General features: G+C 38.2%; 1 protein-coding gene across 1 annotated transcript; it reads right to left on the reverse strand.

Annotated features, from left to right (window-relative positions):
* Positions 1-420: 420 nt before the first annotated feature.
* Positions 421-43292, reverse strand: LOC149081123 (uncharacterized). The gene is made up of 3 exons (XM_089237312.1): positions 42348-43292; positions 9743-9977; positions 421-3033 (listed from the first exon to the last, which is right to left on the reverse strand). The coding sequence occupies exons 1-3, from the start codon at positions 42832-42834 to the stop codon at positions 2859-2861; spliced, it is 897 nt and encodes a 298-aa protein (XP_089093438.1). The 5' UTR covers positions 42835-43292; the 3' UTR covers positions 421-2858.
* Positions 43293-72089: the final 28797 nt, after the last annotated feature.

Raw genomic sequence — 72089 nt, forward strand, 5'->3', positions numbered from 1 at the left:
GAGCACAGTTTGGGAACCACTGGTCTAGATTTTTGGAATCGGCATCGAAAGGCGATTCTTGGTCTAATTAGAACTCGTGGATGCAGACAGGGGTGGTTCTAGGGCTGTGTGACCCTCGCGGCCGCGCTAAAGGAGGGACGCTAAATCGGGGGTAAGGAAAAAATAATTGCAGAAATATTTCGAAAAATATGTTGTCTGCATAATTAAGATCATGAATGTATTGGACCGATGGAGTAATTTGCAAAGAAAACTAAGTTTTGGTGCATACGCTTGGTGCCCAGATAAATTTCTGGGTTAGTCGATCGGTGCTGCCGAAAAGATGTGTCTAGTAATAATTTTTTGTAGGAAAGGACGACCAGGTCTTCCATGACGCAATATTTCGTATTCACGTGTTGTTTTCAATCAATGAAACACGTTGAGGCAACATCAACAATATACATTTTATTTTACTTTTTTACATATTTTTGTTCTTAAACTAAACACATATCCGGACAATTGATATGGCACAGTTTCAAAAGACGCATAAAGTCTTTTTTTTTTAATACTGTGATTCTGCATTTTGTTTCACGTTGTGTCTCATTTCATCATCTTTTTTTTCACATAAATAATTTCTGCGAACACCGGAACACTAAATCTGGCTCATTAACGTCCAGGTCCGACACAACATGCAATGTTCTCAAATATACAGACGGAGTCATTCTTCGCTTTCTGGAATTTCTCTTAGCATTTTCTTTTTAATATAAGGTAATGTTGCCATATGATTTTGATTTTATGTGTGCATTTTTTTAGTAACACTGTACGTGCTGATGCCACGTTTATGATGCTGAGTATTCTGCAATTGGTTGATTGAATTTTGACGACTAGTAGGGGAGATTGAAAGTGGTCTGCTAGTGACACATTTAACATGCTTAATGGCTGGTTTACACGCGTCAAGTAATTTAGTAATCATTTACTAAATTACTAAATCCATCTACTAAATGCGTTCTAATGCAAGTAATCGAATAGTGAATGTTCATTGGGTAATACGATTCCACGCCCACTGGCGCATGCGCATAGGCCATACTTAACCAAAAAAATTAACCGATTCTATCCCGCTTGTCTACTTGACAACTAAATCACTGGACAGCTTAGCAACTGAACCCGTGAATGCGACTCTTAACGTCTGCATACGTTTTGAAGTACTTGACGACTTTAAATTTAGTTAACTACTGTGCTGCTAAACCACTCATGCAGCTGGTCCATATTCCTCTGCGGAACTTCTCGCGAATTGGTACATGTTGGAATGTGCGTGAACGTGTTCTGAACCTACCATGAATCTTCTTAATTATGAGTGAAGTGTAATGATTGAATAATTGTATCTTTGTAGGCCTGTTGCTATCTAGGTTTATAATTTAGTTAACTACTAAATTACATGTCGCGTGTAAACGGAACTTAAGTCTATTGTTTCATCACATTGGTGCCCCTACTGAAATGCCAGTTCTCCCCCTAAGAAATAAATTTCTGGCTACGACTCTGGGAATAGCGGTGTTACCAGGACAAACAGTCATTACTTTTATGTGTGTATTGATCGACATTAAACCATTCGTGAGATATCCGATGGTCTGTTAGAAATCTCTATCCCCTTCGCTATAGTACGTCATTTTTAATAGTTTCAAATGGCTTTTAATGAGTCTTTTTTCAGTTAAGACCTGAAGTACACATGCGTACTTAAAAATGGCCCTGGTATCCGCCCAAATTAACTAATTAAAAGAAAATAAAATTTTTAAAGGTCATTTTGACGTAAAATAAATACAAATCAATCAAAAAAAAAAAAGAAATAAAAAATTAATAGTCAGTTTTGGCTCAGGTGTGAAGAGGGTATCTCTGGTCTATTTTTATTTTGTTTCTAAAAGTATCTACATTGACAGAAAACGGCATTCGTTGGGAAAACGCGTCGGTCCATGCGCATAAGAGGAGCAGGGCCGCAACTAGATATTTTGTCACCCGGGGCAAGCCGGCATTTGGCCGCTCCTTGTAATGTAGAAGAAGCAGTTAAAGGGTGAAGTCGGCTCCCCCTTCTGGTTCAGCACCCGGAGCATCAGACCCGCCTGATCCTCCCCCCCCCCCCCAGTTGCGGCCCGGAAGAGGAGATCACGATAAAGCAGTGCTTTTTACCCCGGGATAAGCTGGGAGATTTCGGGCGTCCGTGAGCTTTGATGAGAAACTAATTTTTTTTTGTGAAGGTTCATCTTATTCGCAGAAATAATCCCTGGCCTTCGCCTTGTTTTCACAAAGGGTCGGTGGAACAGACCCTTTCTGTTGATGTGATTTCTAAAAACCAAAAACAAAATTATGCATATAATAAGTTGCATAATGGAAAGAGTAGTGAGTAAAAAAAGATTGGTCTGTTCATATGTTTGCGTATCTGTTAATGCAGAAACGATTAAAACTTTCTAAACTTACTTATTACCTGCAGAACCTAATTACTCATGGCATTGCGTGGAAAATCAAATGGCAATCATTGAATCCGATTATCTTTTGAATGTTCCAGCATTATATCGGTGTAATATTTTATACATCACTTCGACTCACTACGATCAATCCGAACATCTCTCTGCCCGAAGGGGTTTGTATTTACTGTATGTACACACTCGATACGGTAGCCCACGTCTGAAACAACCGTTATTCGTTCTATGAGGTTATATAGCTCTGTGGTGACGAGCTCGGAACGGTGATGCGTCACAAATATATTCTCAGAATCGGCAAGAGAGCGAGAGAGAGAGAGAGAGAGACAAAGAGAGTGAATGGATCAAGAGAGTTCGAGTGAAAATCGTGATGACAGTTTAAGGTCAGTTTTATAATGTCCCGAGTGGTGCCGATTAGAAGCGCGATGCGGCAGCAAGCATCGACGAAGATGCGCTAGAGTTCGCGCTCAGCAAAGCCGACGTGCTTCCGGGCTTGTAATAGCAAGTTCCACAGAAAGACGGACAAACTGCTGCACTGGACACCGGAGGTGCGTAAAGTGAGCCCAACGAATTCGCCAACGCCATACACCTGTAAAAAGAAAAACAAAATCGGAAAATTAAAGAAAATCGAGGTGCAAATTCGATGCATGAATCAGCAACATGATTACAATTAAATTGACACCACACATCGCTAAAGCGGGAAGTCCCTTTCCGAGGGACTAACGATGTTTCCCTTCTTCACCAACCCTTTCGGTGATATGTATGGAAAAGAAATATGTTAATGTCGAACGCTGCTGTTCGGATTTGGCAATAAATTGTTTAGGTTCACAGGTCTCGTGCAGAAAATCTCCTTGGTTCCACAAAAATGATCAGATGATCATTATAATAATACTCGACCAACTACTGAAATCATTTCACTTGGTCTTCCTATCGAGAAGGTTCAAGGCTCAGATTTCGAATTGATTTACAGAAAATTCACCGACAATTCAGCTCCACGCAATTCACCGAAAGGAAAATCGGTGAAAAGCTTAGCGAATTTTCACATTGCTGTGAAAATTCACTGGCAAACAGTTCAGCGAGAGCTCCAATGCTCACTCACTAAGACACAAACTGTTGTCGGTGAATTTTTCTGTCAGCGAATCTTTCGTCGAGTTGTTTTTGCCGGCAAATTTTCCGATCAAAGAATTTTCCTTTCGGTGAATTTTAAATTCGATACATTTTTTGGTAAATTGTTGTCGGTGAATTTTACGTTCGACGAATTTTCCTTCAAATTATTTGCCGGTGAATTTTCCTTTCGGTGCATTGTTGGTGGTGGGTTTTCGGGACACGCTTCGACACGAGTTGGACCCATGGCAAAGTGGATCAGGACCCACCGGCGACTATGGTCAAAGACGTTGGGTTAATTAAAGTATATGTTCTTTAAATTTTGGGACTGGAAAAAAATTTTAAAACTGGGAAATGCCACACTTCTCCAATCGGGAATCGGGACCTCACTAGGTATCACCGTCTTGGAAGTTTTAGACTTTTCGATTCCTTTCAGAGATATCACTTTTCGACGTTGAAATTTTGACCCTGGTACACGCACGGATGCTTTCCGTGGCACAACATTCTTCGTTGAGTATAGGGCAAAACTCCTCCTCGGTCGAGGTTTTCAGACTTATTTGATTTCTCGGACAAAAGAGCTCAATAACAAGGTTCACACATTATTGAAAGCACTGGAATATTGTTACAGCGAGCTTCTCTCTCACCTGCTCAATATTCTTCTTCTTACACAACTTTGTGAAGCAGTAGCGGGTGGTGGCAGATTCTCTCTCTCTCTTTCTTTTGTCACTTTTCTGGCAGGTGTTGTATTTTATTTATCGAAATATATATATTTCCAGGTCATTTATATCTTCATTTCCTTTGTGAATGACACCGTGGTTGAAAATTTAATAAATTAATAATATATTTCATTTTCGTATTAGCTTCAATTGCGACTTGAACAACGCAAGCTCTCTGCTGGCAGATGTTATTCGTAGGGTAAAAAGGAAAAAAAACTCCTCGAAATATAGTATATAGAGATGTGGAATTGGACGGGGGGGGGGGTCTTTCACAGACGGGGGACACCTTTCGAGAAATAGACAGTGAGTGGGGAGGGGTCTTAACGAGTAGGCCAAGGGTGTCTTCAACGGTGGACCGCGAAACACATGTGGCCCGCAGATCATTTTCAGAAAATGATTAATAGCAGTGAAAAATTATTAATTCTATAAAAAATGAAAGAAATAATTCTAGAATTGTTGAAATAATTATCAGAGAGAAATTATTTCACAATCTGATCATTATTCACAAAAGAACAATTGCGTAAATATTGAAAAAGAAATGATCTCAAGATATGCTGAGAAGGAAAATAATTTCAGAATTACAGAAAAAAATAATTAAGGACTCATTTAAAGTGATTTCAGATTAAAATTAATATCAGAATTAATTAATATAATCATTAATAAATCAAAAACCTTTTCAGAATTAGTGAAAAAATTTATTTAAGAACTAATCAAAATTAATAATTCTCGATATGGTGCTCAACCTGGGAATTACCCCTCAATCTCTCAAAAACTGTTTTTATGAAAGTTACCCGTAAAAGAATCCCCCCACGAATTCCCCTATTCTTTAAACGACTCTTTGATCTCCGAGGTTTCCCATTATAAATACCTGGGCATTATATTCTCTTCCGATCTCCGCTGGAACCTTCACGTTGATTATATCTTTTATAAATGTCTCCAAAAACTCTTTTTCCTTCGCCGTAACCTAAAATATTCCACCCGTCACGTTCGTCACTTGGCGGATGAGCCATCTTGGCGTTTCCGAGAGCTCTACATACTGTACACACTAAAATCGCACACAGGTCTGTGCTTTATATTAGTGTTTCACAAAGTGGGCAATATCGTCCCCGGGGGTGATGGAAAGGTCCGGGGGGCGGTAGAAGCTACGGGTGTAACATAGGATCCTATGGGTTCACTTGAGTTGGGGGTGATGTGAAACATTTTTCTGCAGAAGGAGGCGATGGAACAAAAACTTTGGGAACCTATGCTCTGTATCATTTCGGATGGAGAGAAGTGGCGCAACATTTTGCAGTTAAGTCATTCATGAAATGATGGTAAATGAAAAAAAAAATCTCGCGAACCCCCTTTACAAAGTAGTACTCATGGACTCCTATGGGTCCGGGGGCCAGAGGTTGAAAAACATTGTTATCCATGATTTACGGAAAATTCGCCGACAATAATTAACTGCCACGCAATTCACCGACGGAAAAATCACCACTGGGAAAATTCACCGAAAACAGTAGTCGTTATTGATTGCCACAGAATAGCATGGTGTGCACAGTGCACCACTGTACTTTCACAGTTGGCTTTTAGGGCATCAGACACACGTCATAAAACAACTTTCATAAATAGCATCATCTCCAAACCGTGTGAGGATTCTCGTTTCTAGTCCGATCTAGAGGAAACGTGCATGGAATACTCACCCATGTTTTCGCGTATGGAATCCGCGTCCGTGTTTAGGACAATAGCGTGTCAAAACCAGGAGAATGATGGTTTTCCTGAATTCAATAACGTAGCCATACACTGAATAAATGCGAGTAATATTGAATTCGCACGGACTTTCTCATCAGCATTAAAACATGATGTTCAGGAATATGTATATTTCAAGTAATTGTGTGCTGGGAAGTTGCGAGTGAACGGCGATCAACTTCGTGCACGAGCTGCTGATCCGATGGGCGAAAGATATTGTGTGTACATACGAAGGTTGCTGTTGATCCCTGAGACTTGACAGATGATCTGGTGTCATTCGACCTAATGGCCGAGATTGCTATTATTTGCAATGTAATGATGTAAATTGACGTGTTCGTGTGTTCGAAAGCGGTCGTTGGAAGTTCACTTATAAATAAACATGATTTCTTGTGCCTTTCTCTATAGCGGTCGGTCAATAGCGATGAATCTTGCACGATACAGTTTAATTATGAAGCAATCCGATACCGACCGAGCTCGAACACGTGTGCGATACTTGAGCGAGAGAGCGCCAAACCAACGCCCATTTACCGCTGCTGCCAGCCACCTGCCACCGCCTCGGCTAATAGACGCGGCTTAATCGGCCGGGCCATCAACATTAATATTCATCGGCCTATAAATCGGAAACTGCCTTCGGGGGAGAAAAGTGGGCAAGGTGTGAGAAATGGATCGCGTTTCCAACATCGTCACCCGTTCAACACCCCTTCCCCCACCATCGACGCATGGTACGGATGCTTTTTCTCTCACTTATAATCACATTTAGTACATAATCCTATCATTGAATGGAGAGCCTACTTACGGCTCTGCGACTTCTGGTTGTAATTTGAATTTCGTGGATGTGATGGATCGAAATACGCAAATTTTTTGTTTTAACATGAACGGTAATCCGACATTCAATTGCTTGCATAAAAACATGTATGGTATTAGACGAGTGAAATCGGTTCGATGTCTCACAATCGGGCATCTCGTCAATATGTTTGTAAGAAAATACGCTCCTATTTACGGTCAAACTCGGTTATAACGACATCTCGACTATAGTCAGGTCATGGTCCGAGCCGATTCGCGTAGAAAATGGTGTTAATGAACCTTGCTTATGGGCGCGGTAGCTCAGGTCGATAAGATAGTCGCTTAAAGTACCAAAGGATGTTTAGAGGTGTCGCGAGTTCGATACCCGGTTCGTCCTTGTCAGAAAACTTTCCTGACACAGGGATACAACAAAAACGGCGACATGACAGCAGAAAAAATTGCTACCGCAGGGAGTTCCCCCATCTAGGGGTTAGCGCACCAACCTCTCGATGAGTATAAAAAAACGAACCTGCCGTTCGGAATCGGCAATAAATTGTAGGTCCCGGTCTAATTAGCCCTCGCGTGCAGAAAATGACCGTGGTGCGACAAAAAGGATCGAACCTTGCTTATAACGTCAATGGAAACGCAACGACCTCTCTCAGCGAGAGGTTGGTGCGCTCGGTGTGGGACACCCTCCGGTAGCAATATTTTTCTGTGATCATGTTTTGTCGCCGTTTCTGTTGTACCTCCGCGTCAGGAAAGTTTCTCACAATGATGAATCGGGTATCAAACTCGCTCGCGACCTTCCTTCGGTACTAAAGGTGCGTATCTTATTGACCTGAGATACCACGATTTTATACAAGATAATTACTTAATTTCCTTTTGCCGCATTTTGCTGGCGAATCGTAGATCCTAGAGGCGTACTTCCAATTAGGAAAAGTATCCAAATAACGTGTATTACTCAGATATATCATTTATGTTACAAGGGGGTGTATAGTTATTGAAATAAAAAAAATCACCTTTTTATACGGACACCCTGTTCTCAAAAACCCAATTAGAAATTTGTTGCTCTGTTTTTACTGGGGCCTACAAAAAAAAATTCCACGTTTTCAAGTGCAATATTCGCAGAGATATTTTTGAATTCAATAAATACTGGGAAATAACAGCATAAATCAGGGAAAGAAGCGTTGTGTGTCCCTTGGTTTTTGCTGTTCTTTTTCCAATTTCCCTCCGATTTTTAAAATTCAAATGTTTCAACGAATATTGCATTTAGAAAAATACACAAATGCTGGGAATTTACTTTGTTGGCCTCGGAAGAAGAAGCAGGGCAACAACTTTCTAATTGGGTTTTTAAGCACAGGGTGTCCGTATAAAAAGTTGTATTTTTTTATTTTAATAACTATATACAACCCCTTGCAACATGAATGACGTATTTGAAGTCCACACGTTATTTGGATACTTTTTGCAATTGGAAGTATGTGTCTGGGATCAACGGTTCGCAGGTAAAATATGGCAAAAAGAATCAAGTAATCACCCTGTATATGGGAGTGGGGAGGGCTAAAGTCAGAGTGAGTCGATTAATTCTCATTTTGAGGAAAAAGAAGGTTTGACAAGAGAATTGTTTTTTCATAGGTTCCCCAGTTAAAAATTTCACAATCTAGAGGGGAACACTATTGAAGCTGAGAATTAATTCATTTTTTCTTTCAATAGTTTAGCACTTCTAGATTGCATTTCTGCACTTTTTTGGTGCTTTAAATCCCTGCTGATTTGCTTTAGCACTGTTTTTTTCATTCACATTTCTCGCCAAGACTTATTTATGCCCAATAATAGGCGATTTCACCAACGATTGGCAACATTTTTCCTGAGAATAGACGATGTCCCGCATTTTTCGGAATCAAATATGGCCACTTCTGATTATCATGAAATAAGAACTTCATGGACACGGTATTCGATTGCATCTGATAAGATTTAAAAAAAATTATACAACCCAGATTGTGGCGTTTTTGACTCTTCGGTTATGACGGCATAATTTCGTGGAATATTCGATGTCGTTATGGTCGAGTTCGACTGAATGTGTGAGTTGTGACTGGAAATCTCGTCAACCGAACTCGTTGCAACCGAGTGTAACTACTATTAAACCACATATTCCCCCTAGTCCATATTCCTCCGCGGAACTTCTAACAAATTGGTGCGTGTTGGAATATGCGTGTACGTGTTGTGAACCTAACGGAAAGTTTGTTTCTGTGTAATGCTTGTTATGTGCAGTACTGCCATCTATTTTTGGAACTATGAATGAAGTTAATGATTTATTAATTGACCGAGTGTGACTGCAGTTTTTTAAACAGCGATCAAATTAGTGACCTTTCCCCACGATGGAAATTCAAGAATTCACATGTGTTCTAAACATTGGAGGCCATTCAAGTATTACGTAAGCAGTCCCGCCCCCCCCCCCCTGTCATCAAAAGTCAGCAAAACACAGACCCCCCCCCCTCCCTTTCAGCAAAAGTTCGTCAGCAGAATATTTCATATCTTCAAAAAGGGGTGGTTGATGACGTAAGAAACCTTCAAACCCCCCCCCCCCCGTCGATACTGACGTAATAGGTATAGCGAAAGACTTTCTTCCCACTTGTCAATACAACGTATACAGGAAGAAGCTGGTTAGTTATAATTGGGCGATCATGATTTTTGGGAACAAAAATTCCCATTTTGTCTCTATTGGGATTCGAACCAATAGCCCTCTTGCAATCTTCGTGGATCCATAGGATTCGTACTTCCATAGCGTAGTGGTTACGCACTCTCTCGGACTGTGGTTTGAGTCCCAGAAGAGGCAAAATGTGAATTTTTTCTTTCGAAAAATCATCATACCAGTTTCCTACATACCTTGTCATGTAGGTGCCCTGCGTCTGATGTTGGGTTTAGCGAGTGCTCGCGACTCAATGAAGGTCGAATTCAAGCAAATGTTTGTACCTGAACTGCTGATCCATCTGTGCCTTCTCGATGCGTTTGTCTTTAGCTCTCCTGTTTTGGAACCATATCTTGATCTGGGTCTCGGTCAGATCCAGCGATTCGGCCAATTCGAATCTCCTCGGCCTGCTTATGTACTCGTTTCTGTGATACTCCATCTCTAGTCTCAGCGTCTGTTCACTGGTGAATGTCGTCCTCTGCCGCCGCTGACGGCCGTCTTTACGCCTGCGACGGTGAACTGAACAAATAATAAATACACTAATGCTACATAACATGAATTGGAAATCATACTGTTACACGTGCGCATTTTTTTTAACAATGTTCGATCAATATTTCATTTGGTCAACAAATAATTTTGTCGAAAAGATAACAAAAAACCATTCTCGGACATTGAAACTAATGGGAAAAGATAAATTTTTCTGCTTGTAAAATGTTTCCAAATTGTGATCGTATACGGCAGTTAGTTTCCAGAATATCAGAAGAAGGGTTTGTAAATTACATTTCTGGAAATAAAATTCCAGCCTGTTGGATTTCATCAGGAGCGGATCTATCCCCCACCCCCAAGCGAAATGCAATTTTCGCAATTTCTATATGAGAATATTGCATTCAATCCATCTGTTGAAAATTACCTGTATCAACGTTTTTGATTAAATAAATTCAAGAAAACTTCAACTGATAAACGGGAAAAACCGGGACATTTTTTTCAAAAAAGTCGGGGTGGAGAAAAGAAAAGAATAACCGGGACTGTTCTAGAAAATACGGGACAAAATGTGGAACTTATGGTTAACAGCGAGGTCTAGATCCTCTCATGGATTTCATACTACTACTACTTAAACGTACATATGCACTTCGTATACATTCCTATAATATAAAGGAAGTTCCATCGTTTCAGGTGTTAGAGAAGATTATTTATGCTATACGTATGTGTGTGAAAGGGCACCGCGAGAGATTACTTTTGCATCTTTTGTTGAAGGTCCCGCGTTTGGTAAGGGTGGCCCTAGTTGAAATGCCGAGTTACTGAACTGTGTAAGCATACACCATATTCGCTCTATACACCAGGTGTCTTCAGTCTGAAACACAGCGCTAGCCACATTTCACTTTTTAATGAAGTCCGCTGGCCAATATGCTCGGGGGCATTTCGAAAATGTTTCAGACCTGTGTGTGTGGGGGTGCTCGTCTTTAGTTTTATATAAGAACTTTCGATTCTGAAACAATTCTGGGGTGCCGCATATCACCGTGGGTGCTCGACAGCGCCCTCGGCTCCGAAGTCACTGACTGAGTTATACTCAACATGTAATCAAAGAGCTGTGGAGCCACGCGTTGGAGATCCCTGCCGTACACTATCAAAAGGAAGAAAAAAGTATGTACAGTATTTTTTTATCTTTCAAGAGAGAATCCCACTCCGTTAAACCATCATTGCAGCTGTTCCGACCGCGCAACAAGCTTCTGTTTTTCAAAAGCTGTCTTGTATTCTAGTAAACGACTCGGAAGGTAAAATACAGCAGTTTTATTTCCCGTGATTATTGTTTTGTGTTTCCTCGGCCCTCCCTCAACAGGAAGGCGGGATGTTGGCCCTCTTCGGGCTTTCTTTTCTAACGTCGGGGTAAAATAATGGAGGAGAGACTGCCATAACACTAAGTATTCTACCGTGTGCTGGCGGTGAACCGAGTTGGTTGCTGTCTCGGCACATCCCTTTGCAATACACGGCAGGCATGCACGCAACAGCGTGTATTATTACTTGATGACCCCGAAACGTCAACGCGGCCGTGACTCGTGATCGGAGACGCTTTGTCAGCCCAGCCCGTTCGTTATCGGTGGAATTTCTCCTGGCAGGAAAGTGACGCGAAAACATCTTTTTTTCAATGTTATTAAGTTGTTGGAATTTTAATGTTAATTCAAATCAATATGTGTATGCTAATGAGTTCGCTGTCAGTTTGACGGCATTCGGTGAAGATAACCTTCCATCAGAAGAGCTCTTTAATTTTAATGAACTAATTTCGAAGCGACTTTTTTATGTGCATCTCATCATCAAATGTTTTTCGAAGAAGGCGAAATTTTCTAGATATAACAAAAAGCAAAACGGATACACATTATGATGATATTTTACTTCTGTGTCGGTGCAAGGGAACAGGAAGAGGGGGGGGGGAAGACGTATAAGTGAAAATAAAGAATAATGCACACTAAATTGAAAATATCTATGACATCAAAATTGATAGGCGCAAGTGCATTAATGCATTAAATTTTAATATAGATACTGGTTTCATTCTCACAGAACATCTACACAGTATATATACAATGACATATGTCCTGACTGACTGATTCATCATCGCCGAGCCGAAACCACTGGAGTTATGAATATGAAATTCGGTCAGTAGTTTTATTTTATGACGTAAAGACTCACTAAGAAGGGGTTTTTCAAAATTCGACCCCTAAAGGGATCGAAATGCTCTGTAGAGAAAACATGTCGAGTAAAAATCGCTGAAACTATAAATTTGAAATTTGGTCAGCATCTTTATTTTATGATGCGAAGATTCGCTGAGAAGGGATCTCTCAAAATTCACTACCTAAAGGGGGGTCTCAAGGAAGAATTTTCGGATTAGCAAATTCACGCGAGAAAAGCTGCGGATAACAGCTAGTAAGATATACTATTTCTTCATCCAAACCATATAAAGCAATTTAAAATCAAACACGGGTTTGTTGAGGCTCTCCTGGAAAGCCATCTTTTCGATTTGCACGACTGGAAGTTAGTTGTAAAAATTACGAAGAGTTTTCTCTAGCCTCTTTAAAACATTTGCATTTTTCCCTGGATTATATTTTTTAAATTTTCCTCCGCATCGATCTCTTTATCGTTGTCATACGTATTTTAGAAGCAATGTTTTGTAGTTCTCCTAACTCAGTGATCATCTAAATTCCATTCGTTCATTTTGAATGGAATCAATAACTGCTTTCCTTTACCCATTTTAGATATGGGAAATGTAGCAAAGCTAATACAGACTGGAATGAATAGTCAAACATAAAATGTGTGCATCTCTTGCCAGAGAAAAAATGTGTAATTTTTCTAATACACTTGCTATTGGTTGCAAGTTCTTAACCTTTTGTGGTCTCCTATGTCGAGTCCACCTCGACAATCGACCTGGACCCTAATACTGGGGGTCCTCTTTAGTGAGATTACAACATTCGCACGAATGTTACCAAGAAGTCTTATTGGTTGCATATGCTCGAAAGTGCTATGCTTTCGTGCTACTCACAAGGAAGGGGGACCAAGGCGACGTCTTCAAAAAGCTTTGAAAAAATTTCCACTACCGATAAATGATTCTACTCATTTAAATATGCACAGAAATATAAGAATATCGAGCGGAATTATTTTATGGGGGTCACTCAAAAAAAATTCAAATATTAATATTTTGAGTGCCAATAGAGGCCAAGAATGAAATAAAAAATCCCGCAACCCTAAAGTCTTAGAGCGACGTCATTCTAACACCACTAGATTTGATACACAGACAGAGGGAAAAAGAGAAAAAAACAATTTCTGAAGAAAAAAAGCTGGGGAAAAGAAGTATTTTATAGATATCACCAAGAGAAGCGCGAGAGATGATGAGCAGCCAACTGCTGCCATTTTTAGTAATTTTTTGTAGTTTTAATAATTACATTCAGCCGCTAATTTTTTGTTTTTGTTGTGTTTCTGGGTTAGATGAATATACTTGAATTTTTTGAAAATGACACCCTTGGACCCTTTCCTTGTCAGTAGCACGTTCATCACGAGCACAACAGAAAACGGTAGTTTTTTCCTCTTCCTCTTCTTTTATTATTATTATTTTCTTTTTCGGGGGGAGCATTTATCATTTGCCGAGATCGGAAAAAATATTTTTCTTGAAAGTAGGTGGCAATTTCTAGAATGTTTAGTGATTTACAGCCCCTGTGGTGGTCATAGTGACGGACTCGCATCGCGAGGAACCGGGTTTGAACCCCACCGGTACAACAGTGATGGTCGGCTGAAGTTGGCTTTCTGTAGTTCCTAACTTCGAGACGTGAATGCGAGGCGATCTCCCCGTCAAAAAAAAAAGTCTCACCACAGAGAGGAACAGGCCTACAAACGGTATAAATGATAATCAGTCGTTACACTTCACTTCTGAAATATAGATGATAGCACTGAGAAAAATCAGACACAAAACTAGATACGCACTCGGGACTGTTAGGTACACACACACTTACACTTCCGGCACAACTCACTAGATAGGTCTATCGCCACAGGCAATAAATATACTGAGTTTTGCTCGGTTTGAAAGAAATGAAGCGATATCTATACTGCGGCAGTTATGATGCGGATCAGGGAAATTTTAAAAACCACTTAAGGGGTTAAAACACTGATAAAAATGGTCGACATTTACGTGCTTGGAAGAAAGAATCGGGAAAATTCAGCAAAAAAATATAACATTTGAAAAAGAAGTGGCATCGATGCTTTGAAAAGTTTGGCGCAATTCAATAAGACCCTGGTTGATCGAAACCATCGAAATAAAAATCTCGTAAAACGAAGGATTTGTTCTTTTTAAAGATCTTTATACATTTATTGCAGGCCTTCACACGCGAGTCGGGGGTCACCTGACGTAACGAAACGGTCGTCTATATTATAAGTACCAAATATGCGTTGCCTTTAATACTCATTATTCTTTTGGACGCGAGGTGCCGTTGTCATGACTGCTCGTATCATTTCACTTTTTTGAAACAAATCGACAAACTCGTGATTCAATCGCCGGCGCTTTTTTTTCACTCGCGCACTAATAATAATGACAACAACGTAATGAAATATTACGCACACACACTTCTCGTGGTGATTTAATTCGTAACGTGTCGTTTCTTAAAGCTCGAGCATTATTATTTAATAACAGGCTTCGTAATATGGTTGTTTCATTGATCAAATACCGAGATCAATTTTAATGCCTTCCGCTGCACAAAACGAAGTCACGTTAACTCTTTTTTTCCAGGGCAGCACTTCCCTTGTTTTTTTGTATTTGGGGATATGTAGTATTAGACAATCAATTGGGGGAAGGGGAGGCCAGAAAAAGTTTAATTTCCGACTTCTCGTCGCAGGTGTTTTACTTGAAAAACACACACAAATGCTTTATATTTTATGCTCCTCCCTCCGAAGAGAAAGTCAATAATATGCTCGTGTGTAATTTCCTTATTGCCATCACGTGTATCAAATAATAGTAATTTCTCGATGGCTTTTACAACCGCGGCCATCTTTTGAGGAACGTTTTTTCTGATAAAGGAAAAAAGTACAGCATGTATACCAGTCTCTTCTATATAAACTGATTTGTCTCTTCTCAGAAAATTTTCTTTCCCATCGGCCTCCTCTCTTAACCGTCCCCTAGTGCATTATTCTATTGCCTTCCCACAAAGGATGATGTTGCCCACTTTTGAAAAAATTACCACTGCTTCGAGGGTCGTTTGATAAGTTAGGTAAAAAACTGTGTTTAACTTGTTTAGTGGGGGTAAATTGTATTTTATTTTTCAACATGCTAACCGGTTATTATGCACAATCGAAGAGTATTTCTGTAAGCTTCATAAATTAATCACTTTTACCGCCGATTATGCATAATACCCAAACGTCGTTGGTAAATTTAACAAGTACTAAAAAATTATCATTTATACCGGAGATTTACGCATAATACCCAAGCGTCGTCGGGTGGTTGGCAAACATGATAAATCTTACTATAATGACGTACTATAACTACAGCAGAACCAAGAACTTTAAAAATCTAGTTGATACATCATTATTAAATGGATATTTTTACGAGTTAAAATATTCTATTGTAAGCCAAATTTATAAAACAGCAAATATTAATGATTTAGTAAACTATAGATCAATATTAATTCTTCCAGTTTTTCGAAAATAATAGAGAAATGTATTAATTATTTAAGAAGCTGATTAGTTTTTTTTTGCATCTATCCAATATGGCTTTCAAAACAACAAAAACACTGAAATGGCTATTTCTAAATCAAGTAATCATTTAAACAATGGATTTAATAACGATAAATTCGGTAAAACGATACCATTACAGTTTTGTTAGATTTAAAACACCATTCAATTATGTTGATTTGGATATTTTAACAAAAAAAAACCAAAAAATCTATTTTCAGCGGGCATAAGATTAAATGTACAAAACTGGTTTAAAACATACTATTATAATAGGCAACAAGCTGTTATAGTAAATGGTGAAATCAGCACATTAGAAAAGGTAACGAAAGGAATCCCGCAAGGATCAGTCCTAGAGCCATCATTATTTCTCGTTTATATCAATGATTTATGTAAAATGAGTTTAAATGAACAATTAACTTCATTCGCTGATGACACTATCTTTTACGTTGAAGATTCAGAAATGATATATCTTTAAAAAAAAGTTGAAGAAGACCTATTTGAGATAAATACATGGCTAAAAAGTAACAAATTAAAACTAAATACTCGAAAAATATAAATACAAGGCCACAACAGGCAAAATGCTCAACGAGGTGGCTGAGAAAAAGATGCCCGTAACAAATATGGATGTCATATATTTCAAAAAAATACAGCTACCCAATTAAAAACACAAAAATCACAAAAATGATAAAAAAAAAAAAAAAAATACATTTGCTCCAAAACTAAAACTATCAACCATGAAACTGATATGTACATAAAAATACATAGTCACTGCTTGTACCAATCGAGCTTACAATGTCAAGAAATTGAAAGATTTTACGACTATAACTATTCAGGAATTATAATACAGGATGATCTTAAATGGAATCTGCAGCGTGAAAAAAAATAGTTTAAAAAATTATAATCGCCAATCCTATACAAACTCAAATACACGATTGATAAATCTCTCTAAAGGACATCTTTTATGCGCACGGATTTATTCAATAATAACATACGGAATTTATGCCTGGGGTGGGGGCATTTGATACAACCATAAAATCACTTGTAATAAAATAAGAACATTAATAACAAGTACTAACGCCAAAAAACAATAAAACAGAATGTCACACACGGAATGTATATAGAATTATGTATATATGAACTACGTATATAGAATTATAAAATTTGTAACAGTAAATAAAACAGGGCTAACTTTGAAACGGAATAGAAAATCTGCTCGATATAGGAATATTAAGTGCCAAGAGTCAATAAAACATTAGTTACAAAGAGTTTCTGTTACGAACGTGGGGGGGAGGGGGGGGGGAAGAGTTCTAAAATAGTAAATCTTTTTCATACATGAACATCGTGCAAATAGTGATATGAGCTCAAATTTTTACATTTACTCATTTGCAAAAGATATGAACTATGAAGAAATCATGTAATTAATACAGATGATTGATAACAGTAACAAAAGATGATGTAATGTTTTTTTCACAGTATTGTTGAATTTTGATTAAGGGCCGTTCACAAGTATTACGTCAGCAAATTTTTAGTCATTTTTAATCTCTCCTCTTAGCAGCAAAAGTCAGCAAAACTCTGACTCCCCCCCCCCCACCGTCAGCAAAATTTCGTCATCTCTGCCCCCCACCTCCTAAAACATATTGATGGGATCAGAGACGTACGCGTGGAGGGGGGCATGAAGGGCTCGTGCCCCCCAGACGATCAACAATTTATTTTTTAATGCAAAAAATATTTAAAAACGATGAAACTTTCGGAAGAAAATACCTTTATAGGTTATTATAATCAATTTCTGTTAATTTCAATGCTATTTGAAGGCTAAGAACTCAAAATTCCTTAAGAAATTCATTGCGCACCTACTAAGCCATATAGTAAACCCTTAACCCCGGGATCACATTTAGGTCATCTGATGGCCTGCCCCTCTCAAACCTAATTTTGTAAAAATGAAGCGGCACATTCACAGATCGCTTAGATAACCCATGGCACAATTCCAGAGCATTTAACCGGCCCGTGTAACATTTTCAGATCACTCAAGTAAGAACATGGCACATTCACAGATCACTTAAGTGACCCGCGACATAGTTCAAGAACACTTAAGTGATCCGTGGCACATTTATAGATCCCTTGAGTGACACGTGGTACAGTTTTAGAGCACTTAAGCACCCCCTCCCACCCCAGTGCGGATCTACGTCGCTCAAGTTACCCGCGGCACATTTTCAGATTACTCAAGTGATCCGCGGCATAATTATGGATCACTTGAATGATGCGTGGCGCAGTTCCAGAGCACTTAAGCGGCCCGCGACACATTTCCTGATCACTTGGATTCGCGAAACATTGAGATCACTGAATTCGATCTGTAGGGGACTTATCAATAGGGAGAATGTTAGTTCGGGTGTCCACAAAAAAAAACAAAAAGGTTTTTCTCGTTTTTGGCGCACCGAGTAAGATGCCCGATTAAGAATATTTCATATTTTTATAAAGGGTGGTTGATGGCGTAAGCATCATCCAAACCCCCTCTCCCCGTTGTCATCAAAAGGCAGTAAATCAGAACCCCCCCCCCCGCCCCATAGATGCTGACGTAATACTTGAATGACCCCTTATTCCCCAATTTTTTTTTTTCTTTTTTTTTGTTCTTTCTAAATATTATTGATCTTATTTGTTATTGTGTATATTGCAAGGAATTGACTTTTTGGAGTTTGATCACACATTTTGCACATACTAATAAGATAGAATGTAAATGTAAAAAATAAAAAATGATAAAAATAAAAAAAGATGAACGATTATATTTCATTAAGAATGTAAATTAAAAAAAATCCTTGAAGAAATGAATGACGGTTGCCAACATGCAATAGATTATTTTTTGCCGACTTACTGGAAGGACACCCCTTAGGGTCACGGAGTGAATGTTCCTAATGTTATGCATTTATATGTGTTTTTTGTTTATTGTACCAGTTTGTACTTGTGTTTTTGTCAAAAAAGGAAAGGCTAAGAAAGTCCATTACGAACATCTTATGCTGAGAGCTGCTGGTTGCAAATCATCTGTTTGTCAAATAAGTGAGAGTCTAAGATATGGGAGATTTTCCGAAGCCGAGGAAATTTTCTTCCAATTTTTTAACTAACGGCGTGTTCCAAAGGACGCTACTAAATTTTACTAAATTTGTTCTACTAAATTTTATTTATTAGTTTTAGGTGATGTGAAATGCGATTTAATTTTTTTCCCATCAAATATGATTGAAATGATTTTTTTTAATCACATAATTAGAGACTAAACACATTGAATTTTATCATATTTTGTATATGTGTGGGAGAGGGGGGAAAAAAGGAGTAATTTTTTTATAAAAAGTCTCAGTTATTCGACTTACACATTTATACGATGTTTTGACTCGGCCTCTTCTCTTGGAGGTCGTATAAACGAGGTTTCACTGTATACATGATAATTCGCACATATATTGTATACATTATATCGGGGTAGGATCGTAAAACTTTTTATCATTATATCGCGTTCTGACTATATTCATCACACATATTAGACTCATTTGGAATTTTTTTCATATTTATCAAATTCACCAATTCACTAGGGCAGCGGTACTCAAATTTTTGTCACCCGCGGCTCCCCTGCCCAATTCACGATTCATCAGTGAGTACCCAGAATAGTTTTGCAGATATTTTCCCGTATAAAAGAACCACTTATATAAAAGCACTAACAGACATACAAATTACTATCTCCAGCTCGCCGTGACGCCTCTGACATACGTTGGCGATGCTCCTAGGAGACGCGACTCACACTTTGAGAAACACTGTACAAGGGTATTACACATAATCTCCGTAAAACTGACAAGTTTTTTAGTATTTATTAAATTTATTAACGATGGTTGGGGTATTATGCATGTTCGGTGGTAAAAGTGATAAATTTATTAAACTTACCAGTCCCGTGAGGCTTTCCTTCCGTTTTTGAATTCCGATTTCTGCGAATATTGCTCTTAAAAACGTGAAATTTTTTTTTGGCCTCGGGAGAGACAGGGCAACTTTGTAATTGGGTTCGTGGCAGGGTGTTAACATTTTTATTTCAATAACTATATATCCCCTTCCAACACGAAAAACTTGTCTGAATACTACACGTTATTTGGTTACTTTTCTAAATTTAAGTAGGCCTCCAGGATCAACGGTTCGCCAGTAAAATGCCCCACGCCCTGTTACCAATGCACCTTGTACCGTATATATTCCTTCAAGCTCTACACACTCTTTTCAGTGAGGCTCAAATTTCTTTATCCAGTTAGAAAATTCCAATTTTCTCTTCAAAAAAGTCATTTGCAGCTGCAATTCCCCTCTTCATTTGATGAATAATTTTTTCCATCAAGCTGAACTTTCAATATTAGGAACAGGAAAAATCCCGTGAGGTGTTTTCAAATCAACGAGGAGGCTCGCACTCTACTAAAGGTGCAATACCGTTGGTCCGTAGACATTCGCGTGCTTTTATCTGTCTGAGTATGGACATTTTGTCTGGGTGATGGAACTGTCGGATGTCGAAAAAATGTATCGTCCTATGACGGCACGATGGTCGATCAATGAAATATATAATTGCCGTTCATAATAATCACAGCTCGAAACTCTACAGTGTTTGAAAGCGATGCAGAATCGAAGGAGGTTGTTGTTGTTTCCTATTCCGTGAAGAGATCTTCCCGCAACACGGAATTTACCTTTCATCCATTCATTGTAAAAACAGTATTAACATCTGAAATTCTAATTCGCGGAGTTAAAATTGCAAGAGAAGCAGTAAAAAAACGATGAGAAAAAAAAAGTCTTCTATTTTTCCAACGTGCGGTGGAGGAAGAGGAGAAATTTTCATTTTTTCCTCTCATATAAGAGAAAGATTAATGTTAGAATCGCTCGTTCAATTTTGGGGCGGGTGAGAGGGAGGGAAGGGCTCCTCCAATATCCTCGGCGATCAGGCATTTTAATTTCAATGCTAACATTTGTAATTTAAATGCTAAAAGACATTAAATTGCGTTACTTTACCTATACAACTTATACTCTTTTTGGCATAACATTACCGGCGAAAACGATTACCCTCTAGAAATTGCATGAATAAATGTGACTTAAAAATTGAGTGTATTTTTTTCATCCCGTTTCCTCCTACCCACTCCCTGGGGCGTAGGCACACTACCCAGGGTGCGCTTAATTTATTCATAAGCTCCGTCAAAAGTATAAATTTCGAGGAAACAGCGAAGCGTTTAATATCTTATTTATTCGAGAAGAGCCGCTCTATTTAACTTTAATGGTGCATTTGAGGAGAATGAATCGATGAAATCAACTAAAACATTTCGTTTATCAGCATATTCAAATTTATTCCATTACAATAGAAGCACTTAGGGTAATCAGATCGCGAATTTCTCTCTCTCTTCTCGGAGTAATTCCCGAACCATCTTTTTATATCTATAAATATGCGGATAATATATTCGATGTCCGTCCTCCTACCTCTCGCAGTCTCTCGTTTTCCTTCGAAGTAATCAAAAGACATTTTGATGGGTGGGGGGGGGGGGGAATGGATATAAAAATTGCGGCCCACTTTTAAAAACCTTCCTCCTCTTGTATCGTTTCTTTTCTGATGATCTTGTTTTTATCTCAAAGAGATCGATGGAGGAGGAGACGGTTGTGACAAAATAACTTCGATTCTTTCAATTCCGGATGAAATGAACCCAGGATTAAACATGGAATTCTCCCGACTTTGAAATCTTCATAGTCTGATGAAAGACCAAAGACGTCCTGAAGAATTCGCCGGCCACAAGTGTTTCTTCAGTTACGGGATACTGAATTTCAGAGTAGTTTGATTCGATTTCGAGAAATATTCATACGTTAAATATCTTAAATTGATATCCAGAGACACCGTAAGCACATAAATCGGTTAGAAATACACTATGGAACGCGATAAAATAACTGATTTTGATACACTGGCTTCCAAGCACTCGACGGATATGATAACACCACTTTAATCTTATCCCTCTGGATAAGACGGCCAGTGGAACACAAACACGTGGTCTTCGGGAGGACAGCCTCTTCACGGGGAGTCTCGGTGCAGTCAACCAAGTACTGTGCGCCGAAGGCTCCACGTGAAGGGACTGCGCGCCCACGGATGTAACAGTTGTGGAGGTCGCTCGTCGATTCCACTCGGCTACTATAGCAATATACCGAGAATCAGAAGGGGGTGGTAATCCTTAGTTGACTGGGCCACAGGTCAATAGGCAACTGTTTGACTTGCTTGAAATTGTTCCAATAATCGGAATATTGGTATAGTAGCAGGGGCGTTGAAGTGTTTTAGAGGTGTAGCTGCTCTCAACTCGAGTTTTATGTAGGAAATTTTCATTTCTGAACTGATTCTGTTAACGTTATGACGCATGATACAAAGTACCGGCTCCGATGCCACTGTATAAGCGGAATCGAAGAGCGACAGCCACAACTGTTACATCGACGGTTGCATCACTTGGTAAGAAAATATTCTGCCAGTACTGTGGTTCCACGTGAAGGGACTGTATGCCCGAGTACCACGTGTTTGTGTGTTGCATTAACTGTCCAGTCCAGAGAAAAACGATATAAAGTGATGTAGTTGTTAAAAAGCCGCCGCGGGCTTAACTTATGGAAGTCGGTGCAGAATTGGACAGCGTTTCCCAAGCTATGGCAGGCAGACTTGATGATTTTTATTCCAACCGAATGAAAAATTATTCGATTACTGTAATGGATATTAGTAATATTCTGCGGGGTTCGAATGCAAATTAGACTATACTTTGGGTAACCGTATCTCGTGAAGGAAAATGCGGTGTGCCTACGATGATTAAACATGGAGCTAATTATAGCTAAAAAAAGCAATGTAGTATAAAATTTGCTAATTATTGCTAAAAAACTGCTTTTATTTATACTTACTGCGTCAACCTTTTCTGGTCTTCATTATTCTTGAAAGAAATGATTTCGAGAATTAATGGAAGTTTTATGTAATTCAAATTGCCATAAACACTGTTTGTATTACATTTTATGTGTTATGTCGAGTTTTTCATTTTGCAGCTCCACCTGTGAGTGAAATCGAATTTTTTTTTTAATTTATCAAAGAAAAAAATTCTGGTACATGATAAGCATTTTAGTGCAAACCGATTGGTTGATTTCTTATTGAACTTTAAGAAGTGTCCAGGACTTCTCTCTCGTCTCCACCCTGTATTACCATATAAAGCCTTCGGGCAAAAATGGTCACACACAATGTCACTTTTTCAATCTTCAGTGGAGACACAATGAAACTGAAGGCCTGTTTACTCGCGTTAAGGGATTCAGTAGTTAAATAAATTTGAAGTTGTCAAGTACTTTAAAATGTATGCAGACGCTAAGCGCCGTTTACACGCCGTTAAGTTGTCAAGTGATTCAGTTGGAAAGTAAATAAACCGGATTATATTTTTCCGGCAGTTAAGTAGACATGCGCATGTGCGTCAGTTTGCCTCGTGTAAAAATTATTCGATGAGCAGTTATACTGAATTCATTTAACGCGTGAACAACTTTTTTTGAAAAACTTGTGAACGCGCCTTTAACGCTGAAAAAGATTTTTCTTCTCCTGAAAGTAACATAGACCGTTATTCCGTCTGGGAAGGTTACTGAGACGCAATGGCAACATAAACCATTGTTTTAATTACAGAGCTCATGATTACTCTGTTTTAAAAGGGCATAGCAACGATATACAGTAGCGGTTCTCGACCGGTGCTCCGTGTGCTCTTCCCACGGACTGCAAGGTTGAGAACGGCTGATATACAAACAGCATGTGGGTTTCTACTACTACTAAACCACTCATGCACCTCGTCCACATTCCTCTGCGGAACTTGTTGGTACACGTGGGAATGTACGTGTTGTAAACTTAACGTGAAGTTTGTTTCTATGTAATGCTTGTTATGTGTAATCTTATATCAGATTTTCTAACTATAAGGGGAGTGTATTTGTAGGCCTGTTGCTATCTGTGGCGAGACTTTTGAACGGGGAGATGGGTTCGCATTTGCGTACGTGGGGTTCTGCAAGAACTAAATTGAACCGATATGGAACGTTATTCAGTCAAAAAACCGATTTCTCGCAAAAAATGTAACGTAGACCGTTATTTTGCCGAACGCTTCAAGAGTACAGTGGATAACACTTGTGCAACGTGTTTCAAATAAACCGCCATGAAAAATCGTTGTAAGCGGGAAACGCTTTAAACGGGAAATTTTAATGATATGTAGTTAGAGTTGCGACCACACGAAAACAAATCGTACTAAGCGGGAAAATCGTTATAACCGGGATAGGCTGCATATGCTGACGTTAATAGACACATATTATTCGATTATTCACTTTATGCGGCTCGTTTGTCATTATCTTTCCTATAGACACGAGAAAAATTTTCAACACATTTCGATAGCTTATAATAATAACTATTATTATTTCTTCATCATTATTTATTTATATTATTATAAATTATTTATATTTAATAAATATCATTATATATAATTATTTATTTTCATTTATATATTTTTATTATTTTCGAAGCCAGTGATTGGATTAATAGACGCGTTAGAAACTCATGAACGTAATTAAAGCGTTACAGCTCATCAGACTTGAATAAACGAACCAAACCGACCTCTCGGATGCATCCGAATACAGCCAAATGGTGATTTTCAGATAAATAAAAAAACAGCAACAACGCTATGGCATTGCTTTCGTGCCTCGTCGGAGAAGATTTCTGTAGTTAAGTTTTAAATGAAAAGAAGAGCTTGGGGGGGGGGGTGGAATACTTCAGTATGTGAAAGGGTAAAAGCTCCTCACGCGTGATTAGCGTATCTTGAATAACACCTCCTTAGAATTTTGGAGGAAAACCCAACTTTTAGGTTCCTACCAAACCTTCCTCGTTCGCCGGTAATTAGTATACGGTGTTCATGCCTTAATTACTATTAAAATATGATAATCAAGGTAATTGCTTTAATTGGCAAACAAGCGAACGGTTAATAATTTCCGTTGAACGTAAGCCGAGAAAAACCTTCGAAGAGAGAGAGAGAGAGAGAGGGATGCACTCTCAACTAACGCCAGACGTTCAGATTTCCGAGCTACTCTCACATGCTAACAAGCAATTTATGCTGTTATTATTATTATAATTGCTGTTATTCGCTTGAAACATCCTTTTTTTCTCTCTCTCTCTCTTTAAGTTTCAAGACACATCCGGGAACCTTTTTTGAATAAAGCGTATTTCTACAACCGAGTTCGTTTATGGTGCTACGCAAAATCGCAAAAAATAATGATAATCTTATGTTTTTGCGTAAAATCGAAAAAGCGGAGTGTTTTAGCTTTTTTTACACCAAAATGAAGTGCGGTAATTACAGTTTAATATTTTAATGGTTTTTTCCCCCCATCTTTCAGAATTTCGCTCGTTTTTGAAAGGAAGCAAGTATTTGGCTATCCGCTGTGTGGCGGTCGAGTGGTCATGGTGACGGACTCTCGTCCCGGGTTCAAACCCCACTGACGCCACAGTGCTGATAGGCTGAAGTTCGTTTTCTGTGGTTCTCAACTTCGAGGTGTGAATGCGAGCTGATGGCTGCGTTGAAAAATCGCGCTACAGAGAGCGAGAGGCGTAAAAACGGTACAAATATTCAATCATTACACTTCACTTCGGCAGCACTGAAAAATCAGACACAACGCTAGATACGCACTCAGGTACTTACACTTTTGGCACAACTCACTAGGTAGTAAATTGCCCGTCGTGAGATAAACCTGAGTTGTGCTCTGTTTAAAAGAAAGAAAGTATTTGGCTAAAAATTAAGTGCGTAAAATTGGATTGGCGTCAAGTTTCTAAAAGACTTTCTTGCTCCTCTTATTTCTTGCAACTGAAGAAATTCCCGCTCTACAAAATGAGACTCGAGAAAGAAAGACTCGCCGGTCCTTTCACATTCTTGAGCATATTTGCTTTATACCGAGGAAATTAAGTCAGATTGTGCGATACCATATCGTTTAAGTTTCAATTTTTCTCGTATTATTTCTGGCAATGACATCAGAGCATAACTGCATCTACAAAATGTAGCCAAATGTCTGTGTCCACATTTTCTAGAAAATTTCTAGAAAAATACTGAATGAATCACTCTGAAATTTGTCACATTTTAAATTTCTATACTGTATGGCGTCATATGTATACGCTATACATGTATAGCGTCACTTTTTCTGTAAATTTCGTAAAAATTGGTTGAAAACTCCGCATATTGTAAGCAAAAAACACGCGATGAAAATTGGAACTTTTATAGGAAACATTTATATTTTCGTAAATATACGTTTTATTCCCCCGAAAATGCACAGAAGTATGAACAAAATTACCGACTTAACCATGTCATTCCATAAAAATCAGCCATTTTCTTGACCAGAACCCTTAGTCTCCCCTCTCGCTGCGGGCTTGGTGGGTAGTGTAATTCGCCACGGTTTACCCTTCAAAAAAGTCGAATTTCAAGAAGGGATTAAATTGCCCAACAGCGATAGTACCTACGCAGTGTTCGGTTCAGAAAAGGAAAGTGACATCAGAATAATAGGCTAAGGCAGCGGTTCTCAAACTGTGCGTGGCGGTGCCATGGTGCGCCCCTCCAATCTTATAATATATTCTTTAATATAACATCCCCGGGGAGGCGGCGGATCTCGCGGATTCGCATTGAATAGAGGGGAAAGGGGGCGCCGCGGGTGGAAAAGTTTAAGAACCTCTGGGGTAGGATATTTCTATATTTTCTCGTGACACTTCTGCGTGGTCATAGATTTTGAAGGTTGTACTGAAATATCTCATCAGATAACAAATAAATGGGGGGGGGGGGAGTAGGAGAGATTTTTCTATCTCGAACCATCATTTCTAACTTTGGAAAACAAGTTTGGGTCATCAACACGATCGTTAAGGAAGGACGTCAACTCGTTACCATAGGCGAATACGGGGGGGGGGGGGGAAAACATTCAGTGAAAAAATTTTATTATTGGCATAGGTGGGAAGGGCACATTCGGTGCGGAGGTGGTCATTTATCCCCCCCCCCCTATCGCTAGTTCACTATGCATATTTTCAGTGATTCGCCCTTCCCCGTTCGGGGGAGGGGGTTTAGGGGGTATTGGTATCCGGTTTTGTTCGTTACGGTCAGCCTGGCACTCAAACTTGAAGATGTACATACAGTATTTACATCCCTCTACGGAATATACCGCTAATTTATATCTGCACCATTTTGATATTTTAATTACGGTACAGGATGGATGAGATATCCACTCATCCCACCAAAGCAGTGGTTCACAATCTTTTCACCCGCCGCTGTGGTGGTCGAGTGGTCATAATGACGGACTCGCATCGCGGGGACCCGAAACCGACCATGGCCCCCGCTCTGTCCCCATAGGGGATATAAGCTGGTCACCCAGAGGGTTTGGGCCATGGTGGAAGAGCGATGCAATATCCGGAGCACTAAGCACCCAAAGACCACCAGCGGATAAGAAGACAAAAAGTTGAGGTTACATGGGCAGGTGCATACGCACGTCACCAGCAGGCCACGAAGGGGGCCCACAAATAACTATAGACACACATATATAAGATACATAAACATATATATACAAGCATATAAACACTCATATATATATAATATATACAAGACAGGCGACATTGTCCATTGACAGCAACGGGAATCAAGGAACTCATCGCGGGGACCCGGGTTCGAGTCCCACCGTCACCACAGTGGTGGTCGGCTGAAGTTGGTTTTCTGTGGTTCCCAACTTCAAGGCGCAAATGCGAGCCGATCTCCCCGTTAAAAAAGTCTCGCCACAGAGAGCAACAGTCCTACAAACAGTACAAATATTCAGTCACTACACATCACTCACTTCACTTCTGAGATATAGATGGCAGCACTGAAAAATCATACACAACACTAGATACGCACTCAGACTGTTAGGTACACGCACTTACACTTCCGGCACAACTCACTAGGTAGTAAATTGCCTATGGCAATAGTTGTGCTCGGTTAAAAAAAAAAAAATCCTTTCACCCGCGACTTCCTTGCCCAAGTCATCGTTTATCTGCGGCTTCCTAAAAAGTTTATTAAGTGTTGTCCATTCTTTAAAGAACCACTTCAAGACACTAAAATCAATGTCCTCAGTTAATCGCGATGCCCCTGACAAAGTTTGGCGACGTCCCTAGCAGCGGTAACTCACACTTTGGGAAACACTGCACTAAGGAAAACTTATTCACGTAAATAGGATGTTCTTTCATCAAGGACTAATACTGAGCTCGCGACCACTCCAAACATCCTCTGGTACAATAAGTGAGATCTCATCAACCTCCTAGTACTAAACCGCGCATATTTCTCGTAAATATTCCTCTGAGGAACTTCTAACGAATTTGTGCTTGTCAAAATGCGCCGTGCCGTGTGTGTGTGTGTTCTGTATTCAACGTGAAGTTTGTATCGGAAGAATGCTTGTCATGTATTCGGGAAGTGCTGCCATCTGCGTCCGAATCCGAAACAAATAACTCGTCAGGTAATTTTTCACGTCGTCCATGTTACGTGCTGTAGGTATCCGCGTGACCAACTTTTAACTCTCGCTGTATAATTTTGAGAGATCCAAGTATGGCCGGTTTTCAAGATGGTAGAGTACAGTCAATCTGGTATTCTAACTTGAACAGTAATTCGTGGTAATGGCGTTCTAGTTGGATTTGCCTTAACAAGTCTTATCCATAGGCAGCAACACAGGAATTCTTATCTGTACTTTAGATATATAGTATGTATATACAGTGCTGTCAATTTTAGAGGCGTGACATTGCCAGGCACCCGATTTTAATGACATTATGTCAAAAAATAGCGGAAGCTAGGGCTCCTTGAAACCCTAGGCTGACTCATCTATAGAGATACATAAATTTTGTAACAAATAGAGAAAAAATTTCGAAATCCAAAATTCGCATTTATTTGCATAAAAAACTTCCAATAAAAAAAAATTTGAATTTTTTCGCTAAAACGACAATTCCCCCCCCCCCCCCCAAGTACAATTACGGCGGTTTTTGAAATAAGGCATTTTTTTTTTTTAAATTCAAATTTCCCTCGAAAAGTTCCAAAGAGTACCAACACTTTATATTTGAAGTGTAATACTACTACCTAACCGTACATGCGACTCGTAAACATTCCTTTGTTGAATTTATAACGAATTGGTACATCTTCTGAGAGCCCTGAATAATTTTAATTGCAATCGGTATATGCAGGAAAATGGTGGGCGCGGTAGTCCAGGTCGATAAGATACTCGCCTTAAGTGCCAAAGGATGTTTAGAGGTGTCTCGAGTTCGATACCCTATTCATCCTTGTCAGAAACTTTCCTGATACAGGAATACAACAGATACGGCGACAAGACCGCAGAAAAAATAGCTACCGCAGGGAGTCTCCCATCGAGGGGTTAGCGCACCAACCTTTCGATGAATATAAAAAAACAAGCCTGCCGTTCAGAATCGGCAATAAATTGTAGGTCCCGGTCTAATTAGCCCTCGTGTGCAGAAAATCACTATGGTGCGACAAAAATGATCAAATGAACGAATGATCAAAAAAATGGTGTGTGGCCTTAACATATTTATGTCGCTGAAGTTATGTTGCATGTTTTGGGTTATACTGGTGACATTTGAAGCCGGCATAGCGCAACCAAAAGTCTATTGGTTTACTACTAGAAGTAGCTGTCTGTTAACATGACCGTTTTCCTCTTCCCGTGTCATGTCTTTTGAAAAAAATATTTTTAGGAAGAAGGCTTTTTTTTCTAGTTATAAAATCTGTGTTCAAAGATGATGTAGATGTTGTTGCGGCTTCGGATGGTTAAAAAAGCTGTGTGCTAGAACATTCGTTGCGTTGGATGCCACGTGTACAGTCAAAATTTATTTGAATAATTATCTTTAGCATAATATTGCGTGCAACTCACCAATCTCATTTGACAAAATATTTGTCTTTTTTTCAAAAAAAGTCTTTACTTTGGCGTTCAAATAACTCCGATACTATATTTACTTACTCCACTAAACTTGTACGAATGGATAGTTCGATCGTTCCAAATTGTCGATTAGTTCTATAACTTTCTTACAGAACTCAGAAGTGAAAGTCAACTGAACTCGCATTTTATTACTTCATTTTAATGACTGAAAGAAGATAGCCTGAACCTGGCACATATTTTTCAAAACAATCGCATGCGAAAAGACGACGAAAGAAGAGAATATTGGTTTCATAGAACATGATAGGGTGCAAGGCGCAAATACTGAGCAAAACTGTGACCAAATTTTGCTTTGAAAATTGCTAATTATCGATGTAAGTATCGCGGAAAAGTAGTAAAAAAAGTCAAAATTTCGCATTTATTCGACAACATTCACAAATGTCGCATTTATTTAGTAAATACGAAATTTGCGTATCCCTCCTCATCTATCATAAGTGAACTGTGACGTCAATATTATCGCTACCTTAACTGACGTTATAGGACGACGGTGTTACAACCGAGTTTGACTATATTTACATTCTATAATTGGGTTCATCAACATTTGCGATTCGTCACCGTGCCTGTGCTCAAATAGAAGTCAATTACTTATTATCCGATTGATGTTAGAAGATACATTTGTATTTTACTGGTTGATACGGTCATACTTTTCTCATACGCCATCGAAATTGCTGATGAACATACAGGGAGTACCGACGTCCTTTTCATTCAAAACTTGAACGAATCGTGTGAATAGTGTTTCCGTAATTAAATAAGAGCATGTACATTGGAAAATAAAAATTCATCGAATGCCCGCAAGAAACGATTACTTTCCAATCTCCTTTATATTCTTATAATTCCTTCGATTTCATAGGTCTTCAGTCACATACGCGCACATACACACACGCCATAGCCATATTCGGAAACGGTCCGAGAGAGCACAACAAAGAACAAGTAAAGGATAAAAAAGGGGAAAAGAATTAAGAGAAAGCCTTCTTCTCCCACCCCCATACAGAGAATATAATAAGAATTCTCTCTCCCCTCCCACTGATGGAACTAAATTCCTATTTTAGCTTAAGAAGATGAGTTCAACTTTCCTAATGATATTGCGCTTTTAAACGGTTTGGCCGACTGCTGGATGGTACAAAGTAATGAAAAAACGTGTTTGAAACGAAAGAAGCTATTCATTCGGGCCTTTATACACTTCCATATTATACATATATACATATATATATATATATATATATTTCTTCTTTTAGAAATTTGGCTTTTTTCCCCCCTTGCTTAAACTCCCTTTTTCCGAGTGTTTCGTGGATTTTTTCTTTTTTACTCCCTTCAAATCCTCCGACTAGAGGATTTTTTCTTATTTAGCCCCTCCCTGCGCTCTTTTTTTACACGGCAGGTAAAAATTGTAAAAAAAAATTCTCAAACGAAGAACAAGAGAAATGAAGTTGAAAAAAAATGGTGCTTCTGTGGCTGTACTGCCCCTACGAGAGAGAGAGAGAGAGATGCAGTAGCTCTCTCTCTCTCTCTCTGTGTGGTGGCAGCCAGTCACGAAAATTAGATTTGAAAATTAAACGATTTGTGCGAGAGAGAGAGAGAGAGAGAGACCATTTCCAACACACACACATTGCTTCTTCCATCGTCTGACAAAAATTTAATTCAACCTCACTTGTAGGAGATGTCTTAAAAGACGTTAAATAACATAACAAATGAAAATTGCTCGCACAAAAGGATAATTAAATTTAATGGATTCTTCTCGCCGCTCTCGCATTTAATTTCCTGGCTAACCTTAAAAGACTTCTGCTGACTCTTTTCTCTCTCTCTCCCTTCTCCTATTCCGGGCGTAGAACAAAACCACAAAACACGAGAGCTAGGCAAAGTGAGATAAACTCTTTTGTCTGTCTCTTTCCTCTGAGAAAAGATCTCGTGGATGAGAGATGGAGAGAGAGAGAGAGTGAGCAACCTCCTAACTTCGAGGCTCCCGCAAAAATGCTAATGACGCACGGAAGCTCTACCACACACACATAGTGCTGCCCACTCAGAGGAAAGAGGAGGATACAAATCACTAGCTATTAGCCAACAATTAAAACGTTGTTAATTAAGAGAGCAATTAGGGCTGCTGCAGCCTTAACCTTCTTGCTTCATTTGTTAAGCTGGGAGAAAAATCAATGTTACGAAGTAACAACGTCCTTATATAGGGCTCTTCCTCCTCCTCCTCTCCCTCTCTGGCTTGGAGAGATTAGCTATTTTAATTGGATGCCTTCGTTGTGAGTGTCTTGTCTGCTTTTGCTGCCAGCGTTGGAAGAGGCAACATCTTTCACTCACAATCACTGTTACACACAGAGAGAGAGAGAGAGACAGAGAGGGAGGAGATTTTTCGCGTGTTCGGTCCATGTCTTCCTCTCTCTCTCTCTCTCTTCAACATGTGGATAAACTGTTGTTTGTCGTGTGCGAACAATGACCGAAAAAAAAAAAAAAACTAACCTAAACTTATTTTTCTTCGTGAATTTCATTCAAAAAATGTTTCTCCCTGTCCAGACTGCAGTTTGTGACTGCAAAATTTCTTTTTCGGTTTTGCACGTATGAAATTTCGCTTCGAAAACGTAAAACCCGAGACTTTTCTGCACCAAACAATAATTATCTTTTTATTTTATCCACGCTACATTTCCTCTTTAGTGCTTCATTGCCATGATTTTAATAACCTACGAGCGGAGCCTACGAACGAGTAGAGATTCAAAATAGTTTTTAGAATATAATCGCGTCTTATTATATGATATATGTCATGATGAATGAGCAGTTGTTTCCGTACACGTTCGGAAAGTCATTGCAGTATATACATCGTGATTCTATGATTCCTCTTGCCGCATTTTACTGGCGAACCGTTTATCCTAGAAGCAGCATACTTCCAGTTAGGATACGTCATCTATGTTGCAATGGGATGAAAAGATATCAAAATTAAAAAAAAAATTAACTTTTTATACGGACACCCTGTGCTCAAAAACCCAATAAGAAAATTGTTGTCCTGTCTGTTTGAGGAAAAAAACAAAGAAAATACCGCGTTTCCAAGTGAAATATTCGCTGAGTTATTTGAATTCGGAAATATGAGAAAATATTTTCTTTCTTGCCGTTCTTTGCCAACAAGCATTACACAGAAACAAACTTCACTTTAGGTACACAACTCGTACACTTACAGCTTCCAGCATGGTCCATGTGTTCCTCTACCATCTGCTAAAATCCCTTCATTGAGACAGACACAGGGAGAGACAAGACAACAATTTTGTAATTGTGTTTTTGAGGACAGGGTGTCCATATAAAAAGGTAATTTTTTTTATTTTAATAACTATTTTGCAACAAGAGTTACGTATCTGAGTTCTACACGTTATTCAGGTACTTTTCTTAATTGGGAGTATGCCTTTATTATTATTATAGTATGCCTTTAGAATCAACGGTTCGCCAGTAAAATACGGCAAAGGGAATTATGGAATCACTCTGTAGCTTACACTCAGAACACACATTCTGGCATGTATCGATTCGTTAGAAATTCCGAAGAGGAATGTGTGCGACGTGCATGTACGGTTAAGTAGTAGTAATATATGCATACCCGATTCTTTCCGCAAATGGTTCTAAATCTTGAGACGACGGCCCGATAAATTAAATTTAGTCGTTTGTAAGACAATAAATAATAATTAAAAATTTTTTTTACCAGTATTACACTTTATATGATGACTTACTGACTTATTAATAATTAAATGACTAATTAAAACGATTATTAAATAATAAATTGAATTGCGTTGAATCTCGCTTATAATTTTTTTCCTTCAAAAAACTGCCATGAACAATGTTCATGGCTTACTAAGCGGGAAAACGTTGTAAGCGAGATCGACTGTATCTTACGGACTCAATGGACTGATTTTTTATCTTTTGTCATAGAGATCAAAATATTATGAGACGACATTTCACAATAAGCATCCCCGTTAGGAAAATAAAATCGATCACGTTATTAAAAACTCTTATTTAATGTTATTACAGAATATTCTTAGAGCTTTCATAAATCTGTGATGTTTGGTCAGAACATTGATATCTCCAAAAAATGGCTTTTTGATCTGAAAGTAAGTCCCTTACCAATTATAACTAATTAGATGTGAGATAAATGCACAATTACGTGCGTACGTCTAAACAACATGCTGATGTATGATGTTTTCATTTGTATTTGCGCGTATGTTTCATTTTTAATTTTTAAATAACAATGAAAATGCTTATGTCATGTTATGTTTTATCGCAAAAATGTGATTTTGGAGTTATCATGTTCTGACCAAACACCACAGAAATAAGGAACTTTCAGTATAACACACGTATTTGCTCGCGTATAGGACAAAGCTTTTATTCAATTTTCACTACTTCCGAATCCTAGAGGCCGTCCTCCTATTTTAATATTTAAACAAAAAAATTACACTAAGAGTGGGAACAAAAATCAATGAAAAATGGGAATTAAAAAACTAAAGAAATAAAACTCCAGAACTCTAACGATAATTTTGAGTGGTTGGAAATTATCGGGATCGGGATTCAGTATCGATGAAAAAAATAGTCAGAATCGGGAAGTAAAATAATCGAAAACCATTGTGGGAAATATTTCTAGAATATTTTTTTTTTAGAACATGTGAAAGTTTTCAATGTTCTGGACTCCGTTTGATTCAGGGTCCTGGGCCAGACACAAGGATCCCGTCAGTGGCGTCAGATCCGGTGGTGCACTGAGTGCTCGACCGCCAACAGCATTTTGTAACACCGTTCTGAGCACCCCCGCCCCCCTCGAATTTATTCAGAAATCCTCCTATAGAATTCTTTACCTTGCATTTACGTCTTCGTGCCTAAAAAATCTTATGCTATTTATTATCTGTGAATAAATGAAATAAGGAGTTGAAAATCTCTAGTTTGTATGCTTTATTTTTATCTCTAATAAATTGAATTCACGTAATCATACTTCGTCTTATATATGCCGCCTGGCAGTCCAGTGGTTAGGGAGCTAGCTTCTGACTCTACAGATCTGGATTCGAATCCCGGGTCGGGCATGCATGTCTACTAACACTAACAAAGTCCCTGGACAGATCGCAATGATCTCTTGGAAATACGTGCTGATCACGTTATTTAAAAAAAAGAGAGATCGTCCTATATATATTATACGGTACGGCAAATGTGTGTGTATATATATATATATATATATATATATATGTAATGCTGGTAAATACGGTATATATATACATATATAGCAGTCACAGCGGGTGAAAAATATCAATATACGGTTTAATCGACTTAAATCGATGCAATGTATTTTTATTAGGACTGGTTTGATTAATCGGGGGTTAATCGATCAATTGTTAATTGCAGTTAAAAATTTTAGTTGAGTTAATCGACTCGATCAATTCGATCAAAATTCGATTAAAATTTTTATTGAAAGCTAAATTATAAACTTTATTTATTTTTTTTTTTTTTGACTAAACCGACCAAATGTCTTAAATTATGTTCTTATAAATGACTTTTCAGATAAGTGACCATATTGAAAAATATTTGAATCAATATTTTCATGAAAATTTTTTCGACATTCGTAGCCGATTCAACGAAAACTAGTGATGATTTCTAAAATTATCGATTAACTCCATTTTTTGAAATTAGTCCCAGACCATCACTGAGAAGACATTCATTACAAATAAAAATTCCAACTGCCAGGAACAATGCAAATTTTATAACTTCCGATGCCGAGTTGGAAGAGTATGGAACAGATTACCACCGGATCTCGTACGTTCATCTACATATCACAGATTCTGTCACTCTCTCAACGCTTCTGATCTTTCAACACTTTTAACGTGCTATGCATTTTAGTTCGTGTCGGGTTTTATTGGTGCATATATGCTTATTTTATTGCTTATTTTATTTATATAACTTTCTTTTTTCATCAGTTCTATTGATTATTTTAATTTGGAATTACATGCGATGATTTTTTTTAAATATATATATTATTTTTTTTCCGGATTTATTGAATTTTATTGTGTAAACATGTTTATTTTATTGTTGTTTTGTGTTCGGGGATTTTTTTTTGTCCATTTATTAGCGTCATCTTTTATGCATTCTTCTCTTTGCATATGTTCGTGTGTATGATTATGTTATTGCTTTTACTGATGTTCCCTGCCGTCTCTTTCCAATTTTATTGATTGTTTGAATTGTGCACCTGTGGAGTTAGAGCCTACTGGCCTTGCACAGGTTTTGTATATAATAAAATAAATAAATAAAAAAAAACATGACAAGGTCGAAGTTATTCCAAGAAATTCCATGATATCACAAGCACATTCAGCATATATATAGTCCCTTTTATACCAGAGACATAAATGTGCAAATTTTATTTTTCGGTTTATAAGCTGGAAGGATCACTTATTTTGTTAAGGATCAGTAACGCAAATGTGTATCTCCTATTGAAACACATACAAAAAAAATTTATGAGAACAACTTCCATAAAGTAACATGTAGAGTTAACATTCAAAAGTCGTTTCAAAAGTTCTAGAAATGTGTACATTACGGCAGACACAAACCCTGATCTTAGAGATATCCTGTGTCTGTGTGTGTATTCAATAATAACTCGAACTAAATACGATGGTGTATCTGTGAAGTGATTTAATTTTGAGCTAGTGCTTTGCTAAGTTGTCTTGCAGCCCGGGTTCCGAACCTGCCTTTTCAGTGGTATTCAATCCGCCATGTTTCAATCGCATTCCTCTTTGTATGTTGTGAAATAACTAACGTTTTTCGCGTTTTACAGTACTTTACTGGTTTTTCTGCTTTCACCAATTATTTTTCGCGTGCCCCTAAACCAGTGGTTCTCAAATTTTTATCATTCGCGGCTTTCTTGCCCTATTCATGGTTCCTCTGCGGCTCCTCAGAGGGGTTTAATAGATAATGTGCATTCATTAAAAAAACCATATTTATAAGCACGCACATCAATATTTCCAGCTCGTTGCGAGGCCCTCATAAAGGTTGGTGATGATCCTAGGAGCCACGACGCACACTTTGAGAAAAATTGCCCTAAACAGTCTTAGGACCAGCCTCCAGTTCGGACCATATACCACAGGTTGGAAGCCACTGCCCGGCATTATGACGTTCATGATTTTCTCCCATCTTGAAAAGCAGTAGCGCTGTATTAACGCCTAACTAAGGTGTATATATAAATGAAAAAAAGTGAAAACATCTCTCCTGTACTATCCAATTTTGGAGCTGTTAACTTTCACCTTCGGTCAATTTTTGTCTTTATAGCGCTCCTTGGTGGTTTAAAAAACGTATCTTTAAGTTTTGGGTCATATCTGAAACGAATTAAACAATTTTCCATGGATGTGTCGGAAATCATTGGAGGGGGAACAGCGATTGGCTATAGCGATAACACTGAAGTTAAGCTTTTTCCTCAAAGATGGTGGATGAATCAGCCTGGTAGTTCAATAAGCTCTAGTTATGTTGTACACTGTGGTTTATACTGCATGTAAGTTGTTAATGTGTAAGGTGAGATATTCAGAAGAGAAATACTCTAATACACGCCATTTTACCGAATTAGAACAAGGGGAGAAATGAACGAACTATTTCATTATTTCAATCGCAGTCTTCTTCTCCTCTCTTTTTGAAATAAGAATAAAGGGTAGTCACTTGACAAAAAACTTTCTGCAGCTGAAAAATGAACTACTCTCCTGTCAGGCAAGTTCAATTAAGATTTTAGGACCCCCTCCCCTTGCGCGATTTGTTAAAATCTCTAAACTCTGTATAACGATACAGTTTTCAAGCAAAGAACTGTGTGTGATTCGCTCTTTCACCAGCTCTTGATACAATACTTTCATTCTCACCATAGGCCATTTGATACACCAAATCGAGGCAAGTTAGGTTGGCTCTCAATACCAATTAAAAACGTTCGTACATCGTCGAATTTTTCCTCTATTCCACATACACACTACAATGATACTTAGTTCAAATAAAACCTTATCATTTTGTATAAAACTCTCAATACGAATGTAAATTATCATCATGACACTTGCAGCTTTGATTCGCCATTGTTTTAAGATTTCAAGATCCGTAAAAAGTAAAATGCAGTCCTCGCTTCGCGTGATATCATTATAGCGTGATTTTGAAAAAGCTTGTTTTAGAAATCAGAACCTGCGAAATTCGGCTTTGAGTTTGATTTTAATCCTCAAAATTGATGCAATGAAATCTGCTGGATATATTTGGGGATGTACAAGTTCTTTTCAAAAAATTAGAACACCCCCAGAAATTTAAGAGAGCAGATCACGGAATGCTCAAATTGGAAAGCCCAAATTAAGGATACGGTTATAATTTGCATTTTCATCTTCTGAAAGGTTCTTTTTGATCATATCGGCAGCAAAAAATTTGCATAGAGTAGATTAAATGCATCTTGAAATGCCAAATTACTTTTTCTTTTCCAAAAATTTGAAAAAATGAGAACACCTAATCCAACTCACCAGACCTCACTGATGAACATCTTTTGCTATCACATTGACAGAATCTTAATCGAAGCGAAAATTATCCTAATTAGTAGAGGCGGGAATAGATTAAAATTTTTAACTGGTTAATAAAAAGTTTTTAATCGATTAATCGAATTTTAATCGAATAGTTCTTGTGACCATATAATATTAATAGATGTTATAAAAATATATTATATTCATTTCCCTTTAGAAATTAAGACTGAATGCTTTTAGCAATTTAATATGCTGAACATAATTACCAAAACCTGTAATTTCTTCACTTGGATCTTGTCTTCTTTTTTTTTTTTTTAAATCGGTTATTTTTAGTTATTATTCACTGATTTCGAAACAACTTTCGATTATACTGTTGCTTGTTTTTCTAGAAACTTCTCTCTCGAATCTTATTATCTTATTGATTCCAGGAATATAATATTCCAATAAGCTGACGCTTCCGAGAATACAATAAAATACCGTTCATAATAAATTTTGGTCGCCTTCGTGAAAACTCCCATCAAACTCAATTTGAAACTGAAATCATCAGTTTTCGTTGAATCTAATTTGATCAAAATATTGATTCAAATATTTTTAAATATGGTCACTTATCCAAAATGTTCTGTACGGAACATGATTTATAAGACATCTTATCGGTTTTTTAAGTTAATTCACAAACTTTTAATAAAAATTTTAATCAAATTGATCACATCCATTAACTCAACTAAAGTTTTTGACAGTGATTAACAATTGGCCGATTAACCGACCTGGTTAATCATCAATTAATCGGACCAGCCCTACCAATCAGACTAGAACTGTCACATATTTATGAGAAATTTTCATTACTCTCCGTCTTGCTACCAGTGCTTGAACTGAATCATATTAAAGCCTATCATCGGTTTATGTTTTCGGGTTTATCAGAAGAATTATTTATACGTTTGAATAATTATTTTATTCTTTATTTCACTGCTTCCTCCCCCCCCCCCAGCACTTCTGAAGAAAACCCACTTATCTTATCAATGTTCAATTCGTCTCCCCTTTCTGTGATTTCGTCTTACGTTATCATTTTACAGAATAATTCATTGCGAGGCAAATTTGAATTCAACATCATGGAAACTGGGAATTCTACCCACGGAAGAGTATCGAATCGACCACAACTGAGCGGAAATACAGATATAAACCTTCTCAACATGATTAGAATTCCACTATCGTGGATAATTCCAATCCACAGTGCTTAACTGATTTTTTTTTCGCTTACGCGTTGACAGTATGGTTTGGTAACGTGTTCTGTCTTACAATGGGTTTTGTAACAGGATTACGTTTCGTAAATTATCTGTGAATATTTTCAAGAGGGAATGAAATGCTGTCTTTTCGTCAAACCTCTATTACACCGTATTTAGTAGCGTTGTATCACGAAAAATATGTCTACTAACATGATGCACATTATGGAATTACTGCCGACTCTCACTAATCCGGCACATATCAGACCAGCAGGTTAGGGAACGAACAGTGACAGCTGATTTTCGATTCTGCAAGTCGGTCCGTTGCTGATTGGTTAAAAACCTGAACTTCGCGTTTCTTTACCTATCCGTAACGGCGCCGACTCGCAGAATCGGAAACCAGCGTGCACTATGTGTTCGTTCCCTTATGAGGGATTACTTCGCATTCATTAATATGTATTTAACCTATAAATGCTTTTTTTCTCGTTTATCATATTAGTATGATATTTTCTTTATAATCGCATTTACTCTATATCAGGGATGACATGATGGTCGCGGGCCGCACCAAGAGGAGAGTATGATAGAGGGAGGGCAAGATATGGATGAACTATGACAGCGTTCCCCCACCCTTTCTGAATCCAAGGACCAATAAAATGTCTGAAACAACTCGATGAACTACTGACTTACACCATACGTTGTGTGACCACATGTCACACATTTTACGGGACATTCCTGTGTTTTCGGCCGTTCTGCTTTTTTTTCAACGAAGCGCATTTGAATTTGTAATGCCAGTTAAAAATTATGAATGAAAAAAATGTTGACCACTTATAAAATTATATTGTGATAATTATATATGACAACGAATATAAGCATTCATCTCACATATTCATCAGAGAATCAACGTTTTTTCCGTACACTCCATCTCAACTCATTGCGATTACCAGTAGCCCTTCATTCCTCATCCATTGGTAATTTTCAGCAATTTTAGCAGCAATTGGTCATTTTTCGAAATGTATGGCAACGTTTTTGGTAATAAAATTGACGATGTCTCGTATTTTGCCACATTTAAGGGGGTTGGTGCTCGATCTTGGCCACGCATGCTTCCCTGTGAGAAAACTCTGTGCTTCCTTTGAGGCACATTTAAAAATTTTCTATTCACTTTAGTTCATTTATTTCCCCTCAAATACTATAAATATTTTTACACAATTTAACGAGATAATTTAGGATTTTAATTGTTGGTTATTTTTTTTTCTCGAATTTCAACTTCAACAACATGCAGATGAAAAAATCACTGAAATTGACCCCTACTTTGTGCCATATAAAATTTCTTTAAATACTTCCAATAAGAAATCCTCTCGTTAAAGTACGTAACACCTTAGTGTTGAGACACACACAAAGTCTCAACACATTTGCACAAGTGGTGTTGGAAAAAATTTTCTTTGTGACAAAAATCTGTTTTGAGAAAAAGCACTTTAATGGCAAACGTTAGCATATACAGGGTGCAGAGGTACCAGGGCGTATGGTATTTTACTGGCGGACTGTTGATCCTAGAGGCGTACTTCCAATTAGGAAAAGTATCCAAATAACGTGTAGTACTCAGATATATTATTCATGTTCGAAGGGGTTGTATAGTTATTAAAATAAAAACGTTACTTTTTTTATGCGGAAACCTTGTTACAAGTTAAGAATCCAATTACAAAGTTGTTGCCCTGTTTCTCCTGAGGTAAAAAAATCTACGTTTCTAAGTGTAATATTCACCGAGATATTCGAATTAAAAAACGGAGGAAAGTTGAAAATTTCATAGAAAATTTAAATTTAAATTAAATTAAATTTTTTTTTTTGAAAAATGTGTTTTTTAGAAAATTTGCGTGCATGACAACCCTCTTAAGAGATCCCAGGTTTCCGTAAACGAAATATGGTCATCTAGTCTTGATGAATGTTTTTATTTACTGCAATTAGCAGGAGCCCTTCGTTTTCCCACCCTCAGCAACTTTAGCAATAATTAGAAAATTAGTCGTAAATTGCATTTTTGGCTGCAATTAGTGATATTCCGCATTTAAGACTAACATTTCTCACATTTTCCTTGATGTGATGTAGTGACCCCGAGTATGAAGGTGTAATTTTTATTTAAATCATAAGTATGTTGCTCGTGAAGTATCAATTAAAAAAGATCGAATAACTTCTCATTCAGTTAAAATTAATTATCAAGTGTGTTCGCGGCCTCCTCTTTTCCCCGAAGTCTTTTCTCAGCTGTAGACCTACTCCTAAGACTACTGTATTGCCGTTTGCAAAGTTTAATATGGCTTAATAGGCCTACTGTATCCAGGGCATGGAGGGGGAGGATTCTCTGCCAACGATCCACGATGACGATTTCCGAAATCGCTGGATTACTGGAAGACGGTTAAAAAAAAATCCATTTTAATAACGTAAACTTCTGCGTACAGTATCGTGCACGGGCACCGATTTCCGCTTGGGGAAATGAGACATTTGCCCACGGCTCCATGTTTTTAGGGCCGCCAAAATTTAAACAACATATAACCATTCACCTTAGTCACAGGGGAAGGGCCGATTTTTTTTTCTTTGCACAGCGGCCCCTCATATCAAACTCGGGTTCGTACACTGTACACGCCGTAACGTTTTTCTTTTCCGCACACACAGAAGGCTAGCCCGAAAACACCGAGATGGGCTTGACTAGCTCACGGTCGGGTTACAGAGAGTTTGCTGTAATTTTGTTTCTACATTTTTGAATTTTAACTAACATTGATGTTGTTATTTCATACACCTGTGAATTTCAGATATTATCGCTATTGAAATTGATACAAAATTATATCTTGTTTCATTAGAAATTTATCAATAATTGCTTTTTTCAATTTTTAAAATTAGTCAAATCCAATTCGGAGTTTTACTCCTCGGATATCTTCAAATGAATAATCATGAATGACCTACTCGCGAATATAGATGTATAGAGAGAGAGAGAGAAATTTTTCAAGAGTATGAGTACTTACAGAAAGCAGGGAGTCCGGTCGGGGCCAAAGGGAATTCTCCCAGTCCTCTGTACAGGAGGGTCGGATCGGCCCCCGGAAACAAGGCCCCATGTGCGAACATGGGTCTCAGCATAGGCGGGAAACCATCCGCCGGCGTTTGATCAGAGTTAGAACTTGTGGTCGGAGATCTGCCAATGATACTGGATACGTCTGCCGAGTTGGATTCCTTGGCCGCGAGGTCAGCGAACTTAGCGAACGGAAGCATTCGGGCATTGAGGTAGTCGGTCAGTCCCATCAGGGAAGGTGGCAGACCTCCACTAATTGACGGAGGTGGAGGATGAGGAGCGTGATGGCTTCCCGTCGACACCGGAGTGAACGCAGAAAGTCGCGGTTTCAAGTCTTCCGGCAGTGGCGAAACCTCGTTCGAGTCTCGATTGAGAGGACTAGGTGAATTTCGACTAGAAAATTTTAATGTCACTTCCTCATCTTTGCCCTTATCGCTGGCCATCGTTCGATAAATATAACAATCTCTACGTACTCGTCGGCTTCAACAGCGACGAAAACATTTCGGTCTCACGCGTTTTTAAATGCATCGTCGTAACTTTTCGCGGTCAAACAGTCGAAGATGATGCCATTTCTCCAAGTGGCACAAAACAAAACAATCGCGAACCAATCAACGTAATGATTTCAATAAACAGATTTGTCTCCGGAATTCCAAACGAGCCGTTTCTCTTCGACGCGTGGTCGTGCAGCATCTTTTTGACACGATTCTTCGGATGACGGAGATCTTTATCTCTAGAGAGAAATTACGAAACGATGCTCCCGAAGATGCCCGACGCACAATAGCGAGAGATAATCATTGCGATTGCTCGCTCAGGAGAGAGAGAGAGAGAGATCATAAAAGTGTGCAGGGAAGCAGCAGAGGATGGAAACTTCTCGCGAATCGCAGTTCGCCGGATGTGAGAGATGGCAGTGGGTGTTGTGTTGGCCTCTCCCACACGCACCTTCATCAAGAGAAGGCCGATCTCGCCACGTGGATTGGATGCCGCTACCGACCATTCTCCTGATGAACACGTTTCTCTCCTCCTTTTTGCCCCTCCCATTTCTCTCTTATTTATTTCGTTTTGATGAAAACGATTCCGTCGGTTTCTCTCTTCGTTCGATGGTTCCTGCTTTAACAACCTGTATTTTATTTCCGATAACACAATAATCGTATATTCGTACGGCTTATGCACATATCAATAGATTGGTGCTTAACCTTTTAGGAAGCGTATGCCACGAAATTAATTCGTTCCTGGCCACTTGAGTGATTTCGTAACAAGTCGCGGGTCGCAACGAAATGAAATCGATCGTGAACTGAAATCAACCTTTTCTTCTATTTTTGTTCTTAGGGTAATGAGATTTTATAACAAAAATTTTTCGTGGAGCAAAACAATTTTTGTGGTATGCAAAAAAAAAAAAAAAGAGAATAAAGGAATCCGAAACTTCTTCCTCAATACAAGCATTTGGTGTTCTTGAAATGATATATTTTAGGTCATAAATATGCCTTCCAGAAGATGAATTGAAATATAAATTGGTCAGGTGCAGGAAAATTGGTAATTGGTAGATAGCTTTCCTAGTAAGAATTTGTACCAAAAATTTCCGATAAACCAACCATGGATATCAAGACAACTGAAAGAGCGACAACGTATTTCTTTAATGATATACGAAGGGGGCAAAATTACAGTAAAAGCCAAGTAGTATTCAAATATAAACAAGAAGGGAATTTGAATGATGAAATAACGAAAATAGATTATAAAAAGTTTGAACAATTCGTATCAAAAATAAATTTCAATTACATACGAGAAAATGATTAGGTGCAAAATAAATACAGACATTTCTTGGACATTATAAGAACGTATACTGATCTCTGGACTAAAGTTACAAAAAAATACCGTAAAAAGTTTTTAAAAATGTGTACCTAGAAAAATACTAGATAGAACAAACTAAAAGAAAAAACTATGCTAAAAACAAAGAAATCCACACATAATCTTATACGAGAATGAGTACAAAAGTTATAATAAAAATTTGGAAATGTATGTAAAAAAGGTAAAACAAGAATATTTTCAGAGAAGCTTTAAAGCTTGTGAAAGAATAAAAAATTGCAATGTCAAATTATTAGAAAAATGTATTAAATAAAGATTTAAGAAAAAAGATTTTACGAGATTTTGAAAATCCAATAGAATTTTTCAAATAAATTTAATCATGAATTGATCTTTTGACTTATTGTGTAAATGACGATGAGGAAAATCCATATTTCTGTATTTGTATAGAACAAGAAGCCTCCCCCACCCCCCAGACACTTCAATAAGTTCCATGACCCACCTTGAAATTGAAAGTAAAGAAAATAAAGGAAGTGGTTATACAATCGAATTTACACCTAAAATGATGAAAATAATTTCCCACTACCACATTGAAGGATTTAGTGGATTCCTCAATAACAAACGGAGTATTTTATTCCGAACTACAAAATTCCCTCGTACATCCTATTTATAAAACAGGAGATTCCAATGATGCAAACTTATATATGATTCCATTATTTATCAATAATGGAATCAAATATAAGTTTGCAAAAAAAAACAAATATTCAATAATAGTATTTTTTGGACCTAAAACTAGCAGCATTTGACTATGCGGATCTAAATATCCTAACAGGAAAAACTATATTCAGCCGATATAAGAGGAAATATCTTAGAGAGTGGTTTAAATCATACTAGTATTACAACAGACGACAAGCTGTGATAATAGAGAAAGAAATTAGCGAATTTCAGGGGCCAAAATAATGGGGGGGGGGAGGGCTCTTTATTTAGCGATACTTTACACGAGGACAGTACACGTTACGTTTTTCACAACAAGTGCTCAAAGTTCTTACCATCCACAGTTATGCACAAAAAACAAAAGATTTTTTGCGGTATATTCCTATGTGACTCTGTTTTGCGTTTTTGTGTTTTCTACCTCCCCTAAAAGTTTGTACGTTGAGTTATGATGAATCACTCTGTATATGTGTAAGTGCAAATACATGAATGTTGAAATTAACTCTAAAGTTGAATACACACAGTTGTAGAATCACATCGTTTTTAATTTATTATATTCTTCATTCATGTCTAATTTCTGTGTTGATATATATCCAAGGCAGAGACGTTGAAAGTGTGAGTGCTTTGTTTTGACAATTGCTGAGGTGCTCTCAGAAACATTTTTGTATCCGGCCAGCGTCCCCTACCCCAACCTTGATGAAGAGCCCGGGCGCCGGCTTTGATTTCGGAGATCTGTATTGAATTTTAACGTTGTGGGGGCGGAAAAATAATGTTTGCCCCGGGCGGAAAAAATTCTAGTCACGGCTCTGTATACAGGGTGATAACTATCGGCCGCTCAATAATTACACACGTGATTCCTTGTGGAAACCCCAATATGGAAAAGTGTTTTCAGTTTTTTGATCTGACCCATAATTAATGAGTCATAACACAATTGATGACGTCACTTGAAAATCCTGCCAAATTCAACAAACGCATAACTTGGCGTTTTTGAAAATGCTGAAAATGTATTCACCCTCACACAGAAATCCAAAAAATGAAAGTGCTATAAAAACCAGTGTTTTTCCCTCGCACTTTTTCAGGAAAGAGAAAAACTTTTTTTACAAGTCAGTCAGAAAATATGTTTTTTTGCATCTCACAACGCCATCTTCACAGAGATAAGCGTTAGTCATTTTGTTTTATTCTCCATAAAGAGTACTGCGTCTGCATATATATATATACACAGTGTATATGTTTTGTTATAATTTCTAATTTGATGGTATTCAGCATACAAGAATATTGTGATATGTACCTCATATTAGGTGCACGTCACTCACAATTCCGGCACAACTCACTCGGTAGTAAATTGGCCATGACGACAGATCGAAGTTGTGATCCGGTTTGAAAGAAAGAAATCTCTTCCTTTTACCAAACTGCCCTTAACATTTTTTTGAGAGGGATTGTTTATTCTTCACAATTATTTTCCCTAATGATACACTGGCTCTAATAACTACCATGAAACTAAACGTTTGCGAGTAGATTAAAATTTTAGGCCAGAAGAAAGGAACAAAAATATTTTTTCATGTTTCCAAAGGAAATTTTGATGGTTTTAGGGTATATCGTGGCTGCTGATTTCAAAACCGGTGTCGGTTTTGCCGAATTGGCTCTAGTTTTTTAGATAATGCATAATATCAATATTTCAATATAGTCTGCAGCCACGAATTTTTGCGTGGAAATTTTGCTTTCAACTTTTTATGTACACACATTCCTATTTTATTCAACACATTATCACATTTATATCAATAATCAGGCATCTCAGTGATCTTTATGTATTGGCATCAAGTTTGTTAACGATTTACATTTCGCACAATTTCAATGTGATTTGTATGATGCTTATGGCATGAACGGATCTAGAGCTCGCTGTTGGGAGGGGTGATTTTACAAAAAAAAATAACGATGATAAATAAATAAAATGAGTTAGTCGCTGTCAATAGGGTGACTATACATCCTTCATTTTCTTTTGTATTTTTCGGAACAGTCCCGAATTTTTTAAAAAAATGTACTGGTTTTTCTATTTTTTTATCGAAATTTTGTTGAATGTGTTATTCAATCAAAAACGTTGATACAGGTAATTTTCAACGGATTGGTTGAAAAAAAATGCAATATTATCATATAAAAGTTCCGAAAATTCCATGAATAACAGCATTTTGATTGGAGAAAATGATCGATGTGATTATTCCCTCCATAGATCCGCGCCGGGCGTTTGGTATTACTATTTTTCACTCAATAGTTAGAAATATTGATTGTAGATGGAAGCACTACACGTAACAAGCATTACGCAGGAACAAACTTCACGTCAGGTTCACTACACACACACACATCCCAACATATACCAGTTCGTTAGAAGTTCCGCAGAGCAATATGGATGTGTGCTCTGCAAGGTGAATGTGTAGTTCAGTATGTATGTATTACTATTGAAAAATTCAACTTTTACTTCATCCCAAAAACTAGAGCCGATCTGATAAAACCAATGTCGGATTCGGAAGCAGTGCCCATGGCCCCACAAGGAATGGGCTGACAAGGCTTCAGCCGTGGGGCCCGGGACGATTTTCACAATTTTTTTGCTTTTTCACGCTATAAATTGATCATAAAGGGTCCGTGAAAGTCTGATCGGGGGACCCGTAAAAGATCTCAGCCTAGGGGCCCTGCTCCAGGATGTGGGGGCCATGGCAGTGCCTCCAAAAGCACCCTAAAGTCACTGAAATATCTTTGAGAACAAAGTCAGCGTTAAGTAGTGTAATCAATCCAAAAAAATTCCGAAACCAAAATTATTTTGAATAAGTCAATTCATAACATAATAAATTTGATTAAAAGTTTCTGATTGAATTGTTGTTATAATTTTACCGTTTTCACCAGTCTTTTACCATTTTTACATTTTTCATTGAAGCATTTTACGCGTAACCGTTTCGATGAAAGTTCAAAAATCCCCAAAAAAATATTGCTGTTTAATTTATCAACATGTAATCTGATTAAAACGACAACGTAAATTAACGATCGCGCAATAAAGACGTATATTATATTGATCACATGTAATCACAGTGCAGTAAATACGTATGTACTGTATGCACCTTCTCTCAAAAGATTTGGCTTGACAAATTGCCGCATTTTGGCAAAAAAGTGTTGATTTGGCTAAAAAAAAATTCTAAACAGATCTCATTTGGCTAACACTTTACAAATCTGATGATAAATTTGCCAACATAGGAGACGAAGCTAATACGTAAGTTCTACGTAATAAGATGTATAAGTATAATAATAGCAATAACAGTAATATATATATAGCAAGTTATACGTATAAACGTATAATATCACACATGGAGAGAAAAAACTCTAGTCATGAAAGAAGAAGGCCCAACTTGGAAATGGGATTGAATATTTCAGTTAATTTTCAGCAAGTGACAGCCCGCTAACTGGGAGAGAAATGTACTTTCTTTGGAGTTTGGCACATAACTGACGGTTAAAAAAATGACGCGTCACAAAATTTCGAAACCTTACAACTCACTTAATATTCGTTCGATCCTAAAACAGAAAACACTCTTCCATATCAATTTTCACAAGGAATCACGTGTGTAATTATTGGGCGGTCGATAGTTACTACTACACTGTATATTCACTGTATGACAAAAGCAAATACAATGTGATAACAAAAAAATTAAAGTGTTAAGCCCTTTGTACTACCGTTAGACAGTGTGGAAGAAATAGGAAAAACCAAAATCACGAAAAAAGAAAATAAATGAAATTAATAATGAAAAATAAATGCTTCAGTAGACCATTGCTGCCAACGGGGTTCCAACCTGGATCCTCATGACTGAAGTCCAGCACGATACCTACACGACCGCGCAGCGATCCCGGTGATACTGAAAATCCCGTGTACGTATCGCAAAAATGATCACCATTTTAGCTCCCACCATGATTCAAGTTTATTTTTTGGATGAGATCTATTGATCGTTGTTTGAACTATCCCGATCTATATCATCCCTGATTACTGAGACTAGAGCGCATACCCAGATCAGGTTTAATTCCGTGAGCACATGGGTTCGTGTTTACTTGCACGCGAAGAATTATCTTCATCTACGTAGTTAGCTATCTGCTCTACATAGAGACAATCTACCCCTTTCCTTTCAGATACATATTTTTTTTCCCTATCGCTTCACGTGAAATTGATTTTTCCCTCCCCATAAGAAAGTGAACTCGTGAACTAATAATCCGAGATGATTTCACTTAAAACGCATAAAGATAACGTTTAAAAAAGAAAAAGGAAAAAAAAGTGAGAAGTCACAAAAAGAGAGGGTAAAAGAAAAACAAGGAAAAAGACGTTCATTGATCCAATAATCATGGAGCGTTTTTCGTTATGGAAATGGCCGGTTAAAAATAATTGACGTAATTCGCTAAAAACTTTCACAAGATGGTAATTCTCTAAAAAAAAGTGGGAGAGAAAAGTAACGGCATCAAACACGACACGTTATTTCCAGAACAAATTAGAGGTGAAGAGGGAAAAGATGGCACGTTTCATATGAGTGTGTGTGTTTTACTTCCATCTGTTCACCCTCCGTCTCCTCTCAAGATGGCATGTTGCGAGAGTAAATGTCTTTTCATATACTCTTTTTTTTTTTTTTTGGTCTTTTATATTCTCCCTCTCTATCGAAAAGCCATCACATTGTGCATATCTGAGGGTCATAAGAAATGCTCTTCAACGCGGTAATCTTCTTGCTCTTCTACTGCGAAAACACACACACACAAAAAAGAGATTCTTGCCGAAAATTGCTGTCGTATGATGAAGAAGGGGGAGAGGACACTGCCCTGGGAGAAACCAACAAGACGAACGTTGAAGCAAGTTAAAAAAAATGGAGGGTGTAGGGAGAGAGAGAACATGAAAGTCATTACATCAGCGAACAACGCGACAAACCATTATTCAAAGTAGAATGATGACAACACGAAGAAAAAAAGAAAAATCACCCTCAAAACTGCATCTTGTGCAATAGCCCGTTGGCGGCAAAAAGATGCTTCTTCTTGTTCTTGTTCCCGCTTAAATAAATGCAAATCGTTTTGTCGCTCAGACTCCGAAGCAAAAAAAAAAATTTTGGGGAAAAAAAAAAAGAAAATGGAGGCGGGAAACGCCTCACGTGACCTCCAGGTTCAATTCCATCCCACCCCGTCTCCTTTTTTTGGCCATGAGATAAACTCAAATGACATTCTCTTCGTCCATTTAGCAAAGAGGTAGAAAGAAAATATAAATGAGATGGTGTATGTGGGGGCACCCCCCCCCCTTAAATAAATAAGTAAAGAAGGCAACCGGCGAACGACACGAAACACAAAAGAGCGTTTCCTTCGTGTGGCCCCTCATCTTGTTATTCCTGGTGAGGTGTGATAATAACTAGATTTTTAGAAGTCCTAAAATGCCAACACGCTATGCATATTACGAAGCAAGCAATATAATCTCCGCAGAACTTTAACTATTTTTCAAGAACACGGCAAGAAAGAATATCGTGAGGAGCCAAACCTCGGCCAAACATAAAGCTTAACTTTGTAGCTTCGAGTACATTATTTGTCACCAAGAAGTTGCAATTTTTTAATAATGTTTTAGAGTTTGAATAATCTTGGGAAAATCTACGTTGTGATTCGTAACTTACCAAAACAAATTCGCGAGACTCCGAAAATTCAGCCACGATGTGCCATAAAAAGGGATTAAAATCGTTGTTTCATTTTGACGTTAACTGCTTGAAAACATCTTATAAAGTTAGTTTCTCAATAGAACACCCCCCCCCCCCCACAACATTCAGTTTACACTTGCTGAGAAATCAGAAGAAAGCCTACTTCATTAGAAAAAAATATACAGCATTTTGATGGGGGTTTAGTGACACTTAAGGACTTAAGTATCGCGAATAAAAAGATTGGTTTCTTTGTTCGCATGTTGGAAATAGAAGGGGGGAAAATAGTGCAGTCGATTTCTGTTTTCCACCCTCACACACTCCTTCTCACCCTCTCCTAATACGGCTGAAAGTTGCGTTATATGTGAGGGGAGAAAAATCATTAAACAGGACTATATAGAAATAACAGCGATGGGAAAAAACAACTTCCGTTGATAAGCTAGCAACGAAGCTTCGCGATGGTGTGAAAATGAGGTAAAAAAACTAGGGAGAGCTGGAATGAATTTCTTATATTTGTGTTAGGACGAGATATCTCGTCCCTGATATTTAAGTGGTTAAAAACATATATTTACATGGGTGTGGTTTCTAGCAAAGACGTGAAGTAGCCTCCTGAATTGAATCAAAATATTCACAGAACAAGAAGTTATCTTCAGGTTTCTTCGGTAGAAGCCCGTCGTCTTCTCCTATCGTGTATGCAAAGAGCTGCAAATCCCAATACCCGGCCTCCGTATATGGAGGATTGGTTTGCTCTTTTTACTTAGTTATTCACAAGGAATTTTGATGAGAAAGAATTCATGGACATGAATTATGATACAAAACACGATTCACGTCCTAAAGGCTAGAAACCAGGGTCCGACCAGGATCGTCTCCTTCACTCAGAAATGTTCTGAAGCTCAAATAATTTTCACCCCGATTATTATATTTGAGAAGAAAACAAAGTCTGCAACGGAAAAAGCAAGCATAGGCCAAAGCTTAATAATGGAAATTTGCGCACATTTTCGAAAAATAATAAAAATGCGGAATGCACATAAAATTTTCGATAATTTTGGGATCCCGCGTCCAGGAAAGATGGAAATAAAGTGAAATCCCTTCGATCAAATGGGAGGTCGCTTTTATTCCTCTACTACCACTTTTTTAAATGTTAATGCACCCCCCCCCCTTTTCTCCCACAAAGTAAATATTTAAATACAGTACACATTATGTCCCCCCGTCAAAATATCTCTTCCTCGACAACCGTTGTTATTGTCGTGAGTGTGCAGGGGCGGGTCTGACATGTGATATCCATCAACCAATCGACATTCAGTAATGCGACCATTGGCGTCCTGTAGGACGCTTTTTAATGGGAATGAACGTATCGAATAAATGCTGTGTTTTCAACCACTTATCGAACCTATTGTACTCGTATCCTATTCGCTTTTTTTAGAAAAAAGAACCCTCCATTCAGACCTTTTTAATGTGAACAACATTCATATTATCGGGATACACTAATTTTTCTTTTAATTTTAAAATTTTGACCGCACTCGAACATAAAACAGCGAAGTTTAATCACCGGAGCTTCACAGAATCCGGGTCCCTTATCCAATGAGCCACGGTCATGGAGCTTCATCACCACAACGTTGGTCATGATTGTACAATCGAACTCTGTTATAACGACATCAAAGATTCCCAGAAATTTTGTTGTTGTAACCGAGGTTGATGTTTTCAAGACCTTTCAAGCATGAAAAATACAGGGTGGACGAGAAGTTATGGACACATTTTAAAAATTGATAAATCAACAAAAATTGATATAAAAAATAGAAATTTCACTCACAGGTGGCGCTGTAAAACGAAAAACTCGACATGACACATAAATTGCAACCCAAACAGTGTATAATTAATGTTTATGGCAATTTGCGTTACATCAAACTATCACATTTCAATACGAGCGGCGCCTTTTTTTTTAGCTCAGACTACATGTAAACAGAGGAAAGGGTGCTCATGTTGAAATGTGGTAGTTTTATGTAACGCAAAATTCATAAACATTAATTGTACACTGTTTGTGGAGAATTTATGCGTGTGTCGAGTTTTTCGTTTTACAGTGCCACCTGTAAGTGAAATTTGATTTTTTTTTAAATTTATCAAAAAAAAAAAACAACCTCGGTCATGATAAAAAGGTGCGTTTCACACTAAAATACTTATGTGAATTGGTTGATTCGTTACTGATTTTTAACATATGTCCAGAACTCCTCGTCCACCCTGTACAATCAGATACAATCAAATGCGATCTCTCTCCCTCTCTCTCTCTCCATGATCTTTTTATTTCATTATAACTAAGATAACCGTATTTGAGTGAAAAAATACGGGAAAATTGGGGTCGTAAATACGGGACTTGGTAACATTATTGGCGAGAATTGATAGACTGTCGACAAAATAGCCAATTATTGCGTATAAATAACCTTCGGTGGGAAATTAAATGGTACAGCAAGTCTGCCGTGAATTAAAATGCATTTCATAGCGGAAAAAAAATTGTGCCTGACAAAAATGTATTGCTTTAGTTCAGTGGTTCTCAACCTTTTCTGGATCGCGTAGCCCTTTCCAGTGTATAATTTCGATGGTGGAGACCTGTTTGACTCGAGGAGGTCTTTTTAGTTTTTAATTTATACGTCGGAACCCTTTAGGCCTCGTTTTTTATTTATTTATCAAATTTACTAATTTATTTTCTTTTCTTATAGGGGCTGCGGAGCCCCTGTGAAGTGCACACGGAGCACCGATTGAGAACCGCTGTTTAGTTGAAAGAACGTTTCACGTGAGGGAACCGTTTATTTAACAAAAAGTTGGTAGATGTCGCCTCCTCCGCTTATTATCCATGTTGATCAATTTCACTGAAAAGAAGTATGTATACACAGTTCACTCCGGTTAAAACAACTTCGTTAATCAATGTGGTCGACCCGATGCAAACTCGCCTTGAGGTATCGCGATGCTCCACGGCCGAATGCCAACAAGTGCAGCGAAGCCATCTGTAAGGAGGATGCCGAGTAAGAACCCATTTAAGGATCAAAATACCGTTCAGTCAGGTGTTCTTCAATCTCTAGTCCGCAAGACATTTTAACAATTCATATTAATATACTTATGAGTGTCTGTACATAATTTTGTCCTCCATTAAATATTCTACCTTCTCTACATTGGTTTTTATTTGTCTTGACCGCCAGCAGGGGGTCTTTGAATTATTCCCATTCATTTATTTTTTTCCGGTCCGCAAATTTTCTCCCATTTTTTTTTTTTTTTGCCTGTCTGCAAATCATTTCTCCTATTTACGGTATTTGTTATCAATCCGCAAATTATTTCTCCCATTTTCGCCGGTCCACAGTTGTGAAAAGGTTGAAGAATACTGGTTGTTGAAATGGTTACACCGATGATATAAAGTGATGTTATAAATGATGATAATAAGCTCTTCAACCTTTCAAACATTGCAGGTCAAATTTAAATTTCTCATGAGGACCGCCGGGACACTAAACCAAATCATACTGTGGTATTTGGAATTGTATGATGGAATCCCTTCATAAGGACGTGATGTAATGTACAGAATTTTGTTTTAACGGATTAGCCAACGCGGCCCGCGAGTGGAAACAAAAGCCTGAAATTGAAAAAAATTGAAAATTCTGAAATCAGTTTTTCCACAAATTCTGAAATTCATTTTTTATTAATTATTTTATTAATTCTGAAATTATTTCTCTTACTTATTCTGATATGCATTCTTTCACATGTCCTGAAAAATAATTTCTTTCCAAAAAAGTCTGAAACTTTTGTACTCCACTTTGTACCATCAGTCTCGAGACAGTTTTATTGTGATTTGATCTCGCGACAAGTGTCACGATTGGCTTCGGCGGTCACTTCTTGTTGGTAGCCGTCTCTCCTCAAAACATTGAGTATCTGATCTGTGAGATTTAATGCTGTTGTTCCTCAGATTATAACCAAGATTAAGACGTTTTCAAACCCCTTTTTTTATGAAGAACATAATCGCATGCAATCAAATACTGTCCGTGAAATGCGCATGTGACATTATGATTTGTGTGACCATATTTGGAAGGAAAAATACAGGAAATCGGGATCATAGAGGAGAGGCATCGCCATTTCTCCCAGAAAAACGTTCTCAGTTGTCATCGAAATTCTCAGATGTTTTTCTTATAAATAATCCTCCGCGAGAAATGCTGTGCTGCGGCAAATGTGAACTGATTCTTTTTTAGAAAATGACAAAAAAGGGAGACGGATATTTTATTTAGTCATCGATTCATAATGAAATTTATAAAATTTCGCAAATTACCTATTTTACAAATTTTGGTAAAGTATCTTAATGATTTCTCTCTAATATTTGTCTTTTGTGTACTTTATCATGTCGCTTTTTCTATTCTGTGCAAATTTTTATTTTTACTGCAAGCTGTAATTGGGTTTAAACCTGTAGCTTTGTTTTATAAATAAATAAATAAATAAGTAAGTAAATTTCTTGGATAAACGCCATAAAAACGGAAGCAATAGCGTCAAATAATGTGTCGTTATCTACGAGGTTATTATACCCAAGTTTTACTGTTTACCACTGATTGTTTTATACGCTGTAGACTTCCAGTCGTCACCCTATCCCTCTCAAAATCTGCGCTTTCTGTCTTGAGAGACATCGAGCTCAATAGGAACTGGTTGGGGTCATTCAAGTATTATGGTAGCATCGCGAGGGAGTGGGGGGATTTGCTGACTTTCGATGAGAGAGGAGGGGGTTTGAATGATGATTATGCCATCAATCATCCTTTATGAAAATATTAAATATTCTTAATGACATCTTTACTTTGTGTATTTGTTTACTTTCATCTGAAATACTTGACCACGCGTCATGTGGGGTCACCTTACACTATAGTCAACACCATACACATTCGTAATAATTCCAAAAAATCGCATCAACTGTAGGAATCTATAAGTAGGAAGGAATTTCCCCCCAAATTACTTAAATAGTTGTTTTTTAGTACTCATCTTGACATGACTGTGATTAACATCTCCGGAATTTATAGAAACTATGGTGATGAATGCTCGCACTAACTAGCAACAGCAATTCATACAACTCTATTAATTAATGCTCAAAACGTAAAACGCAAGCTAAAAACATATTGTGTTCACTGTATCATGTGAAAAATGATCCCTGTGCATATCCATAGCAAAGTTCGCTACAGAATGTCAGACAGTGGTGGTCATATTCACTATGTCAATCTCAAGCAGAGGGTTACGCAGGAGTAACCATTGGAGGGAGCGCAAAAGGCTTGGGGGCTGAGGGCACAATGATTTTCTTAAAGAGGAATTTCTTGAGTTATTCGTCTTCAAATAGCATTAAAATTAACATAAACTGAAAATAACATCTAAAAAGGTATCATTTTCTTTCGATATTTCAATTTTATGAAAAATATTTTTTTCATAGAAAATAAATTTTTGATTGTCTTGGGGAGGGGGGGGGGAGAGAAGTAAGCCTCTTATGCCCCACCTTTCGTAAGCCTCTGAACCCAATATTCGGTGTGGAACAGAGCTGAAGTTTCGCTGACGGGAAGTGGGGTTTGAAAGACCGGCTCGCATTACCTCCTCGAAGGTGGAAAACCGCAGAAAACTAACTTCAGCCGAACACCACTGTGCTGCCAACGTGGTTCGAACCTGAATTCTCACGATGAGGGTACGGGACGATGTCCACACGACAGCACAGAGGCAGGTGCCAGGTCAGTAAATGAATGAAAGAGACACCTAGAGACTATGTGAGTATTGGAGTGATTAGATTGTATGGGTGTGACACCTAGAGAGCGAAAAACCACGTCAATGAGCAACGAAAAGAGTGACCTAAAGAGTGCAAAATCATTTGAGCGACGAAAAGAGTGACCTAAAGAGTGCAAAATCATTTGAGCGACCAAAGGAATGACTTCGAGTCGGGTGGAATTTTGAGTGGAGGGGATATCTACGGGGGAAAATCTAGGTGGGCCAGAGTAGCTCGTTTGAGTGGTCAAGAAAATTGGACTAGAATGGGTAAAGGGCAGCAAAACTATAAATCAGTCTTCGTGACGTTACATCGAGATTTCACTGCACGTTCGTCATTTTTGTCAGTTGTGATGATATACGGAATAACAATCAGTCCGGAATAGTAGGGGCAAACGGAAAGACAACTCCGTTCCCCCCTTACGTTTCGATATTCGATGGCGTGATGACCATTGCCCAAAATTCGTCCCGAACGATCATAATGACGTAGAGTAGAAGGAGAGGAATGTCATTGTCACGCTCGAGCCATCTCCCGCAGATTCATTTCATCGAGTCTTTTTTGCGGACGGAGCAGCAGTGATTGAGAGGAAGGACGCAAATAGGAAAACTCCACTATCACCCTCATCACTCATCCCATCCCAATCCACCGTCAGTAATGGTGGTTGCTGCTGCTGCTGCGTATCGAGCGTCCAAGTCGTAGCAATAATGGACGAAATCAGATGATTTTTACCACATATGTTTGGATACCCACGGATTCGACGCCCTTCCGTAAAAACCCCAGCATGAGAAAGATCGACAGAGAGACGAGGGGATAGGAAATGTTCTCGGTCGGAACTCGGAAATAAAAACGGGGGCCAACATCGTGGCCGGGAGAGGGAGAAAAAAAACGAAGAGCCAAAGCAATCTGCGCTTTATTTCTTTTCTTTTGATGAGATAACGATGGCTCTTTTCTGGCCGATATGATCATCCTGCTGCTGCTGCTGTGGCCTCTCACAGCATTATTAGCCGTTCCAGCAGCGTTTACCTGTTCTCTCAATGGAAGAGGAGGATTCACCCTGAACAAAGAAAAGAGGTTGCCGTGGCTTTTTCTAAATTGCTCTATTACCAATCTTTTACTAACTTGTTCCTTCTTTCCTCTTGCGCCCCCTTCATTGTTGCTCTCTTTGCCCATTGGTGAGCCCCAAGACATTTAATAGATCGCTCTCGCGAAATAAAATAAAAACGTTTCATTCGAATCTTCTTTTTAAAACAACAAAAAAATTGGTTCTTTCAAAATAACAGCGTTGCAATTGTGTCTTGCGAAAGAATTTCCGTGGAAATTTCCGCCGTAATACGTCACAGCCAGGGCCTGTTTTTCGTAAGTCAAGGCCCTAGGTTTAAACACGATTTTTTGTGGCCCTTTATATATGTCACGGTAAAATCCGGAGACCACTAAAACCTGGTTTCACCAAGGCGAATTGGTAAAAGTCCGATAAACGCTCTTGCAAACGTTTTCATCTCTGACATTTACCAAACCAAAGCCCATTTTTAATGAATCAATTAACCATCATAATTCCTGACGCTTATTAATTAATAATTACAAATATTTATATAATACTTATAATTAATTGATAACTAACTAAGGAATTGATTGAACACCATGAACATATTATAATTATCATTAATTAATTAAATGCTGACACTTCGCCAAATTTAGGTTTACTTGCACTCAAAGCCGTTAGTGCAAGCCCTAGTCCACCCCCCTCGGACGAACCTGAATGGATGGATTATAGCGCATCGCCACCCCCGCGCAGCAGTGCGAACCCTTATGACAAAATAGAAATTCTACTTAGGGACTTATTAATTATTGATTAATTAATAAGTGTAATTCATTAGTTAATTATTATTACAAGATATACAGAAGATTGGATGTTGTGAAGATATTTATTATTTGAGATGTTGATTTTTTTTTAATTAATTATTAGTCAATTATGGTTATCGGTTGATTAATAAGCATCAGGAACGGTATATATTATATTAATTAATCAATAGACTAATTTTTAATGATAATTATTAATTACTTAATTAGCGACTGGAACTAACGAATTCATGATGGTTAATTGATTCATTAAAAACGGGCTTTGACTTGGTAGAAGTTCCAAATGAAAAAACGTTTCCAAGCGTTTTTCGGGCTTTTACCAAATCACCTTGGTAAAACCTAGGTCTTAAAGAGGTCTTACCGACTCTTCGGTCTTTTACCATGGCATATAAACAATGAAATCTCGCTACAACGGTACTGAATAAAACGATAAATCCCTCCACAACAGAGGTGTACAACCTCCGACCTGCGGGTCAAATGCGAATGCGGCCCACCAAGAGATTCCATCCGGCCCGCGAAAGGTGTTCTGGTAGAAAAGCATTAATATACATTCCAACGTATCAAGATGTCATTATGTCATGATAAATACTCTCAGGACTGACCACATTTCTTTCATACAAAATACGGGAAATCGAGATCCATTCGAGGCATCACCAATAAAAACATTATCAAAGGCGAGTAAAGTTGCAAATTATAGCTAAAAAATTGTCAAAGGCAAGTAAAAGTTGCCAATTATAGGAAAATTACGAAAGCCTGGATAACCAAGAGGACATCGAGATGCAGTTCAGAAAGAAAATTCACATTCCTCTGTGGGGGATCGAACCACCAATCTTTCACTGTCCGGGTGAGTGTTCTAACCATTGAACTACAGAGGACAGGCATTTTCATTCCTTAGAGCATATGTATGAATGTTGAACGGGAGTCCGCATGGACAGCCTCCTAGCTCAGCTAATAGCTCTTACGACGTTAGCCCCCAGATGGCGATACATAGAGAGAAACGATGTCATCGTTTATTCATCATCTGTTATCCGGGCTTTCGTAACTTCGTATGAACAGCGGAGAGTGACATCGTTTCTCTCTATATAGGCAAATTGTCCTGAAAAAAAATTAATTAAAGACTAGTAAAGTTGCCAATTATAGCCAAAAACATTGTCAAAAGCAACTTATTGCCAATTACAGCCAAAAAAAATTATCAAAAGATTGTAAAGTTGCCAACTATCACTGAATATTGCTAAAAAATAGTCAACGACGGGAAGATAGGGGCAACTGCGATAACCAGTGGATAAAAATATAATTCACCAAAAACAAAAAAAAGGTATATGTATAATTAATTAATCGTATTATAATTTATGTCATGAAAATTATTTGGCCGCTGTGGTGGTCGAGTGGTTATAGTGCCGGACTCGTGATGCGAGAATCCGGGTTCGAACCCCACAGTGGTGGTCGGCTGAAGTTGGTTTTCTGTGGTTCCCAACTTCAAGGCGCAAATGCGAGCCGATCTCCCCGTTAAAAAGTCTCGCCACAGAGAGCAACAGTCCTACAACGGTAAATCATTCAACCATAACACTTCACTCATAGTTAGTAAAACTGGGGGCAGATGACAGCACTACACATAACAAGCATTACACAGAAACAAACTTTACGTCAGGTTGCACTACACGTACACGCACATTCCCGCATGTACCGATTCGCTGGGGGGTTCCGCGGGGGGGGGGGGTGCATGTGTGGTGTAGCAGTAGTAGGTAGGGGCTCGGTGATTCGTGATGTTCTTAAGTCAGCCACCTCGTTGGGCAATTTGCCTGTTGTGGCGTTGTATTTGTATCTTTGTATCTTTGTAAAATAATCTTCATTCTTGATTTCATTAAAAATTCAAGCAAGACTCGTTGAAAATACAATGAAAAACGGCACATTTTATAAGAAAAAGTCAAAATTACGGCAATGTCCCGTAAAATACGGATCATATGATCACCTCTATGTATACACCACCACAAAACCAGAACATGACTCCCACTCTGTGCCCAAAGGGGATATGTATACCTCTATATATACGATTTCTTGCCCACGAGCGGCAGAAATACCGCGTATCTGGCCGCTGACTGCAAAAGGTTGTGCAATTCGGACCCCCGTTCTACAACGATATTCTTTCAAGTCTTGTTTGGAAATGCTTATATGTTAAACTGTTGCCTGTCGATATAACGATAATCCCTGTACAATGATATTTTTCTTGGTCCGCAGAGTATCGTGATATCGAGGTTTCACTGTAGCATTTTTTGAGGCAGAGGCGTTCGAAGGGAGGTAGAATGCTCGTGCCTCTCCCACAAAACTATCAAAAGTTAAAATTATTTTTTACTATTTTTGTAAAAAAATAAAATATATTGAAAGGTGACGATTTTTTTGGTCCATTTTGACCCCTAAAAATTTGTGGATCTTGGGCGTGTGCCCCGTTTGCCCATCCGAGAAACAGACCCTGGTCACAGATTCCATTTCCCCCCCCCATTGTTTAACACAGGGGTTCATAACCTATAGGTGGCGACCTTAACTTAGGTCGCAGGGGCTCCTGAGATGGTTCGTATGAATGCAATTACACTAGGGGGCCACACTCATGTCAAGCTTGGGTTGATCACTGAAGGTGCATTCGGAATACGACACGAAAATGCCGAATTATTATGCTAGCCTAAGCACCATCTATGAGTCAAAGTGTGCCGTAACACTGTACTGTCTTGAAGAAAAATCTTGGCAAAAAAATTCTTCTCGTTAGGTATGTGCCGTCAATATCATCGCTATAGTGAATCGTGCGTGCGTGCGCGTGTGTGTAGGGCTTTTTGAAATCTCAGGCTGACTTATCCCCCATTTTGAGCGCAAGTATGACGTCACTATAGCCAATCACTGTTCGCTATCCTGTTTTTTTTAACAATTAGATGTCATTTAGAGCGATAAAACATTTTTGTTCAAACATGGAGGATGATGAGTCAGTCCTTCTTTCTGAAGCGCAGTGCTATGATGCTCGTCCACCACCGAGGAAACTTTCCACAGGTTCGGTCCCAGCCCCCATTGGTACGGAAAGTTTTCTCTCTTATTGAACTTGGGCAACCACCGATAGATGGTGTCCACAACGTGCCACCGCAGGAAGTCTTCCTTCTACAAGAAAGTATGATCGAGCGTCTGGTCACGGGGGCGAGTATTACTTACCAGGTTAACGCATGTCACTCCATCCGGCAAAACTCATTCGGTAGTAAATTGTCCATGTCCAGATTCGAACCCCACAGGACGCACAGTGGTGGTCCGCTGCAGTTGTTTTTCCAATTTCAAGGGGTGAATGCGAGCCGATTTGAAGAAAAGTCGCTCCACAGAGATCAGGCAGACCTACAACACGGTGCTTACATAACATGAAAATTCCAGCATTTATCGTCTTTATTTCGAGATACGGAAGGCAGATGGCAGTACCAGCAAAAACACAAAACAAACACAATTCTAACAACATAAATACGTTAGGGACACATATGCATTTATGACACACTCATTCCGTCATGTACCAGCTCGTTAGAAATTCCGTAAAGAAATGTGTACGAGGTGAATGTATGGTTAAGCAGAGTAAGTAAAATGTGTGCGGGTATATGAGTGACCCTAACGTATTTTCGTTGTAAGAGTTACGCTTGTCTCGTGTTATACAGGTGCTGTTATCTGCCTTCTACATTTCGCAGTGAAAATAGCAAATGCCTGAATTTGCATGCAATGTGAGTATCGCGTTGAAGGTCTGCTTGCTATATTTTGAGAGACTTTTTCAAAAGGGGGACCGACTCGCTTGAAATTAATGAATGCGCAACTGCATATTGGTTTTTTTGGAAGAGTAAATTTTTGAAGGGAACTTGGAGGCGTGGATGAATAGACAGATCCGCACGGTGCATTTCCTTACACGGGGTTTGGGGGGCACTTGCACAAAACGTAGGCTATTCTTGCCTTTCTTTTTCTGTTTCTTTTCCTGTCGCGCCTGAAGTTAATGATGGTGGAGGGGGGGGGGAATCGTATCCGTATGAAATTGTGCCACTGAAATCGTTTTTGCATATTTGCAATTGACATTGCGGTATTTTTAATTTTTCTTTATTCCAAGAAATATGAAAGATTGAATTTGAATTTGGACACAAAAGCGAATTTTAATTTATAGAAAGAGAGAAATTCGCGGGCTTTGAATCTTTTAACAGAAATCAACATGAAACGTTATCTCCAGTTCGTTTTTTGGTCAGATCTGCAATATTTCGCTAGTACTTCTTTTTTGGATTCATTGATTTACCAATAGTTGTCGATCGGTAATGTTGGTTTCGAGAGGCATTTCCAGATAAAATATTTTATTCAAAGAATTGACGACACGATGTGCCAAGTAATCAATCGTCCATCATTTGGAAAAATATACAGTGTATCAAAAAAAAAAACCAAAAAACAACAACGGTAGAATGCGCACGCGAATGTATCAAAGCATGCGTTTCATATCCATTTATTTTAATGGGCCCTCTTCTTTTCCTCCTCTCCTCCGTAATATACACAAAAACCATTTTACCGCTAGTAATATTGACAGTATATTGCATATAAGTGTAATTTTAATATTTTGTAAAAGATCGGAAATGAATATATGAAAAAAAAAATGTTCGTCTGACGCAGTCGAATGCTCACCGGCGTGCATTTTTGTTCACTGTCGCTTGCCTCACTTAATAAATATGATGGGGTCGCCGCTATAAACGGTGCAGATCAGCTGAGCGTAACTGCCTGGTTCCAGGTGTTGTTGAATCACTCTCTCTGATAGGAAGAGGATACGCTTAATACGTTAGTACAACTTTTTTTTTTCTTGTCTTCCGAGATTTCTTTGTAAATTGTCTGGTTGAGGTTATTTTTGATTCTGGCTTGAAGCCGCGATTGGTCAATTTCGTTGATTCTGTTCGTGAAAAATAGGAGTAGCAATAATCTGATACGCATCCGCTTTCCGAAGCCATCGAATTCCATAATGATAAGAATTTGTTGTCGGTGGCCGTAACCTGGCGAGGAGGTTTGCTGGTCTAGTGCTCCCCAAATGCTAGACCAAGGGGGTGCGTGTGATTCAACCCCCCCCCCTTTTTCCTCTTTTTCAACATTACAAGGAGGCGACAAAATGCGTGTTTGCCCAGGCTGACTAAGTTGTGATCTTGTATATAGTTGCGGCCTGAAAAAAAGTGACGTATGAATGATTCTTATTTTCACTATTACATCTTAACCTTTTGAGTTGTGCCGGAATTGTAAGTGTGTGTGTACCTAACAGTCTGACTGCGTATCTAGTGTTGTCTATGATTTTTCAGTGCTGCCATCTATATCTCAGAAGTGAAGTGAGTGATGTGCAGTGACTGAATATTTGTACTGTTTGTAGGACTGTTGCTCTCTGTGGCGAGACTTTTTAACGGGGAGATCGGCTCGCATTTGCGCCTCGAAGTTGGGAACCACAGAAAACCAACTTCAGCCGACCACCACTGTGGCGACGGCCGGATACTTTTTAACCTATGGGTCGCGACCCAAACGTGAGTTGTAGCGGCTTTCTAGATGAGTCATACAAATCCGCTTATAGTCTCGTTATAAATGCACTTATTGCATCGCTGGTCTCACTAAATTCGAAAAACAAATGGCCCCGTGGGTCGTTAATCTGCTCTTGTTTTTTCGGTCGCGGCTCAAGAAGTTCGTGAATGCAACTCATAAACATTCCTTTGGGGATTTTCTAACAAATTGGTGCACGTAGAAACGTGGTGTGAATATGAGTGAAACATGAATATATATGCATGTTCCGTGTTATACTACTACTACTTTACTGCGCATCAATTCCGGTCATATCACCGTACGGAAATTTCCAATCAGGGGAATCGGGTGGGAGGTGAAGGTGACATCTATCGGAGGTTACCCCAGTCTCGGTAGGTAAAGAACTGGTTTAAGAGGTTCTTTCTGCCAATTTCTTGAATCGAAACCGACCACCTTGACGGTAGCCTTCAAGCCGGATGACAAGCATCGCACCACTGCACCAATCGGGCGTTAGTCCGTGTTATACTCTGGTGCTGCCATCTATATTCAATATTTCAAAGCGAAAATGACAAACGTCAGACCTTCCTTACTATGCAAATATCATGTTGAGGATCTGGCTTTCATTTCTTCATTCGTGTACCCAGGGCCGAGGATGCGGCACGATTACAGGGGCGGCATTTTTTGATAGATTTATTATGACAATCTCGGAAATTTTTACACATCGAAATAATTTTGAAAAGAAAGCGCGAGTGGATATCAATAAGCGCAGGTAAATATAATAATTTTCAGTGGTGAAATGCTATTCAACTCACTCCTTGCTATTCAATGTTTAATTCATCTCAACACACCTCCTTTCTTGCAGCTCCAAAAAGTGTCACAATATCTCTAGAGAAGCTGGTTTGTGAAAACAAAAACCAGGTTCTTTCTCTTTTTTTGTTAAAGATCTTTACTCTATTTATCGACATTTTTCCTAATGACTTTCCTTTCTTTAGACCAGTGGTTCTCAACCGGCCGCTCTAGGAAAAAACAATAAAATTTAAAAACATAATTATAAATATTTTTAAATGGTAAAAATAAACCAGTAACTTTAATGAATAATTAAAAATGGGCCTAAAAAGGGCTCCGCGAGTCAAAAAAAGGTTGAGACCCGCTGCTTTAGACGATTTCCCCATCACAAATTTGCCCTTTTCAGCCAACACCATAATAGAAAAATCTCTAGAGCCGTGCTGTTTGGCTCCGGAATGTTCCGACTGCAAATTTCTGTGTATCTATGTCTGTTCTCCAGGGTAATGTTTCTCGCGAAACCCTTGATGATAATGAGGCTGTTATACAGATCTCAATTTTTTTATATTTAATCCAAAAAAAGCGTGTCCCTACTGCTTCCCCAATGAAATCGTAGCCCCAGGGCAAAATGAAAGAGGGCCTAGGCAGCACCTCTTAATTTTTTTTAACTAGAACCCCCCCCCCCCTCCTTCATAAACCCCTCCTTTATAAAACTAGCCCCAAATTTATAGCCCCTTTATCAAACTGGAACCCCCTCCGCCGCTATAATCCACCCCTAAATTCGCTGGCTATAATATTTCGCTACAACGTATAAATACAAAGGTAGGAGAAACTTATTTTTATATATATGCTACGCAACCTAACAACATGTAAGCAACATAACGCGGAGAATCACGATTTTAAAAACTAAGGAATGAGGAGAGCGTTTCGTAGATTTTCAATAAATGCATTTTGTCTTTTGATTCAGAAAAAATATATTAATTTATCAATTTTCATGTTTTCTTCTAAAAATTGCGCACAGCCACATTTGTGACACTTGATTCAATAAGATTTTTCTTCGAATTCTTTTTAATAACTGCACGTAGAATTTTAATGCGTTATATGATATATATGTGCTCAACTAATCCTTTGAAGGGCAGACATTTTACAAAACCCATAGTAACATATGTAAACGAGTGCGCCCACTATGGGACCACCACCCCTCCCCCTTCAAAGAAGAATCTTTATATTGATTTGATATATTTACTCTATCAGAACGTTTTTGTTTAAGAAATTCTGTTGTGACATTAAATCATCAACGTTACACACGCCCCTTCCAAAAGGGGGTCGTGATCAACACTTTGGGAACCACTGTAGGTGAATAGAGGTGAAGAAAGAAAAATCGTTTCAGACAATCGTATCTTAAGGACGGCAAAATATTATTCGCCTTAGGCTGCAGAATTTCTAGGACCGGCCCTACGGTGCACCTCATAAATATTCCTCTGAAGAATTTGCAATTTATTGGTGTATGCTTTGTCAACGCACAACAACATCAAGGAAATAGACTTTCTGGATATTAATTCCGAGGTGAAGAAAAGTTTCCACTAGGAGAAATCGAACACCGACGTTCGCTTTTTCCTTGATTCATTGCTCGATCTCTAGTTCGTTCACCTGCGATTGTAGTTTAAACTGTACTACCATGGATGTGGCCTCAAGAAACTGTTATTTAGAACCACATGGTGATAACAATTATTAATTTACTCATCTGACTCCATGGATTTTGTCACTACTCCAGATCCTTTGATAAATCAACAATTAATTCATTAAAAACGTAACTTCAGAACTGGTTAACATGTTAAAAGATTGTATAACTTATAAAACGGATAACGGGGTATACACAATGTAAAAAGTTAAATACGGAAAAAGGGCGAAGCGCGAGTCGTCAACCGCATTTTATGCAATACTAGCGGTGACGTCACATCGGCATAACATAAGGTGCGATGACGTTATAGTAACATAAAATATTCACAGCGACACCTACAAAACTCTGTCGGTGAATACGGCCGCTATACGCAAAAAAATACGGTGTGTGTAATCTAAAATTGATATTCCTTTCGGACACTCCGTAAAACACTTTGTATGCTGCTGTATGTTGGTACCCGAGCGTATTCGCATTTTTGTAGATACTCTACTATTTCCTAATATAATCGAGATTTCGCCTTTCTTGTGCGTTTAACAGTGATCGATCACAACCACCAACCATCACCGGTCATAGATAATTTCCTAAATTCATCTTCAATACAAGCACAATATTCTTGGTGCCTATAGTCTTTCTTTCTGAGTATTTTTCTCATTTCCATGTTCAATCTCGTTCGGTGGATGCATCTTATCTCATCCTAGCGCACGGAGAAAGATGGAGCAGCAAAATATAAATCGCCGGATAGTTTCGATATACTACTATGGTATAGGCATTGCTGTTGCTCCAAAGCAAGGAATATTTATAAACACTTTGTGAAACAAAAACAAATCTATTCCCCTGCACAGGGAAGATGTTGGTTTCTGGCGATCAGTTTAGATATCATTCCATTATTCTCATGCAAAAAACAAAAACTATGACATGGATTTGAATAAAAACAAAAACCACGCTGGAAATGAAATTTTCCCAGGGAAAAGATGAGAGTGAAAAACGGGCTAAATCACGCTGTGTCGAAGGAAAACTACAGAAAACACTGTTGCTTGTGTGTGTGTTGCCGTTTTCTCTCCTTTAGCGCCATAATAAAATATTCGAAATAGACAGAGACTCGGAAAGGATTCACGGAAATTGAAAGGATTCTTCCATTTTCCTGTTACGTAGAGGGAGGGAGAGAGAGAGAGAAGCACGTACCGATATATTGTTTTTGCTTTAAATGCGTTGCTTGCTGCTCCTCAAACGAATTATATGCAGAAGAGGTGAAGAAAAAAGAAAAACAATTTTCTCATTCTTATTTCGAGAGCGATAAAAACCTTTTTCGGGTTGAGTAAAAGGGGTGCAGAACCTTCTATTTTGGAATTTCATGGTGAAAGATCTCTTCCGATCTTCACGCAATAGAGATTATTTCGAGTGCGAACACGCATTCAGGCTTTCCTGTTGAAATAACCTTTCTTTGAGTAACTAACAGTATTTTACTCATTAACCCTCCATGGTTCCCGTGTTCATGTGAATATGCATGACAAATACATGGCCAAAAAACCCATTACGCGATTTTCTTTTCTCATTTTCTTTGGAATTTTAGAAAGTACATCTTTTATTGATATTACAGCAGAGAATATTTTTTTTTACCTAGAAAGAGAGTTTTGATTCCTTGTCGGTATAATTTTTTGAGAGATGCTGAAATTTTACGTGTTCGGAGATTGATAAAATTGCACCCAAAATTGAGGAGATTGAAAATAAAATTCAAGGTGACTAGAAACTATTCAACTTTGCTAAGCAAGATTTTATCTGTTTATGGATAACATTAAAAGCGAGACAAACTGCATATTTTACCCTTAATTAGCTTCATTTATTTCTTTTGTTTCATTAGCTTTCTTAATTCTTCCTTTCCCATTAACTGTTGACAGGTATCGAGAGTGGCGTTGCACTATACTCGCGATGAAGATGGTTGAGAGTTCGAGCAAATTAGTGAAAAAATTCAGTAAAAGTTTTAATGCAGGTAAAAATTTCCGAAAATTTGGGTAAAACTCACTGACGACCGCATTCACCGACAGAGTTTAAACTACAATCGCAGGTGAAAGAATTGGAGATCGAGACGGATATTGGCTAAATTCATGATTCTAACCAATCCGTGTCGAGATCTTTTAACCTACGATTATAGTTTAAACTCTGTCTTTGAATACGGCCGTGAAAGCTGGGGTTTAAAGTTCAGTGAAACTAGGTATAAAGATATTCAAAATTATTCCCTAAGATGAATGATCTTTATTTTTATTTTACAAACAATTGATTTTAATTAACAAATTTTAAATTTCATTTTTAAATTAATTTTTTTGATTTTCAACCAATTTTTTAATACAAATTCAAATGCCACAACAGGCGAAATGTCCAACGAAGTGGCTGAAAAAAGTTGCGTATGGTCTTCAAAACCTTACTGCATACCCTAGTCCAGGACGAACTAAGTAGAAGGATCACTTTAAGAGAACGCGAAGTTCCCTTTTTAAACAAAGTATTCTATTCAAATTTTTTAGCACTGCGGAACAATGTTCAGAAAAACTAGCCGTAGGTCAATGAGAATTCCCAAATCGGTGATTATATTTGCATCCGGGATGATAACAACTCGTAAGCGAAACGTGGGTTTATCGAACCAAAATGAGCGACCATGCAATTGTCAACGCTGAAACTCCATTCATTTGCACATGCTACGATCATATTCAAGTTCGACTGGAGCAACTCCCAATCGCTTGGATTTTCAACTACCCCCATTAACTTCACGTCATCTGCGAACTTACTAACAATCCCATTGATACCCTGATCGAGTTTATCGGTAAAAAGTGAAAAAAAAGTGATGGACCCTTAGGACACACTTCTTTGATCGGCTTCACCTTTAATGGATTTTTACTAGAACTAGAAGTGAATTTTGTTGTGCAATCGATAAAATACCCCTGACTATATAATATCCTGTCAAGAACGCTCTATCTTTAAGTAAGTTTATAGAAAGAATTTTTCCCTACGTGTTTCCCCCAACTATTTTTCCTAGACAAAAGCTTGTTACACTGAGATGCTGAGTGAGAGAAGAGTGGGGGTGCGGGAACGATTCCAAGACAAATTTTGCTCAGCTTTTTTACAGCACATTTTATTTGCAAGATTCGTTTGTTGCTCCGTGCGCGCGATTTTACTTTTTTTTTTTCTCCCGTAACAGTGCGAAAAAAATAAAAACGGTAGTAGTAGTAGTATTTTGGAAGTGCCGTTGAATGTCGGTTGACGTGTTCGTGATCATTTCATCTCTTTTGAGTGAATCCGCGCGGCGCGAAAATGGCACCAACGCCACCATCTCTCGCTCATTTTTACTTCGGAATTCACTTTGTTTGATGCGAGAAACGAAAATAGGAAAATGCCCCCCCCCCTCTCTCTCTTTTTTTATTTCTCCCACATTTTCCCAAGGGAAATTGATTACACACAAATCAAATCTCACTTCTTTTTTTTTCTCCTATACATTTTTCTCATCTTCGAGCGTAACATTTTCACTTTTCGTACGAAAAGCGCCCGTTTCCAATGATCACGAAACTAAACAGCGCTTTTAAATGTACCTTTTATATAAGGTAGAATGAGATACGCGCACAATGTGATGGCCGCTCACACAATCGACTCTCTTTTAACATTCTCTTTCATCTAATTCATTCGTTCTTGATTTTTTCCATATCTATAAATGCTTTCTTCAAATTGCCGAACGATTTTAATGGAATCCGAAGGGGAAATGAAATTCCAGGAGGATTCGGAAAATTTTCCTATTAACTCAGAGGAGGAGAACGAACGAACGCCATTTGTATGTGCATGTGTGTATCTTTATTTAATCACTTTCCATTAATATGTTTGCGGAAATTTCTAAAGCAAAATGAAATTTATTGGAAGGGCGTCATTATCGGCTCTCTCTCTCTCTCGCTGTTTTCCTCTCTAATCAAGATGTTACCCGAATTTCACATCCATTTTTATATATTCCTGCTTTTAATTAACCTCTTAAATTCATTTCGCTCAGATTTTTATGATTCAACAAATTGTTTTCCCCTTTTATTTTATTTTTTCGTGCTGAATGCCGACATAAATTTCCTTTCGAAACAGTGTTAACTGATTAAATCGTTAATTAGGTTGAGGCCGTCAGAAAACCTCCCAAATCTTCCTCCGTCTTGGAATGAAACGGTATTCAACACGTACGCTATATTGCATTGAACGGAGACGATTTAAAAATAAATATTGGAAACGTGTTTTACTTTATGTTTGCCTAAGCAATCATCGTTATTGTGGTTCATTTAATAAAAAATAAAAAAGAAACTGGGGGTAGGAAAAAACGTGTGGTCGTAAGTATTGAACGCGAGTACGTCTTTATACGTTGTTATAGTGCAGTACACGTCCTGTTTGGGCTGGTCAGTGCAAGTACTAAAACTATATCCATACCGGGATTAAAATGGGATTAAGAATACATTTGCGGTTGAGCATTCTAACTCAACTCCAATCGATCAACAAAACCTTAGATCAAAATTCCATCTATTTACAGATAAACCACTAATAGAGATACGTAAATTTTCGTAAATAAAAAATTCAAATTTCACGAAAAGATTTCGAATCAAAAATTTCGCATTCAACTGCAGAAATATTTTTCAAGTAAAAAATTTTTCAGTCAGGGCAAAAAATATTTTTCAAATCGAAAATTTTGTATTCACCAGCGCTAATGTACTTACCGTATATACTCGTGTATAAGCCGAGTTTTTTTTGTGGAAAAATTCGTTCCTCACGTGGGGGGTCGGCTCAGTTTTTGATGGGAAAATATCGACCCCGCAATCAGTAGTCCTTTTGTATCAGTGTTCGAGAAACCGGCATTATTGGTATGGGATACGTTCAAACCCCACGGAACCGATAATGTCAAAGCCGAGGCAAAGAAATCGAAAACATCATTGGCTTTGATACCAGGTGGGCTAATGTCGATTGTACAGCCTTTAGATATGAGTGAGCATCAACAAGCCTTTCAAAGACTGAGGAATTTGTGGATCGAATGGATGAATTCCGATGATAAAGAAACCACAAAAAAAGCGGTGCCTTGAAGAAACCTGACATTGGCCTAGTGTACCAACGTGTACATAAGGCGTGGAATTCTGTTTCCACCGAAATTATCATCCGATCCTTAAAAAAGTGTTGCATAAGCAATGCGATGGACGGAACTGAAGATGATATCCTCTTTGAAAGTGACAATGGCGACGAGACAGCCCAGATGAAGATAAAAACGAAAATGCCGCACCCCTCTATGATGACCTGATGGATTACGATGAGCTTGGAGACTCAAAAGAAACGGATTAAAAAGTTTGAATCATTTTCTATTGTAAATTTCCGCAAGAGAGCTATTCATTTTGCATGAAAATATAAGAATTTTTTCTCTCTGAAATGCACGGATTTTTCGAGGTCGGCTCATACCATTACCTCATAGAACCTCTAAGAGGTACTGCTCATACACGGGTTTTCAATTTATTGAGGTTTTGGTGGTCCTGAAGTGGGCGGGTCGTAGAACAGGTGAGGGGGGTCACGGTGAAAAAAGAAAAAAAATCTAACTTTGTACCTACATTTTCTTTTTATCACCATATCTCTTATACTTACTCTTTTATTTATTTGTGTTTTTCCCCCTCCCTTTTTCCAACGTGCGGTTAGGTTAGGACACAAGAGGTTATACTATATTTATTGCCGATTCGTCAAAGCATCCGTGGTGGATGAATTGCAAGAGTGAGATAGTTGGTCATAACTTATTCTTGTCAAACGCGATTGGTTCATTTCAAGCAAACGTATCAAGAATTTTTAAATGTATTTTTTTAAATGAAACACTGAGGCTTGTGCGGCCAAGTTCAGTTGTCAAAGCGTACCCGGGGTATTTCTAGA

The sequence above is a fragment of the Pholcus phalangioides genome, unplaced genomic scaffold (assembly GCF_987345545.1).
Source record: "Pholcus phalangioides strain wild (caught in Gottingen) unplaced genomic scaffold, Ppha-v1.0 ptg000010l_1, whole genome shotgun sequence".
Taxonomy (NCBI): Eukaryota; Metazoa; Arthropoda; class Arachnida; order Araneae; family Pholcidae; genus Pholcus; species Pholcus phalangioides.

Bases quoted from the DNA above. Each gene is read 5' to 3' on its own strand.
- LOC149081123 (XM_089237312.1), bottom strand. From the start codon at position 42,834: ATGGCCAGCGATAAGGGCAAAGATGAGGAAGTGACATTAAAATTTTCT. The intron at 9,978-42,347 runs GTAAGTACTCAT...TTATTTGTTCAG, and splicing joins GACCGGACTCCCTGCTTTCT to TTCACCGTCGCAGGCGTAAA. The intron at 3,034-9,742 runs GTACAAACATTT...TTCTTTTTACAG, and splicing joins CAGATGGATCAGCAGTTCAG to GTGTATGGCGTTGGCGAATT.